The 71,030-nt window shown below is 39.6% G+C and overlaps 5 protein-coding genes across 9 annotated transcripts; 1 reads left to right on the forward strand and 4 right to left on the reverse strand.

Moving 5' to 3' along the window:
* Positions 1–14,393: 14,393 nt before the first annotated feature.
* Positions 14,394–19,740, forward strand: LOC115688125 (binding partner of ACD11 1-like). 2 transcript variants are annotated; one of them, XM_030613868.2, is made up of 5 exons: positions 14,395–14,552; positions 16,172–16,331; positions 17,903–17,978; positions 18,272–18,385; positions 19,036–19,740. In XM_030613868.2, the coding sequence occupies exons 2-5, from the start codon at positions 16,216–16,218 to the stop codon at positions 19,492–19,494; spliced, it is 765 nt and encodes a 254-aa protein (XP_030469728.1). In that variant the 5' UTR covers positions 14,395–14,552; positions 16,172–16,215; the 3' UTR covers positions 19,495–19,740. The 2 variants fall into 2 exon arrangements, with proteins under 2 accessions (XP_056169415.1, XP_030469728.1); XM_056313440.1 differs by lacking the exon at positions 18,272–18,385 and having other exon boundaries at positions 14,394–14,552.
* A 2,443-nt stretch (positions 19,741–22,183) lies between these two features.
* LOC115688123 (uncharacterized protein At3g28850-like) lies at positions 22,184–24,491 on the reverse strand. Its single transcript, XM_030613866.2, has 2 exons — positions 23,998–24,491; positions 22,184–23,668 (listed from the first exon to the last, which is right to left on the reverse strand). The coding sequence occupies exon 2, from the start codon at positions 23,634–23,636 to the stop codon at positions 22,335–22,337; it is 1,302 nt and encodes a 433-aa protein (XP_030469726.1). The 5' UTR covers positions 23,637–23,668; positions 23,998–24,491; the 3' UTR covers positions 22,184–22,334.
* Positions 24,492–36,215: 11,724 nt separating this feature from the next.
* On the reverse strand, positions 36,216–40,136 carry LOC115688122 (uncharacterized). 2 transcript variants are annotated; one of them, XM_030613860.2, is made up of 10 exons: positions 39,979–40,136; positions 39,586–39,861; positions 39,037–39,203; positions 38,266–38,364; positions 38,037–38,105; positions 37,829–37,969; positions 37,647–37,736; positions 36,968–37,135; positions 36,633–36,711; positions 36,216–36,530 (listed from the first exon to the last, which is right to left on the reverse strand). In XM_030613860.2, exons 1-10 carry the CDS (start codon positions 40,061–40,063, stop codon positions 36,400–36,402), a joined length of 1,305 nt encoding a protein of 434 aa, XP_030469720.1. In that variant the 5' UTR covers positions 40,064–40,136; the 3' UTR covers positions 36,216–36,399. The 2 variants fall into 2 exon arrangements, with proteins under 2 accessions (XP_030469720.1, XP_030469725.1); XM_030613865.2 differs by having other exon boundaries at positions 39,586–39,842; positions 39,979–40,112.
* Positions 40,137–42,143: 2,007 nt separating this feature from the next.
* On the reverse strand, positions 42,144–44,704 carry LOC115688124 (uncharacterized). Its single transcript, XM_056312935.1, has 5 exons — positions 44,347–44,704; positions 44,188–44,237; positions 43,168–43,291; positions 42,940–43,047; positions 42,144–42,828 (listed from the first exon to the last, which is right to left on the reverse strand). Exons 1-5 carry the CDS (start codon positions 44,588–44,590, stop codon positions 42,206–42,208), a joined length of 1,149 nt encoding a protein of 382 aa, XP_056168910.1. The 5' UTR covers positions 44,591–44,704; the 3' UTR covers positions 42,144–42,205.
* A 19,071-nt stretch (positions 44,705–63,775) lies between these two features.
* On the reverse strand, positions 63,776–70,037 carry LOC115688142 (protein IQ-DOMAIN 30-like). 3 transcript variants are annotated; one of them, XM_030613887.2, is made up of 7 exons: positions 69,900–70,037; positions 69,031–69,140; positions 67,909–68,184; positions 67,683–67,826; positions 67,102–67,182; positions 65,508–66,537; positions 63,776–64,148 (listed from the first exon to the last, which is right to left on the reverse strand). In XM_030613887.2, exons 2-7 carry the CDS (start codon positions 69,103–69,105, stop codon positions 64,123–64,125), a joined length of 1,632 nt encoding a protein of 543 aa, XP_030469747.1. In that variant the 5' UTR covers positions 69,106–69,140; positions 69,900–70,037; the 3' UTR covers positions 63,776–64,122. The 3 variants fall into 3 exon arrangements, with proteins under 3 accessions (XP_030469747.1, XP_030469748.1, XP_056169162.1); XM_030613888.2 differs by having other exon boundaries at positions 69,837–69,981; XM_056313187.1 differs by lacking the exon at positions 69,900–70,037 and adding an exon at positions 69,868–69,886.
* Between the last annotated feature and the right edge of the window lie 993 nt (positions 70,038–71,030).

The raw sequence follows: 71,030 nt of genomic DNA on the forward strand, positions 1-71,030 counted from the left end.
AATGGCGCCTACATCTTAACACTCTATAACCCAAAGTTGTTTCTCCCGTTATTCTCAATTTCCACTATCACTCTAGACATAATTGCAACAACATAATTTCCATATAATAATCAAACAAACAAAAGCTCCAAATCAACATCCAAAAAATACTATCCTCAAGTTCTAATACCAATTGTTGTAAAATTAACGTGGAAATTAACAGAATCTTGCAATTAAATCAATGCGAAATCACCAGAGAAATAAACGAAGATAAAGGATACCAAAGACTTACGTGGTTCGGTCCGAGTGTCTTTACTAACTCTACGGGGAGAGCCAGCAGGAAATAATCAATTATAATCTGAAAATCAGAGTTACCATAGCTCATACGCTCGAATGTTTCCAACACCTAAATTAAGCCTAAATTCAAAAATTTTCCAAATAAACAACTCAATTTGCATGTAAAACTCACGTCACAAAATTACCGTGTTTAGAACTCCTTCGCACAATCAAAGAGAGTGTCACCGTGTCGTCGCTTCTTTCTTCACATTCGTCCTTATATGAAGTCTATTGTGCGGCTACAGTAAGAGTAAAAATAAAAGCGCCCATGCTCTTTTATTTTTCTTTTTTCTCTGACAAAACCTATTGGCCCCACAATTTCATATGTATATATACATACATATATTTGGAGTTTTCTTTTTCTTTCCTTCTTAGACCCCCTCTTAATCCCAAATATAAAAATAGATAATATGGACTTGTATGAACCCTTTCTTTTTGTACGATTAAAGGAGAGAGATTAAAGACTTCTCTTTCTTGTGAATAAAGAAGACGTCCAAGATACGAACTTCAACAAAGCTCAATATTGATCCAATTCGGGTTGAATTTCGTATACAGATTTAAATTCGAGACATAATTTAATAATTTGCTCCTTTTTCTAAAGTTGTTCTTGCCTTATCTTTATGGTCGGCAATTGGTCCTTTGAACTCCAATGGTTGATTCAAAGCTTGAGGGGACCTTCCTCTGCAGACATTTTCCTTTTGCCGTATCCTCAGCAGACATTGACTTTGAAGGTCTGTGGGCATCGTCATTTCACATTTGGAAGATGAGGAATGACTATATGTTCTTTTTTGTCGGGCGTGGAATTTTGATGCAGCTCTGATCCTTCTTGTACTAAATTTGATTTAGAATTCATGGTAATTAATTACTTTCCCTGATTTATAATAATCACGTGCCAAAGATGGACGCTAAGTACAATAAGACCAATTGATAAAATTGGTGCACTAAAATATAGTATGGCAATTTAAATGTCAAGTTTTTAAATGCTCACTTACACTTTTTGACATTACTTAATACGTCAATTTTTGAAGACTGATCTCGGTATGTCTAGCAATTTTAATGTGCTAAACTATCAGCGTAAGAACTCGAGTGTTGGACCACCACTGTAATTATTCCTTTCGATAACGCGCAGTTGAGATAAAGATAGGTGTCCACTGCCTGTCAAGTAGCCACTTAGTGTTTATTTGCATTAAAGTTTCCAAATGTCATCTGAAAAGGAAAATCCACGCATATCATACAACTCAGTTCTTCTAGTATCTGTCCCAAATGTGCCCTTAGAAATCAATCGCATTCACATGAGGATGTGTTTCAACAAGATCGAAAAACGATCATGAAACTCCCGACAACGTCACTCACTTAAGCTCATGAAGACATATAATCAAACATCGATGTTAGTTTCTCATCGATACTAGCTGAAGACACACAGTGTCCGAGGGACAGAGGTGCTTGGGCATGCATGATGAGATCAATCTGAAAGTGGGAAGATCATTACGTGGAACTATCACACAAGTGGAAGGTTCTCGGCTATTTCATCCTCTCCTTCTGAACTACGACTAGAAAAGTTGAGGAAAATTAGTAAGTTTTCATCTTTATATTTTACAAGCAAAAATACTTGTTGCTCCTAATATGATCTTTCCTAACAGGTGATATCATATATATAAAATATATATAAATCTCGTAAACAAGCGTTTCTTTCGTGTATAACCTAGATTAGAAAGGACACGTGGAATCTAAACGAACGAGAGGCTGCAAACACGAGATAATCTGGGGCAAAAAGCTTAAGCTAATAAATTAGAGAAGACTGCGTATGTATAAAGAGAAGTTGCATTAATCTTTCAAATAAGGTTTCTGACGGGGATTTTCTACGCGGAAATAAAATTTTGAGGAAAATTGGTGGCTTTCGATGTGGGTCATATGTGTGAACGATGAAGTCGAAAATATTGCCATATTCTTTTGACATCTTTTATTTATTTACTTATTTATTTTTTGTGGCAGTTATTTATCCAGGGCAACTTGCAAGCTAAGGCAGGGGTTGCTGTCGGTACGGTCTCAATGAAAGGAAAGGGGGAAAACGCACATGGTTATGGGCCATACTCGGACGCACGCGAATGTGTTAGGGCTAATCGGAATCACATGCATCGGAGATTATGCAGGGCCCCCCCTTTGCATTTGCCGTACATATTGAGTTAATTTCTACTTAATTAAGCATTTCAGGATGTTAATAAGGGTTTGGAACCTACAAAACTAACTTCGATTTATCTGCTTTTGTTGTTTTGAAAATAGTTTTTGAAATTTATTTGGTTATGCCAGGATCTTCCTCGAGGGGAATCACCAAGAGTAGCTAACTAATTCGTTTGCGCCAAAAACTAACTAGATCGTCGACATAGATAGGCACGCGAGTAGAATTCAAGTTGTTAATAAACACTTGAGCCATTGTCGACGACCATAAGATATATTATCGATATTGATGTACATTGATGAACAATAATCAGTTGTCAATATATGGCAAAGATTGTTGACAAGGAAATCGGTTGAGAGGATCAGTTGATTACCAATTGAAACACCAGGAGAAGGCTAGATACTTAGAGGGCATCATGATGTAGTGATGGAATTTTGAATGTGAAATCACTGGTGGATGAAGCAACAAAGTCGGGAAAATTATCAAAACAGTCCTAAACCTATTGCAATTACAACAATTCAATCTTAAATATTTTCTTTAGCCAATTCAATCCTAAACATTTTATATTTGCGCCAATTCAATCCATCCAGCCAATTTTGCCCGACCGGCACTAACGTAGATGCCGACCGACGCTGATGTGGTAATTTTTTAATATATTTTAGTTTTTTTTTCAAATTTTTTATTATTTTATTTTTTCCTATTTTTTCTTTTTCCTTTCCTTCTTCCCTGGACCGGCCAAGAGGCTAGAGTCGGCGAGGTTGGTGAGGCTCGCCCTCGCCGACACTAGCAAGGGCAAGGCCGTCGCAAGCGAGGTGGAGCTCACCCAGCCATGGCGAGGCATGCCCTTGCTCAACGACGGCGAGGGTGAGCCTCGCCATGACTGGGCAAGCTCGACCTCTCCTAGCGACGGTGAGGTCAAGCCTTGCCATGGCTAGGTGAGGCTCCACCTCGCCCGTGATGGCCTCGCCCCTTGCCGGCCAAAGGAAGAAGGAAAGACAAAAAAAAAAAGGGAAAGGAAAAAAATTAAAAAATTCGAAAAAAATAAAAACTATATATTTTAAAAATTGCCACGTCAGTGCCGGCCGGCCAAACTTGATTGGATGGATTGAATTGGCACAAATGCAAAAGGTTTAAGATTGAATTGACACAATTGCAATAGGTTTAGGACTGTTTTGGTAATTTTCCCTAATTTTTACTTAATTAAGCATTTCAGGATGTTAATAAGGGTTTGGAACCAACAAAACTAACTTCCATTTATCTGCTTTTGCTGTTTTGAAAATAGTTTTTGAAATTAATTTGGTTATGCCGTGATATTCCTTGAGGGGAATCACCAAGAGTAGCTAATAGATTTGTTTGCACCAAAAATTGACCAGGTTGTCAATCTAGAATACAAGTTGTTAATAAACACTTGAGCCATTCTGTGTTATGTTGAAGTCGTATTATCGTGTTGTGTTGAGCCACATGTATGTGACATGTTTAGACACAAGGGATAATGACACAAATAGTCCCTGAACTTTGACTTAATGTGCAATTTGGTCCCTAAACTTTTAATTTGTTCAATGTAGTCCCTGAACTTTAACATAATGTTTAATTTGATCCCCGAACTTTTAATTTGTTCAATGTGGTCCCTGAACTTTTAATATGTGTTCAATTTAGTCCCTAAACTATATGAAAATGTTCAATATAGTCCCTGCACTTCAATTAATGGAAGGACTATATTGAACATTTTCAAATAGTTCAAGGACTAAATTGAACACATATTAAAAGTTCAGGGACCACATTGAACAAATCAAAAGTTTAGGGACCAAATTGAACATTAGATTAAAGTTCAGGGACTATATTGAACAAATTAAAAGTTCAGGGACCAAATTGCACATTGGGTCAAAGTTCAGGAACTATTTGTGTCATTTTCCCTAGACACAATAAGCTAAAAGACTATTCTTTTTCGTTCTATCCACTATTGAGATATTTAAATTGATGATATCTCATTAACTATGAAAGTGTTTTTTTTTTCTATTTGATGTTATTTTTTAACGGATTATTGCAATTTGTAAATATGTTTCATGAAAATTAGACAATATTTTGTGTCGAGTTTATATTGATGTGTTGATTTCGCGTCAGCAAGTAGGTTTCGTGTCATAGTGGATCATACAATCATTCGTCAATTCGTTATGTAATCGTGTTACACGGGTAATGTTGTGTCAACCTGTTAATTTTCAGATGGTGTTCGTGTCAAGTATGTCAACACAATAAGCAAATCGCTCGCGGTCGTATTGACCTATTTTGTAGCATACCTTTATACTAAGGGATAATGACACAAATAGTCCATGAACTTTGACTTAATGTGCAATTTGGTCCCTGAACTTTTAATTTATTCAATGTAGTCCCTGAACTTTAACATAATGTTCAATTTGGTCCCCGAACTTTTAATTTGTTCAATGTGATCCCTGAACTTTTAATATGTGTTCAATTTAGTCCCTAAACTATATAAAAATGTTCAATATAGTCCCTGCACTTGAATTAATGGAAGGACTATATTGAACATTTTCAAATAGTTCAAGGACTAAATTGAACACATATTAAAAGTTCAAGGACCACATTGAACAAATCAAAAGTTTAGGGACCAAATTGAACATTAGATTAAAGTTCATGGAATACATTGAACAAATTAAAAGTTCAGGGATCAAATTGTACATTGAGTCAAAGTTCAGGGACTATTTGTGTCATTTTCCCTTATACTAACTCCATCAAACACGATCCCCAAATACAAATTCCCAGACCTATCCAAACCTCTCTTCTCATGAAAAAGGAGGTCCCAAGCCCAACTACCAAGTTGGATATTTTCACCAATTTTTTTGGGCCATAGACCCTGTGAGTCTTTATTAACTTGATGCGGTTGGGATAGAGCAACAACATACTTAGGGAGGAGTTATTTGGTTGCAAAATAGTGTCATACACCCTTACCTAAAACCTTTCACCTTATTGCAAATTCCTATGACACTTAGTCTTTATGTCAATATTAGCATGTTTTAGTTTCTTAGGTACATATGTTTCATGTGGCCAAACAAGTTCGTTCATCTATTTAATTATTTTTTTGGAAACGGTTGCTAGAAAATTGGAAGCACTTCGGCCTCCAAATATAAATAAAATCGGAAACCGCATGAAAAATAACCAAATCTTTGCTTACCTAAGGGCGCTTGAAACATTTGTATTCGTCTAAGACTAAACTATAATCACATTATTTTCGGTAGCTCCTCTCGCTCTGTTTCTCCGTCATTACAAAGAATCGATATGCCCCCACGAAAAGCTCGAGTAGATGAAATGAGAAGTGCTGTGTTCTAACGTCGGAACAGTTTCAGTCAACAACATTGGATATCGAAGTTTAAATATAAATAGCTCGGTGACCCATGCTTGCACGGGATATTCAAATTGAATCGTATTTAATTAATCTATTAGAATTATGTAAACTGGGGTTGTCAGCTAGCAGCGTCTCGATTTCGCAAATCTTCCCAAATTCCAGGTTCGGGTAATCTTCGAGATGCAATAATGATAATTAATCTAATACGAAACTAGAGTCATCGCCCTTCGGTTTGGAAAACCTAGGTCGATTGGAACCTAAACACTAGGCACCAATGGAAAAGTCATCTACGTAAGTGCCCAAAGAAACTTGTCTACGAGAACTAAATATCTTAGGTCCGACGTGTGGGACGGATAGCATCGCAAGCCGCCCTCTAAATACTACAGGCTGCAGCCGTATTTTTTGTTAAGTACTCTATCATTCATCATTTAATAAACGATACCAACGAGATGCTTGACAAGTATGAAGTGAATTTATATATATGACAATCGAACTTACATAATTCAATCATATAATAAAAGATGCCTATCATTTTTGCATAATACTTTCTCCAATTATTTAAATTCCACTGGTTATTATCCTTGATATAGCTCTACCGATTACATTTCCCTACCAAATGAAAGTGGAATATGTGGAGAAGGTGTTGTAGTAAACATTATTTTTCGACAATTTTGAAATATGAAACCCATACGAAACATAAACAAGTACGTTAGTGAAATTGAAAATTGACTCGTATATTTTAAAGTTAGATATACAAATCTTTTGACCTTGCCTATGCATAGTCTGCCCGAGAAATATCTAAGATGTGACATAAATTGACATAGATTACATTGCACCAGTTACATTACTCAAATTGACTCACCAAATAAACGTTTCGAGTTAGATAGATACACCTAGGTCTATTGATCTTATTTAGAAATAATTTTTATGAACACTTTTTTCTAGGTAAGATATTCAAGATCCATCAAAGTGATTATACCAGCATATAATGATGCTAAGATCAACTTAGCTTCTCCGTAGCTTCTCCGTATCATCAACATGACAAATGAACTTGTCTATTATTAACTACGTGAAGTTCACCAGCAAAAATCAACCTGAATTGCAGATTCAATGATGAATAAGGGAGAACCATCTCATGGTTACTCCAACATCATTCAATTATCAACGTCCATCATCTATGCATGGCACGAAAACCGTCATTGTTTTTTTTTGGTAAGGGAAAACCGTCATTGTTTTTTTTTTGGTAAGGGTGGGAAAACCGTCATTGTTTATCGATGTACTTCCTAAAAATTAGACAAAGTGCCCCAGGTCAATGTCATTACAACTCTGTAGACTTGATAATGGATCTGGTTGCACAAGCACGTCCAAGTTTGTCCGCCATGCAATGGCCTGAAGATGAGTTTGGGCGTGCTTGGGCAATTGTTACACTCCGTCGGACTAGGTTGGTCTCGCGGCAAGCCAACCCAACCCGATAAAAACAGAATATAATTTTAGATAGATGCAACTAATAGGAAATGCCCGTACTTTCCATGGGATTTTATTTTTTTAGCTTAGCTGATAAGTTAAGTTTTATTCTAAGGTATATCATTACTATTTTTCTTCTTCTTTTTCTTTATTTACCAATAATGCAACTATTTGAAGAGAGTTATATCATCATATTTCCGATAGAATCAAAATATACTTTTTTCTATATATTCGTACACTTTTAAAGTACGAAATGAACTATCTGGAAGTGCATAATCTCAATTCTAATGAAATGACAACAATTTTATCTTTATATTTATTGATGCTCCTTTGACATTTTGGATTAGATTTTTCAATTCTCGATACATTAATAATTATCATATTTATTGAATCCCTTTAAGAAAACTTCCAGATTTCTTTATCTTTCAAAATCAAACAATGTTGTAATAAATAGGTTCATTTAATAACCTTATACGAGTTTATAACATTATATATAGATAGATTGCTGATAAAGGGACTTGGGCAACAATTAGGCCTGAACTGAGAGCTTAACCTAGTCTGGCCCCATGCCCACACCCCCATCGTTCAACTCTAATGTATCCTACAAATTATACTTACGCAGCAGCTCCTAAGAGATATGCACAAGTATATGAAGGGTTGAAGTGGATTGAAGTGCTATATCATATAAGCATTGATGAGTTGAGTGGCTCATAACCTGATTTCGTTCTATATTCTACTATATATACTTAAGCAGATCTCCTAAGACATGTGTACAAGCGTCTGATGGGTTGAGGTGGATTGAAATCCTACATCATATACACATTGATGAGTTAAGTGACTTATAACTTGGTTCTGTTATTCATCAATTGACCATTTTAGAACTAACGTGTTATGCTCCATAAGCTGAGAGAATATGCACTCCTATGCTTGCCACGTCACTTCACTTTTGTCTTTGTACTTGTCATACGGCAAAATGTTGCATAGTTTTGCCACGTGAGGCAGTAGGTTCGATAATTATTGACCTTCAATTTCACATTTCTACTTCTTATTTGTTTCAAAAGTTGAAACAAAACGATAAAGATAGAGTGTTGAAATTTAGTCTCTTAAGACGATATTTCAGGTAATGTATGAAGTGAAACCTTATGTATCTTCCAATAATGAATAAACTGAATGTTTTTAGTACGGTTTCAAAAATTTAATACATGGATAAAGATATAGTTTATTTAAATTGACGAAAATATATCTTAATTAAAAAAAAATCAAATTGTATACGGTTTATGTCATATACTTTATATTCTATTTAACTCAACAAAAACGGAAAAATTACCAAACAATCATAAACATATTGCACTTATGCCAATTCAGTCCTAAACCTTTCAATTTGGCCAATTTAATCCTAATTTTTTTGATAATTTACCAATTTAGTCATTTTCGTCAATTTTGGCCAGAAATCAGGGACATGGATGCCAACTGTCCTACGTGTCACTGCGAAGGACGGTCGGTGTTGACGTGGACAAAATTTACAATTTATTTTTATTATTTTTATTTAAGTTAATTTTTTATTTTCTTTCTTTTTTTTTTACTTCTTCATCCACCGATCGCCGGGCACCAGATCCAATGAGGAGGATCCTCACCTAAGGCCAACAAGGGTCGCCCTTACTAGTCCTCACCTATGGCCAGTCGCCCGGCCATCACCGAAGCTTGGTAACTAGTGAAGAAAGAAGAAAAAGTAGAAAAGAAAAAATTTATAAAAGTATAATTAAAAAATTGAAAAAAATGTCCACGTCGGCGTCGACCATTCCACATAGGACGATTAGCGTCCACGTTAGCGATTTCTGGCTAAATTAGCCATAAGAACTAATTTGACAAATCATCAAAAAGTTTAAGACTAAAATGGCTAAATTGAAATAGTTATGACAAAATTAGCACAATTACAATATATTTATGACTTTTGTGGTAATTTCTCCCAACAAATACTATCTAACTAACAACCTAAATTCGATTAACATGTATCCTTACTATCTATAGATGATGGTTGCTACAGATTTAGAACCTTTTGCAGCACACACTGAAGTTGTTCAAAAAGAAAATTTGACCTTGCAAAACTTGAGAAAGAAAGGAACCTCCATCACAGATGAAATTGAGTTGGTAGCACCGGTCGTGGCTGCCTTCCCAAGTCCCTGTGGAAACGGTGGGAAAGGAGTTGAGCATGCCTGGCGAACTGGGCGTCGTCGTCTTATACAAGAGTGTGACACGGGAAAGAAAGACAGGCGGGCTCCGTTTATTTCGCGAAAAATATTACATTTCTAGAAAATGTTTTATAAGAAGTCATTTTCTAGAAAATCACAATATCTTCCGATATTTGATTGAAATCTAAAAAAGAACGGGAAAACATTTTCCATCATTTGGAATTTGATTTGATTTTCCTAAGTAGGGCATACACTATCAGGGTGCCAGTAACTTACACACAGGTGGTCGGGGAATCAGGCTGGGGCACTGGGATCGCGAGTCTAGCCTCGATAAACCCCAACCTAGGCACGGGTATGTGGGTCCTGGGCATGAGCACGGGTACCGGTCGTCCACAGAAGCCGAGTGTGGGATCCCAATGCCCGAGCTCAACACCCTAGTGTCCTTGCCCGGGTCCCTAACACTCGAACCCTGGTCCATCGAAGCTAAGTCTAGGACCCCAATGCCCATGCCTGAGTCCCCAATAGCTAGGCTTAGGTCCTCGACATTCAGGCCTGGGTCCATAGAGGCTAGGCTCAAGTCCATTAAGGCTGGGCTCAAGACTCTGGTGCCTGTGCTCGAGTTCCTGGCTCTTGGGCTCGACACCCCAGTGCCCGTGCCTAGATTACCTATGGCCAAGCCTAGTTCCATTGGGGCCATGGCCCAGAACCTTAGTACCCATGCCTCGGGTCCGGCCTCGTTTAGACTCGGGCACAAGTCTATCGAGGTCGAGCTTAAGACCCTGGTCCCTGTGCCCGAGCTCAGGTCCGAGCACTCTAGCCCAGGTCCATCGAGGCTAGGTACTAGGGACTCGAGCATGAGCATCGGGGTCTTCGGCCTGTTGTCGATGGACCTAGGTGCCAAGGACTTAGGCATGAGTATTAGGGTCTCGAGTCAAGCCTCGATGGACCCAAATGCAAGCGCTAGGGACTCGATCTCCATGGACCTAGGCGCAAGCGCCCAGGAACCCAGGCTTAGGAGTGAGGAACTGGGCACGGGCACTAGGGACCCAGGCCTAGCTCAATGGACTCGGGCGCGGGCGCCAAAAACTCGGGCACCCCGGATCAGAGGCTCGATTGCAATAGACCCAAGGCTACAGTGCCCAGGACCCAAGCCCAGCCTCGATAGACCAAGCGACAGGTGTCGAAGACTCGGGCACAAGCGCCGGGGTCCCAAGCCCGACCTTGATGGACCTATGCACGAGAACTAGGAGAACTAGACACCGACACCTAGGAATGGGCCCAACCTAGATGGACTCAAGTACTGATATCAGGGTCTCGAGTCTAGCCTTGATGTACTTAGGGGGACTTGGGCACAGCTATCGGGTTCTAGGGCTTGGTCTTAATTGGACCTAGGGGACCTGGGCTCGTCCTTGATGGACACGAGCCTAAGTGCCTCGGAACCTGACAACAAGCACCGAAGTCTCGAGCCTAGCCTCAATGGACCCGAACTAGGCCTTGTTGAAATTGGGCTCGGGCACCGGGGTCTCGGGCCCAATCTCAATGGATCGGGATGCAAACATCGGGGAACCAGGCATGAGTACTTGGGTCTCGAGCCTAGCCTCGATGGACCTCGACCCGGGAGCCAAGAACCCTGGCTTGGCCTCGATGGACCTCGACCCGGGAGCCAGGAACCCTGGCTTGGCCTTGATGGACTTGGGCAAGGGTGCCGATAACCTAGACACAAGCATGGGCATGGGTACCAAGGTCTCGGGCCTCGCCTTTGCAAACCTGGGCTTTGCCTCGATGGACTTTTATGGTCCTACCCCTAGCCCCAACCTTTAGACACGAGTCAACTACCTAGGTCTTGAGAACAAGCGTTGGGTACCTCGTGCCCAAGTACAGAGTTTCTGGTCGAAACGCCGATATCCAATCTTATTTTGGAAAATAATTTCCAATTTTTTAAACAGAAAATCATTTTCCCAAATTTAAGCATGGATTTTCTGTTGACTCGGAAAACATTTTCTATCGACTTATTTTACTAAGTAATCCAAACGCCGGAAAATGAGGAATATGTTTTCTCAGAAAATGTTTTTCGCAAAACAAACGGAGTCTTTTAGGAAAATATTTTTCAAATCATTTATTATGCCGATGGTTAACTTTTTTGCCGTCATTTATTTTTCTTAAATGTTTCCTTAAGTCAACATTACATACGCCGAAAAACATGTTTGAAATTTTGTTTGGTTAGTTAGTTATTTGACACTGCATTTACAAACATGCCCACGCTAACTAATTATATGTTTGTGCGCTCATAACCTAATCTTGTTGACAGAAAATTCAAAATATAAAACAGAGATGGCAAGGAGCTGAGGAGTATCTATATGTAAGCTACATAACTACGAGTAATTTCCAGTTCCTTACGCCGAAAGGAAACCAACGGTATAGGAGGGAGCAACTGGCTCGAAGCGGCCCAATTCAAGGCCAATTCATAAGGGGACCATTTAGGTTCCCGATTCCGAAATTGGGAACCAGTCTTGACCAATACAGTTCCCGATTCTATATCCTGAGCCCGCTGGCTCTACCTGGAAACCTGGAACCTCTAAGACCAATTCTTGGGTAGAGCCTAGAAACAAACTGGATTTGAACCTCCGTTGATACCTAAATTTTGACGACACATTTATATATCTGTTACATGAGAAAATTATGAATCGATCTCAACCCCCAAAACAAAATATTGATATTGCATTGTTTCAATTTGCATTATTTTTCAGTATTTCTTTGCATTTAGGCACTAATAGTATTTTAGATTAGCATGTTGAGCATTAGGCGTGTTTGCAAGGAGTCTGCTATGGGTACTTGTCTTATATCCCAAAAACCGCAGAAATTTGGATGAAACTTTGATCAAAGATTTCAATCAAATTGAGCTGGCTGAGTTTAAATTTTAATATTTAATTTGGTAGCAAGTCAAAATGGGGGATTTTGAGGAGTACTCGGATTCTAAAGATTAACTAGTGAAGCTTTTAAGTAAGAAGATTTTAGAGATAAAGATAGAGATTGGCCGTGAATATTTCATGAGGGATCTTCAAAGGAAAAATCTTTTAGAAGATCAATCTCTAATCTAGCTGCTGGACAATTGTTGAGAAGATTAAGGTAGCCGTTGAGGGTTAATCAATTAGTACCCTTTGATTATTTTGTCATCTTCAAAACATAATTTTCCCAACAAAAACGACGATCCGAGTGTTAATTTCTAAGCTCAGTGGCACCGGTTTGTTCATCATGTCCTTTTATCCAAGTGTGTCTCTGTCTTTGTTCTATGCTTCTGTGGAGGTTGTGGCTAGCGTGTGTTGGTAACTATGTTAGAATAATTAAATCTTAAACTACGCATTCATCTAATAGCTTAAGCTTTTTGAATAGTAGATAGTGGTTTCACAAAATTTCACATGATATCGGAGTTGGAGATCCTGAATTCAAATCTTTCTAGGCCCCATTAGCCTCTTCAATTAAATATTTCCACATTTAGTACTAGACAAAAAGACTAGACTAAGCGTGAAAGGGAATAAGCTTTTAGAATAGTTGGTAATGGTCTCACAAAATCTCACAAACTAATGGTGACAGATGAATGTGGTTGACAATGGTGGAGGTTTGATAACGAGTATAGATGGATCAGTGGTGATGATATATTTACATTTTTTGATGATTTGGAAGATGGATCTTCGACGGTGTTTTGGTTGCGTCCTCTGTATTGTGAAGAAGACGACGAAGGCCTCTGTGCAGTGAAGAAGACGGTGGAAAAGACCCAAAATAATATAATAAAATAAAAGAGATAAAAAAAATGGGTCGAAGAAAAAAAAAAGGATATTAATAGATGGGCTTACTTTAGACTTGATGAAGTTGTCATAGAAGATGGATTAGTGTGGGCCTTGTATGATTTGATAAAAATTGGGTTTGGGCGAATTTGTATTTAAAGTTGGGCTTGTGAGGTTCTAGTGGGAATAGAAATAGCGAATGAGTCCATTTACTTTTGCTACTTGGACTTGCAAACTCCACCTCTGACTATACGTCGACCGGGCTCGAAGGTCTGGCCTCTGTCCTTAATTAGGCCTTCATTAGGTTGTTAGATTTTAGTATTAGAATTAGTTAAGTCTTGGAAGATTAACCCTTTAGGAAAGAAATTGAACTCAATTTGAACTAAGTTCATGGGGTTTCCATCTAAATTTGTCACAGGTATATTAGTTTGGGGTTTTCGTGGTAATAACTCTATCAAATTGATCAATACCAAGATGTTCTTCATGCATCCATTGATGTGAGCAGAAAGAAAAGGCCACTTAAACACTCACAAGAGGAAAGTAGATTTAGCGTGACTCTATTTGTGTGTGAAAGTGTGTGTGCAAACATTAATTCAAATGCAAAATTCACATGACACAATTACGAGACGGAAAATTCAATAAAGTACATGATATTCTTATTAAGCTAATAATATATTGTACTTGTCCTTATCATGCTTACCTTTAATTATGGTGATAACTAAACAATAACTCATAAACTATTATTATGAATCATTCCCCTCGTTGTTGGCCCCACAAATATTATGATTATAAAAAAAATACGATCGTCAAATTTATTTAAATAATTAAAACTATTCGTTATTAATATGAATGCTTATTTATTACTTTCTATATTTGAATAAATACTTGATAATTTTTTATAAAAATCCAATTAAAATCACCGTGCTATAAAAATATGATTTTAATTAGATGCAAGTCTATTAACGAATTGAAAAATTAATCTATCTAAATTAATATAAGAAATTGGGATCCTTTTATCATTCCATTCCTTCCTCCTTCTATTGTATGGTCCTTTTCATCGTGCCAAATGTAAGGAAGCTGAAAACTGGTTGAGAGTAATCCGGCATAGCCAACTGTATTGGTTCGTCGGCACACGCGCTAAACTGCGCGTGGCTCTTTGTCATTGTTCTTCGCGCGAAATCTCGCACTCTGTTTTGCCAACTGCCTGTCATATGTTCTCCCTCTCTCTCTCTCTCCTCTCTCTCTCTCGCTCCTTCGGAAAAGACGAGGTATTGATTATTCTATGTTCTTGTTCTTGTTCTTTCACGGTTGATGAACGGCGAATTCGTTTGATCCATTGGTTTCTGTTTCTGTTTTGGGTTTCCTCTGCTCTTTCTTTTCTGTACAAGAAGTATGTCCAATCGCTCTAAGAAACAAAGTGGTTCAAGCTTTTTTCATGTTTGACTTGGACTGATTGAGATTCTTGGGATTAAGCGAATTGAGTGTATCTTTTCCCCACCCTTTGTATATCAGAATCATGGGATTCGCAGATTGATCTTTACTGGTTTGCGTCTGTTGCGGATTGAGTTCGCCCGACTGTTTGGCCTGTTCTTGCTTAACTCGAAAGATGGCTCTTTCAGTGTCGATTGTGAAACATTGACCGTAGTATTCCTTTACTAATTCTGCTTGGTTGACTTGAGAACAGCAATGCTAGGTATAAACTAACGGTGGTCGACAAAATCAGTATATGGAGTAATGTGGTGCGCTCTGAATTGGGTGTTGAATATGGTGAACTCGGTCGATTGTTGTAATATCAAGTGCCTTTAGTTACGTGGAGGGACGCTTTCTTTGATGCTCGTTGCTCATGGCAGACATCTTTATGAGCAGAATGAAGGGAGAGGAAACTTTCTATGTAAACACCCAATACCACCTGCTTTCTTAGGCAAGATAGAAATGAACACTTTTTATCAGCGTGAATGATGCTGGAAAGAAAGAATAGAGTTTTCTTGAGATTAATTGTATTTAAAATTAGCCGACGGAAACAGGAGAATTGGCTAAGTGACGGACATTTCTTGCCCAGCACTGGTGATCAATTATAAGTAGACATTGGATTTTCTTAAACATGATCTGTGAGCTCTGGGAGCTTTTCTAGTTTCATTTATTTTTAAGAATTTGAATAGAAATGACTGGCACTTTTGAAATTGTAGTGGAATTATTCTGGCATCTTTGTCATGAATTATTTCATTTGATTCTTCCAGGTAGTTAAGAGGAACTTCACCATCATAAGGTGAATGAGCATGTGATTTCGTAACTTGTGGTATCAGTGGCTTATAACTGTTGACATTGTTCAAAGCTAATAGTTTGTAAATGCTAGTCAAAGCCCTTTTCCAGTGCTCCCTACAATCCCTACATGAGCGGAGGGACACTTGCATGATATTGGTTTATTCAATCGAGCTACATATAAAACCACCAAGTACTACAGTGAAAATAGACCTCCTTGATCTCTACACAGTAATTGGTCTATCCATCCTGTCCAGGATAGACTAAGACCATACAAATATTTATGTTGCTTATGGCCGATCAAAGTCAAATCTTAAACCGATGAGTTGTGCAGTTTCTGCATTCATTATGGTGCATGCCGACAAAGGATTGAAGCTTCGGGAAGCACTACAGAGCATTAACCTTATGTTAATTGGCCACGTCTCGATATGCTAAAACCATGTACCACCAGTTGTCTAGAATAAGCAAATCTCTGCCATCACCGGTGCACATTATGCGCCTGCATGTCTCTTGTCATGGGTTTGCTTACTGTGCCTATATATGGGAAATGTAGTGTTCAATTGAATTAGCATTCCTAGAAGGACCTGATCATATATGAAGGCTCATGAGCTTATTTGACTTTGTCCAGGTCCATTGTAACCTACTGCCGTCCTTTTTCAAGATTTCACAACCATGTATCCGGGTGGTTATACGGCTGAAATCACAAGCTTATCACCAAGATCTACAGAAAAGGATGTTTATGATTTTTTTGCTCATTGCGGTGCGATTGAATACGTTGAAATAATAAGGTTCCTTTCCATCATATTTTATTCTCATAGCTTATTTAATACCATCATTCATGTCAGAAATTTTATAACTGGTTTTGGTCTTTAGCACCTTTCAACCTAAGAGCAGACTTTTAAGCTAATTGTTTCTTATTGATGTATGTGGCTGGATGAAATAAACATGGAAACAATGCTAATGGCATCCGCTGTACTCATATTTTCCTGTGTCTTATATTGAAGAGACAGATTAAACATTTTTCGATGTCATTGACTTGATTTTTAAGACTTCAGCTTTGTTTATCTGAATAATGGATGAAAGACTATGTTTCCTCCAGCCTGCTTGACTTGATGAGTCTGTTAGATTGACATCATGGAGAATCCATGGCCTTAATTGGGGTCCCACAGAGCTGGTAGTGTCTCATTTTGGATGCTCAGTGCTACTAGTTATGAGTAATCAGTGAAAAAGGGCTGAATTTTGGTCCCTTTAGATCTTTACATTACTATTCATTATCTTTTGCGTCTTGTATGAAACAGAAAGATAAAACATTTGTGGATGTCATTGACTTGATTTCTAAGACAAGCATTGTTTATGTGAATAATGGATGTTATTCTGCACAATTCCCCTAGTCTGCTTGACTCGATAAACATCATGGAGGATCCATAGGCATTGTCTCATTTTGGATTCTCAGTGCTAGTAGTTATGAGTAATCAGTGAAAACGTGCTGATTTTGGTCCCCATTTGATCTCTACATTACTATTCATTATATTTTGCCTCTTATATGAAACAGAAAGATAAAACATTTGTGGATGTCATTGACTTGATTTCTAAGACAAGCTCTGTTTATGTGAATGAGGGATGTTATTCTGCACATTTCCCCCAGCCTGCTTGACTTGATCTGTTAGTTTGACATCATGGAGGATCCATGGTTCTAATAAGAGTCCCGCAGAGCTGGCATTGTCTCTTTTGGATGCTCAGTACCACCAGTTAACAGTAATCAGTGGAAAAAGGGCTGGATTAGTATTCCATTATTTTTGCCTAATCTATTATAGATGGGCACTCAAAAGTGACATATTTTAAATCCATCACAAGCATTGTAGATTATCTTTTTCGAGGTCAGAGAAGACCTAGCATTTTTCATTGCAGTTCCTCAATTGTGTGTCTGACGTGTCCACCAAGGAGGCTAGCTGCTATTTTCTTACTCAAGCCCAGACATTCATCTGATAGAAAATACTTTGATGAAATATTTCAGGATTCATAATAATTTTGTTATTAAAATTATGAATGACAAGGTATTCCCAAAGGATCTCATTATTCATCTTAACATGTGAACATACATGTTCAGAATTTTGCTTTTTGAAGGTTGCGACTTGCAACACTTAGACTTATTGATGGGTTAATTAATTCTTTTTTCCCCATTAGAGAGCAATTTGGCGCTACACTTTTTGTGTTCGAGAGTTTTAATAGTATGCCATTCTGTGATTTGCATCTCATTGATAGTGAGACAATGTCTATGACTCTCAAGTCTTCCTTTAAGTTTTTGCTAGAGTGACATTGCATCTTCATCTTAATAAGTTATGTTTGATTTAAAATCTAGGTCTGGTGAATATGCTCGTACGGCTTATGTGACTTTCAAGGATGCTTATGCTCTGGAGACTGCTCTATTGCTGAGTGTGAGTGACCCCTCTGCCTTGAAGAAAGAAAACTAACTGGAGTTTCTTTTTTCTTTTTTTTTTGAAATTAGTGTTGAAAACCCCCTGGTCTTGAAGTGTTATGGTGCTTGACCCACTCAATTCTTATTCTTCCATAGAGGTTTGATACTGGTGTTGCATGTAGTACATTAGTTCTTTGTAAGTACATTGGGTAGCTTTTCCTGTGGGGTAAACTTCGAAAATTCTTGTTTCTTCATATAAAACCTTGCTTTCACCTAACCCTTCAAGCACCTTTTACTGATATGATTTGTCAGGGAGCTACAATTGGGGACCGACGTGTAGGCATTTCACGCTGGGGAGCATTTATAGATGAGTCAGATCCTTGGACTGGTCCTTCGCAGAAGTCTGATGATGTCACTGGTGTTGTGGTACTTGAAACATTTCACTTTTACCAGTAACGATGATTTGCTGGTTCAGTTTACGAAATAAAAAATCTGCAGGCTTGGACTCATGATCAAATGAAGATGCATAGTTTGGTTGATCATGTATGCTGTTTACTAGTCTGAGATATATACATGCAGCAGAAAAAGAAAAGTGACGTATCTGCTTGTGTGCACAACTATGTGAAAGTGCTTCATGCAACAAGTTGAGGAGCTTATGCTCATCAAATGGACAGAATGCCAAAAGCTTTCATGTTGAATTTGGGATGTTTCTGAAGTGATGGAATAGGAAATCAAATCAATTTAGTCAAGGCTAATGAGCCCATGATTTGTAAATTTGTTGGCTCACAGAAAATTCAAGAACAATTGCCAAAATGAAATTGAAACTTATTTTCCCACTTGCTTCTTTAGAGCCCATCATCCGACTGTAATGTTTAAGAAGTTTGTATAGTCGTGCTGTAGTCTGGTCAGTGCATAACTCGATCATCTGCGAAACCAGATTGTGAATAGAGTGCACATCTCTAGGTGAAGCTGATGATTTTGCACGATAAGAAAAACTTTATGGCTTCTTTTCTCTAGGTTCTGAACTTTTATGCTCACACTCTGATATCTCTGACTTTTTTTTTCCCCATGGACAGGCTACTCATGCGATGCCTATGGTTTCCTCTCCGAGTGAAGCTGTGACACTTGCACAGGAAGTTGTCACAACAATGATCGCCAAAGGATATGATCTGGGGAAGGATGCATTGACGAAAGCCAAGGCTTTTGACGACTCGCATCAGGTGTCATCCACGGCAGCTGCAAAGGTCGCAGAGCTGAGTGACAGAATCGGCCTCACCGATAAGATAACCGCAGGCAGGGAAGTCGTGAGATCCGTTGACGAGAAGTACCACATTTCAGATATCACCAGATCAGCAGTCCTCGCAACAGGAACTGCCGCCGTTGTTGCGGCAACAGTCACGGGAGAAGCGGCTGCATCAGCCGCTCATGCAGTTGTTAACAGCAGCTACTTCTCGAGGGGAGCTCTTTGGGTTTCGGATGTCCTGAATCGAGCGGCTAAAGCTGCGTCTGACTTGGCTAACCATGGTAGTAAATAAGATAAGAATCTTTTAAGTTCATAAAACATATTGACCCATCACGGTTATGCAGATAATGAATAAGTAATGGTGGTTGCTCTCTCAGCAGTTGTATGTATGCCCTTATGATAGCAATTGAATTGTAGACATTTTAGTCTGGTTGTGCATAGTTCAGCCTTTTGTGTTCATGAAACTCAATAAGAACTTGGTGATTTTGGATCACTGCGCCGGACATTGTCTCCTATAAGATGTCTAAATTATGCCTAATGCATTGTATATCTGAACTTGTGGGTGTCATGTATGACGATGCTTTATGAAGAGTAAAGTTGTAAGAGGATGAGTTGGAGAATGACCAGATAATTAGCATGACATATGAAAGCTAAGCAGCTGACTGGTCTTAGAAGGCAATTGCACTGGACATGAGACCCCTACAGTTGACTGCCACTCCTTGAGATGCTCTGATGTCTGAACTTTATACAGTGACATTTTTCCTCTCTTCTCCCTGTAGTGTTTTTCTCCCCAATTGAGCATCTCCATCTCCCAACTGTGGTTTCAAAGTGGTTCCTTCCATATTTAAGGGATGGCAATATTCTTTTATTTAAGTGATAGCTGAAAACCGGTTTCTTCCCTGAATGATCCTGCACATTACAAGGTAAATGATCTGTCGTTGAAGTGCTCTGCCACTAATTGACTTTGCATTGCTTCTTTTCTTTGTTCTCCCATAACCCACTATAGTTTTCTAGCTCCAGAACACCATTGATCACACGTTGTTTCACGTATGGAAGGTCTAGTTGGTAGGCGTAGCGAGTTAGTCATGGAATTGTGCATCTCCAGTTGGAACACTGCTTGCTTAACAACTCTTAGAAACATGCAATCGTCAATCATTTATCGCTCTATTTGGCAAGAAGCTAGCAGCATGAAGACATGACATGCTCATATACTTTGAGATGTGCTAGACTGCACTAACTCATTTGGCTAAAATGCCCACAAAGAGACGAGACAAAAGAACCTTATAGGCAGCGTTATTTAGTCCTTCCTCTTGCGTAGACTTCTCTCATCTGATAGGGTCACGAGGATTCGTGCTACAGCTATTGTTCTAAACAGAGGCATCCAATTTCTATCCCGTGGTCGAATGTTGGTGAGTGATGACCACCGGATTGGAAAAGCATCTAATTGTAGTCGCTTACTCTTTTCATCTGACAATTTATCTTGTTCATCATGAATGTGGTAGGAGGGAGTGGTCCAGCACTAGAATTTGCCGTTGGACAATTCTCAACTGTCTTCTACCATCAGGACGAGATATAATTAAATTGCTGACTGTCCTTTAGCTGCTTGTGCTATTCTTTGTTTCGGGCCCGAATGAACATACACGGACATGCTGCGACGAATTATTATCAGACATGAGATCCAAGAAGGTTGAGAAGGTGTTTATACGCAAAGGAAAGGCAGAACAAAGAGAAAAGATAAAGAGAAAAGGTAAAAGAAGATTCACATCTTGGCACAGCTCAGTTGGTAATATTAATATGAGAGACCCCAGTCGCTTCACCTTTTTCTGAGTGGCATCATATGAATATGCAATGCCTTTATTCATTGCATACTTTTGTGGCTAACAAGACTATATGCGCCGCCCTATATTCTCGTATCGGAGTTAAAAAAACTCAAATCATCAATTTCTTCGGCGGCCACTAGTGGCGGAGTCCGGGATATCGTGGGTCAAATTCGCCAGTTTCCGTCCTTTTTTTTGCCCCCTAACATAAAGGTCCTTTTTATTTTCTGGGACCAGCTTGAACGTGAAGCTTGGGAATTTAATAATTCCAAATGGCATGATTTCAGAGAAAGCTAAACAAAAGAGAAACTCGAGAGTATTATTATAATTTCCAAATGGCACGATTTCAGAGAAAGCTTGAATGTTGGGTGGTTTTGTATATTTCATTAGAGAATTGTATTCCCCATCTTTAACGGAGACAGCAATGGAGGCAACTACTTATTCAACCTCTCCATCTTTTGCCTCATGAAACGTGTTCAGAGAAACTGGATTGACCGGGTCTCTTTAGTTTATAGTCACCGCCAAGGCTGACCCCAGATTGCGTTGTTCACCTAATCTGCTTGTCCAATCTGTTCTCAATACTTTCTTCAGCAGAATTAGACGAGTTCTAGATTGCATTTCGGTGCAACCAAAGAAGTCAACAGTTCTATGTCCGAAATATTAAATATTGAGACCTGAACAACTCCAACATAATCAAAGCATCGCTTTAGGAACAATCAACGAAGTGGAATTTGGTGTCTCCCAAGTCCTTTTTTCTTATCTTCCATGAGACGGTCAGATCTGCAGCATCTGTCACTGTTCTTATGTGGTGCCTTGGGTTGGTTGTGCTGACCCCTCAGATATATCACTAATTTACCACATTAAGGCCACTTTTCCACACATTTGAAGAAACTTCATGAAGAGTTGGCAAAAAATGTTATTCAACAGAAAACTCCAGTCATAAGAGTGGCAAGCATTTAACCTCTGCAAGTCCTTGTACAAACTTCATCAAATTTCACCGTTTGTGTCAGAACTAGACAATCTCATCCAACTTTTTACGCATTGTTAGCTGGATATTCTTGGGTAAAGAAAGGAAGCGTACAAACCTCTTTTTGGTAAAAACATAGAGCAAGTGTACAATCTCTGCCACACAAAATAGAAAAGCAGAATTGAACAGATCATGTGATTTGAAGATCAACTTCTATAACAATTTTTTCCTCGTGTAATCTCCCTTAAAAAACTATCGTCTTCTCTCTGTACAAGAATTCACTCAAACAAAGAACACCCAAAATTTGCAAATATGCGTGGGGCAATACGTTGCCATCGCCACCCGAAGCTAATAGCAACATATTGGACAGCGTATAAGACCGTTCTCATTACAATCCGGGCAACGTTGGAACCCGTACTCGTCTCCCTCTTCTTCTGCCTCTTCTTCACTGGTGCCGTCGTAATATATCTTGCAACTTCCGGAACACCTCTCACAAGGCACAAACCTAATATCGCCGCATGCTTCACAGGCACCATTGTTTCCATTGCCACTGCCACCATCATCCACCATTTTGCAGTTCTCGAGAAATTTCTCAAGCTGTCCTTCTTCGTGCATACGCCGGATTTCCTCGGCTCCGCCAATGTACTTGCTTCCCACAAACACCCTCGGCAATCCACCCCCACAGGCCCCATCACCCAACAGCTCTCTCAATTCTTCCTTAAAACCGGAATGCATTGACATGTCTCGCTCGTCAATACGGACACCGATGCCTTTCAAGATGACTCTAACATGACAGCAATCCTCGTATGTCTTCCTGACCCCTCGAAGACTCGTAAAGTAGACGATCACCTTCTCCTTTCCACATGGCCAACCCTTGTGGTCAGTCCCATTTGCTATTTCAGTTTCAGTGGCTTCCTTAGGCAATAAATCATGGCCGGCCATGGACGGTCGCTCCTGATTATCCAATGACTGCATATGAAACGGATGATCAGGCGAGAGCTCTTCAAGTGACTTCCTGAAAGTGGAAATGACTTCAGGATCGAAACCCACAACCACAGCCTCGGAGTCCAATCCGTTGCCATCAGCCATTTGCAGCCACATGGGCTTCGAGGAAACCGCAACATCCTCTTGAAACCTCGATTTAGGACAATCCGTCGGGGCATGAACTGGACTCCTGACCACATCGAAAGAAAAGCTCCTTATGTGATTCGGCGACCGGAAAGGGCTTGTGTCCTCCAGGCCTTCCATCAGCTCCCACGTATTGATCGTCTCCGGCTCGCCGGGCGGAGTCCTAATTGGTGTTTTTGGGACGACTTTCGGGATTTTCTCTTCGATCATGTTCGACCAAGTCTTGGCCTCGATCAGTCCCATTGCAAACTCCTTCACCCCGTTTTCAATGACACCATTTTTCCCATTGCACATCTTGTGATCAGCACCATCGCTCACCATCACCTTCTCCACGTGGTCGGTGATCTGATAAGAAGGGTCAAGCATGAGAGAACCGAGCGTGCTGGATTTAAGAGCAACAAGATGGTAGCTATCATCTCTCTGAGGCAGATGATCGCCGTGGATCGAATAGCTCCGACGCACAGGCGAGTATGGCGTGTTGCAGTGCCGACATCGCTTTTGCTTCGAGCTGGCACAACCCATCGCGCACACCCGGAAAACAGGCGAAAATCGAACTGAAAAGCAATGGAACAGAGGTTACAAGTGACTTGAATAAAAAGAACACGGGGGTTATACAAAGAAGGGTACAATAAATAAAGGGGTCGTTTCCTTAGTAATACTCATAAAACAGACATTCCCAGCTGAATGAGCTGGAAGGGGAAGGTTCCGCTGCAGACTCCATTAAAAAAACACAGCACTTCCTCGAGGAAATAATAAAAGCATTATCAAAAAACAAGAAAGTGATCAAGCTATAGAAGCAGATTGAAAGTTCCAAAAAACTCAGACGACAGAAGGGAAGACCATAAAACAAAATCAGATCTTGGGTTAATTCAAACTGAACCACCTTCAAAGTTTGGTTCCCTCAAATGATCTCTGTAATTCTGATGCACTGAAGCCAATCAGAATCGATCCCATCCGGCCCAGTTGGACACTCTGTTTCTCTGCACTGAATTACCCATTAGAAAGACAATGCTGCCGAGAGGGGAGAAGAAACAAGAATTTCGATGGATCATCGACACGGCAGGCGACGAGAACAGGGGAATTTCGTTTTTGACTTTCAGAGATCTGGGAAAGTTCTTGGGGAGGCCACCCGTGATATGATGGCGAGGGCCAAAAGGGAAGGATGGAAACTGGCCCTCCTTGGAGAATTCGAGAAAGGAAACGGCTAAAAAGCAGAGGGAGAGATGTGAACTGCGAATTTGCGAGTCACGAATTCTAAAGTCAAAGAACGAGGGCGAAGAAGACTGATTCAATCCGTGTGATATGGGTTACAGCCTTACAGGGTCACTCCTCTGCTTTTCGAACTGGATTCGCGATTTGCGATTTTATACAATGCCACCTGAGATGCATCCAGTCGGGGGCGTTTCTATTGCAGAGTTAAATAAGAACTGGTAATTTGAAATATTCACATACTAAATAAAGGGAAATGAAAAAACGAGGTAAAAAAATGCATCATAAATGATACTAAACATAAGATGGTTTGGCATTTAAAAGGGGGAAAATTGTCAAAAAAAATCTTAAACACGGCTGCCAATTCAGTCATAAACATTTCAATTGCGTCAATTTAGTCTTAAATCTCTCAATTTTGCCACTTTAGTCTTCAACCTTTTTAGCCAATTTAGTCCTTGTGGCCAAATTGTTGACGTGGTTGTCTAGTCAGCTCCGGTCGTCCTTCGTGACATAACCGTCGCTAATGTGAACAATTTTATATAATTTTTTATGAAATTTTTATTACTGTTCTTGTTTTTTTCCTTTTCTTTGTTTCTTTTTTTGCAACTTTAGGTTGGCGAAGTCGCCGCCCACAGGCGAGGGCCCGGCACCCTCGCCTTGATCTAGGCCTCTCCTGTCGGTCAGCGAGGGTCGCGACGCCCTCGCCCAGACTAGACAATGGTCACTGACTGAGAGTTGCAAAAAAAAATCAAAGAATAAAAAAATTCAAAAAATTATAATTGCAAAAATTGTCCATGTTAGCACTAACCATGCCATGTAGAATGGTTGGTGCTGAGTAGACCACCATGCCAGCGATTTTCACCTAAAATTGGCCGGAAGAACTAAATTGGCAAATTGTAAAAAGGTTTAGGACTACATTGACAAATAGTTAAAATGTTAAAATCAAATAAGCACAATTGAAAGGTTTAGAATTAAATTGGCAAATCGTATAAAGGTTTAAAACTAAATTTGCACAATTGAAAATTTTAGGATTAAATAGGCAAATCGTAAAAAGGTTTAGGGAAAATTCCAAATAAAAGCCTGAAGTACCCTCGTTTACTCAAATAAGGGACTAAAGTGGATATTGTGTTAAATAAGGGCCTGAAGTGCACCTTGTTTCAAATAATAGCCTGAAGTGCTATTATTTTCTTAAAAAAGGGCCTGACCTCGCTAAAAAATCAATGGTATATTCGTCCTTTTATTTTTTTTATTTTTTTCCTTTTTTCTTTTCTTCTTTACCATTTCTATTGTCCATTTCTTTTTTTGTTCTCCGTCGCCGATCATTAACCCTTATTTGAGAAAATGAGAGCATTGCGAGCCCATATTTGAAATTTTCCCAAAGGTTTAGGACTAAATTGGTACAATTAAAAAGTTTATGACTGAATTAGCCACCGTATAATAGATTTGAGACTTTTTGGACAATTACCCCATCTAAAAAGTCATTATATGGTCTCCAACTTTTTGTGCTTCGCCACATCATCATCCAATTCGTAAGAATAGTTGATCTCTCTTACACATTTTTTTCCTCTCGCTTTTGTGGACATGGATTGTCGGAGACCCTCATAGCACCAATAGATCATTTAGCGGAGTCGTTCATCTGCTCACTACGAAGCGAATTTCTTCTTCTTCTTTTATTTCCTCGTCAAAGCTAGAAAATTGATTTGAGAACGATGCGGTCGAAATGACACAAATTCATTTTTCGCGAAGAGAAAACAATTCGAGTCGAGGGGTCGATTCTATTCAACTTGAAATTGTCATTAGGGTTGATTATATTCACACTCGCACGTCTTGAAGAGCGGGAGAAAAGGACGTGGGAGCAAAAGAACGTGGAAATGGAACTAATGCTGTTGTCCTGAACCGCGAATCATTGCAAGAATGGCTACGGGAATGAAGATGTCCGAAAAGGAACGTAATTGCCATCACGAAATGCGTCGGTGACGAGAGATAACGACGCTTGCTTCCTTCCAAAGGATCAGTCCACACTACCATGTCTTCATCTTTATTAGTAGTGCAAAGAAAGTCAATCATTCTGATTTAAACATTTTTAACAAAATCGATTTATTTTATGGTTACGATTAATCGACTAAGTTATACGTGTGGGGAAAGTCATTAAAGCATCCTATGTAAATCTGAGTAAAGCTTAGACCCACTCGATTCTATTAAAATATGTCAATCGCATGACAAGAATCTGTGAATTTTACTCCGGTCGGCATTAGATTAGAAAATGTTAGTACACGGGTAATATTTGCGCTAGAACGAAATTATTTCGTTTGCACCACACGATTCGTAGAATGGGTTCTAGACCTTCCAATTGGGTGGGTCCGAGTTTGGGTCATTCGGATCCGGGGCAAAACTGGTCGGGATTATAAAGCGAGTCGTCTTAAAATATGTTGAGATTTGACCTATTGAAAATATGTCTTGACTTTAAACCCGAAAATGAAACTTCCCTCATTTTAGTAGGTTTCTACTATGGATCTAAATCTTTTATACATACGAACTATGATTTCCTTGTGAAGAGCATCCAAGAGGCGGCTTCTTCATAAAGTTAGTGTTAAACTAGTTAAAAATTGGTTCTATCTGAAAATCGGCCTTGAAACCGGTTCAAAACTGATTTAAGGCCAAGAATCAGGAACCAAACTGATCTAGTGTGAACCAACTTGGATTCAATTGGGTAAGGCAAGTTCAATTTGATTCTGTGTTGAATCGACCTGATTGCTCACCCGCTAACTTTAAGGATTTGTCGAGAAAAATGAAACTCGCCATTTACACAACAGACAAGCCGGAAAAAAGCCAAGGAAAAGGGAACAAAAGAAGAAAAAGAACTGTGTAGAAAGTAAGTTTTGACTATTACATGATAATGATTTCGACGATTTTTAATTAGTTTTGTCCATTACTCACCAACCGCCACAAGGTTTTTGTGTGACCCTCGCATCGTGCAAACCTTGAAACCCTAACCTTGATCGTTGTCGACACCCAAAAAGAACTAATTTTTTTGTTATAATCGACAAATGACAAACTTAGTTGATAACAGCAGTTTAAAAGTCATCGATAAATAAAACAGTCGATAACTTGGAGAGAATTGACAACTCTTATAGTGTTATCGATAGCAAATATCAGTTATCAGCGAGAACCTTCACTGGAGATGAACTCATCAACGTGAAACTGCCGAGTAGCGGTATTTTTCATATGTAAATTTTTTTGTGGATAAGTGTTATTAGATAATATGAGATTGTGTATTTTCTTGTAACCACTTATAGGATTAAGAAGTTATTTCTTTTTTTATAACCGTAATGTAACCTCCATTTATAACTGCCGGTAGAGTGTTATAAAAAACTCCAAGTGTACTTTTTGTAAAGCTCGACCAATAAAAGAACTCAACGTTCTCGCAAACTATCTTTATTATTACTTTTCTACAATTTAAATGATTGGACGCAACTGCCTCTAGTTTTCGTACCTTCAAAATTTTTTGTCATTTACTTTCCTAATCAAAATCAATAGAGGACCTTCACAACATTTGTCGATTTATATGGATTCATCCTTATTCTTGAATGATATTTTATCGACAGTTTTTAGTAAAACATCTTTTTAAAACTTAGATTATTTCCTTTGTTTTTGTCAAATACTTCTTATACCTGGTATAATAATTTAACACCTAATTCCGAGTGTAGTTGGGCAAAAATGGAAAGAAAATTACATTCTCAATTTAATAGAACATATATGAAGTATTGGTTGCTGATTTGGCTAGACTTTTTAATACAATAGTAAGTCGGTCGAATAGTTTATTGCTTGGTTTAATAAGGTTAAAAATAGATGCCTCAGTTCACTCGTAGATAAAACATTCACGAATTTGGCTTACAATGGGTTCAAATTTAACATGTGAGAAAGATTTGAGGCCAAGACTTTGCCGATTTATTTCAATTTTCAACGAGGTGTCTAAGTATGAGCAATTGTTAAAAGACGTAGAGATAAAGCCTTCCAAAATAAATGTTACGAAAATGGTGCTCAACAAGCCTTATATTTGTCGATTCTTAAAACCTGCCAAAAGAAAAGAAAAAAGAATGGTTAGGGCTAAAGACACTCAAGCTTTCGTTCGACACTAAATAAGTTGGACAAAATCTTCGATTTACTCTTAAAAGATGGCCTGATAAAATTAATGGAAGGCCAAGTTTTCCCAAGTAAAGAAGATTTAGTAAACAAAAAATATTGCAAGTGGCACCGTTCATGGAACCATAGCACAATTGATTGTATTTTTTTTCAAGAAAACAGTTCAAGAAACAGTACGTCAAGGAAAAAATCAAATTTGCCGATGAGGCATACAGTGACCCTTGATAATCTAATTTAATAGAAACATATCATTCCATTCTTTTAAAATGGGGTATTTATTGCCACCCAAAAATGACTAATTTTTTGTTATAATCGACAAGTGACAAACTTCATCGATAATAGCAGTTCGGTATGAGGAAGTCATTGATGAATAGAACAGTCGTCAACTTAAAAAGAATTGACAATTCTAATGAAGTTATCGACAGCAAATATCAGTTATCGACGAAAACTTTCACCAAGAATGAAGTCACCAACATCGATATCAACATGTAACTGCTGAGTAACTATTTTTTTCTGATATGTAACTCTTTGTGGATAGCTATTGCTAGATAATAGGAGATTATGTAACTTTTTGTAACCACCGATAGGATTATAAAGTTCTTTCTTCTTCAATAACTGTTGTATGTAACCCCCGTTTATAATCATTGGTAGAGGGTTATAAATACTTCAAGTGTACTCTTTATAAAGCTCCAATCAAACAAAGAACTCAATGTTCTTGCAAATTTGTCTTCATCTTTACTTTCTTTCAATTTAAATGATTGGCCATGATTGCTTCCAATTTTCGTACCTTAAAATTTTTTTCTCATTTAATTTCATGTCCAAAATTAACAAATGACCATTCGCAACCTTTATCGATTCGTATCGATCCATTCATACGCTTGTAGGATATTTCATCGACACTTTACAGTGAAACAACTAGGTAAAGGCCGTGCGGACCTCGCATCGCCTCTCCAGAAGGACCGATTTGTATAGGTGGGAGGAATCATTCAAACCAGAATTCACAAGTCGGATTAAGCTTAACTCAGGAGAGCAGCCACAGCTCAAACGTGCTGCCGCGGACGATTATGATGTGCTTTTGGAATATCACTGTCATTATCTATCCAATTCCATCAGGAGCTTACAGCTCTTTGGACAAAACTTACGCAATGATTGATGTTAGCTGGGGAGACATAAGCATCTCTCAAATGCACCTGCAAGACAATGGAATTAATGGGAGGAAAGAAGAAGTTGGGGGTTAGTTCGAGGCAGTACTTTGAAGTGGGTGGAGATAGACAGTGCTGGCGATGTACGCAGTGAAGACAGTACAGACAGGGACAACACTAATCAAATCGACTCCTGTGTGCGCCAATCTCGTAATCAATCGGATGGCTTGTCGAGTCACGGCGTGTTCTAGAAGTTGTCCTTGTGATTGGAACGATTGACGCCATATTAACGTTCTAGCTAGTGTCTGTCTTGTAAGTCGTATCTGCCAATTGCTGAGATGGACCCAAGGTGTAAGTTCCAATTTAAAGCTGAAGCAAATGAATTTGTTTCATTTTTTCGGTTAGTTCTGGGAGAAGTTGGATATGAATTTGGTTTATAAGTAAATCACATATTTATGGACCGGGATATAGGAACCTCTCAATAGTACTATTGATAGTCGTGCCGAGACAATTATACTATCTCACGGTATGTGGCCCTTCTCTTGGCCTTTCAAAAGGATTATCTCTTAGGTTCTATTTCATTTTCATGGACAATGAATGATTTCCTAAAAATGATCACTTATATCGATTACAAAAATGAACGAATGAAACATACTTTCATTGTTAAAGAAAATGTTTAAACATAAATTGGTGTCGGTAATAAAAATATTTTTTTCATTGATTAATCATTTCAAACGGTACAAGCGATCATTTTAAGGAAAATATTCTTCAAATCCTTAGTTTCACATATTTAGTCTCCAGAAAACAGTAATCTATTCAATGAGGCTCTCAAGCCTCTGAAACTTTCTAATCAACAGAATCCATAGAGTGGCAAGTGGAGAGCATATTCGTGAAACTAACTCATCATTGTTAGAGATATATATTAGAGATATCAATCTTCCCTAATTGATTATGTTAGAGATATCGATCTTCCCTAATTGATAATGTTAAAGATATCGATCCTTCCTGATTGATTATACTTGATCTTATTTGATATTGTAATATTTTGTTACTTTAGATAGTTATCTAGAACAGTCTATACATAGGCTCATGTATCATCAATATTAGATACACATAAATATATAGAAATTCTATTTTCCGCTTTATTCTTAATATGATATTAGAGTTGGAGGTCCCAAGTTCAAGCTTTCCCGGCCCCACCTCCCCAATTAGTATGTCAAAAAGACTAGACTAAGCACACCTTTATAGGGCCTATTATAATAATTAATATTAAACCACGCATTCATCTAAAAACTTAAATTTTTAGAATAGTTGGCTTTGGTCCTACCAAAATCTCACAATCATATTGAAAAAAACGGTCTAATTCTAAACTTGCAATGACATTATGATATATATATTATTGTTCCGTATCATTATCAATAAGTATCCCTGGTTTAGGAGTTTATCATGAGCCATAACAATTGCTTTTATAATGATTACCCTTCTTCATTTCAATACTTTTTTAGTCCTCGATGTTGCAAATGGAAGGTAATGGACAATAAATGGAATGATGGTTGGTTCTTTTTGAAGCATGCTTTAATTTCAGGTGGTATTCTTCCCAGATCAACTTTTGCCATGTAAACTACACAATCTTAATCATTGTACGGATCAATCAACCTCGAGATTGATCTCGAAGAGTTATCTTCTCTGAACATAATTTTTTTTTTCCTATATTAGTTTAGGATCTTTATAAGGTCCATTGATTGAAAAATTAATAATTATGGCCACTATTGGATTTGTGGTAGTGTACTATTTTTTGCCAGGGTGTAAGTGTACTAAACAATTTAGTCTTTCTTAAGAAACCGCTGGTGGACCAACAAAATCCTCAGGTAATTAATCTAAATACTTGTTATAAAGGTTTACACTTCTGGCAGTAAGTAATATAAAGGTAAAAGTCCACTTTTATTCCCCAAGCTTGCATACACACACATCAATTAAGTCATTAGACTTTTAATTTGTTTAATTAAGTCCTTAAAATTTTAATTTATCTAATCAAGTTCTTGAACTTCCATAGCATTTCTAATCAAGCCCTTCTAACTCTAAACCTATTTGATTGGAGCTAACATATCTATTGGATCAGGCAAGAATTTGGAGAATGGACAAGTTAGTTTTAGGCTCCATTCGTTTCACAGAAAACAACTTCTAGGAAATTGCTTTCTAGATTGTCCGGCATTCGATTTACAGAAAATAGACTAGTCAAGGAAAATATTTACACCAATGTAAAAAACACCTTCAAAATTGGGGAAAATGCTTTTCGCTTTTCAGTTTCTTCTTTCACCTCACTTTCTTTCACCAAACACATTTTACCTTTATTTTTATTTTCTTTTTTAAAAAAAATCGAGTTTTTAGTTTTTTTCTTTTTCTTTTTGTTTCTTCCTTGGCTGGTCACTAGCCACGGTGATGGCCAGCAACTGGCCACAAGCAAGGCCAGTGAGGCTCGAGCTCGCCGGCCTTGGGCGAGCGAGGCTGAGCCTCGCCTGTGGCCGGTCGCCGTGGCTGGCAACCTGTCGAGGAAGAAAGAAAAGATAAAAAAGATTTTAAAAAAAGGAAAGAAAAGAAATATAAAAAAGTACTCAAAAATAAAAAAATAATTAAAACTTCTATTTTTAAACAAATAAAATTAAAAAGTATTAAAAGGAGTGCGAGACGAAAAATCAAATACCGAATGACGGAAAATATTTTCTTGTTTATTTTCAGTTCTCAGCCGAACACCAAAAAATATTGTCATTTTCTTGGAACATAACTTTCCTGTAAACTTTTTCCAAAAACGTAACATTTTTCGCGAAACGAATGAAGCCTTAATTCATTAAAACCCAAAGTTGGAGGATGGACTCGATTAGAAATGGCCTACTCGATTGGAAATAATGCGGAAATTCATGGACCAAAAGTGGACTTTTATCTTAACACAAAAGCACAAAAATGGAAAAGAACAAAGGTGGCCTAATTTTGGAAGGGCTTGGAAGAAGAACCAACTTGGTGGAAGCATCGCCCCCTAAATGACTCCAAAGCTGTCGAGCTGCTCCTCTTGATTTCACCACTCCCTCTGGCCAATCCACTTTATGAATTCACTAAAAACCCACCATGGAATTTAGCTCATAACAGCATGGACCAACACATGGATTCGTGCAAATGGTTTGGGGATTGCTAACCTTCTTCTGATTTCTGCCGAGCCAATTTATTCGATCTTATGCACACTCATTTGTCCACGTGACGGCACGTGCGCCATCCTTTCCGGCTGCCTCCTTTACCACCTTCTTGCAATTGTAATGATTACATCCAATGGCATCTTTTCTTTTCTCATTTAGCGGTAAGAAGATGTCCGGGTCACATTACTAGGCGATCTTACTCATACCGACCTGGTACATTGAGGAGTTTACACTTAAAATTCTCTCTACGTGCTAGAATCCAAGACCATATAACCAAACGAGCAATAGCAAACTTTCCTTAATTGGTTGCCCGATGAGTGCCTTAAAAGATGCTTACAAAATCTTTTACAAAGTAACCCATAATTAACCTTTAATTAGTGGAGGCAATGAAGCCAAAATCATGTTTCCCTGCGCTGTTTGCTCATCAGAACTTAGAAAGTGCGTGTAGCCACTTGACAATTAACATGACCTTTATTTTTTGGGAAAATTCCAAAAAGAGGCTCAAAGTGAAGTCACTTTCTCAAATAAGGGCTTGAAGTGGACATCGTTTCAAATAAGGGCCTGAAGTGGTCCAATCGTTTCAAATAAGGGCCTGAAGTGGTCCAATCGTTTCAAATAAGAGTCTGAAGTGGCCAAATCATCTCAAATAAGGACCTTTGGCCAGCCGATGGCTATTCCGTCGCCGGAAAATGGGTATTTTAGTCAAAAAACAGTATAAGTATTTTTTTTTTATTTTTTTTACTTCTTCTTTTCCTTTTTCTTTTTCTTTTTCCTTTTTTCTTCTTCCCTCCCCAGCCGTCACTGCGCCTCGCCAACGTCGAGCGAGGGCCGCCCAGCCAACGTCGGGCGAGGGTCGCCCTCACCGGCGTCGGGCGAGAGTTGCCTTGCCTGGGCGAGGGCGAGGGTTGCCCTCACCGAATCTGGCAAGGGTCGCCCTCGCCAGCCCAGCCCAGGCGAGGGCCGCCCTCGCCGGCGTCGGGTGAGGGCTGCCCAGCTTGCATCGGGCCAGGGTCACCCTCACCCAATCTGACGAGGGTCGCCTCGCCTGGGCTGGGCGAGCTAGGGCGACCCTCGCCAGATCCAGCGAGGGCGGCCCTCGCCCAAATCCGGCAAGGGCGACCCTTGCCCGCCCAGGCGAGGGCAGCCTCCACTTGAGGCCGGCGACCTCCGCCGGCCCCGTCAATGGTCGGCGGAGGGAAGTGAGGAAAAAAAACTGAAAAGGAAAAGAAAAAATAAAGAAAAAAATTCGAAAAAGTAAAAGACGAAAATACCCTTTGACCAGTGAGGTTAGGTCCTTATTTGAGATTGATATGGCCACTTCAGGCCCTTATTTGAGAAAATGAGGGCATTTCAGGCCCTTATTTGAGACAAGATCCACTTCATGCCCTTATTTGAGAAAATGACTTCACTTCGGGCCCCTTTTTGGAATTTTCCCTCATTTTTTTAGTAGTTGTGTACTCCGCATAATTTACTTAGATTATCATGAAAAAGAAAAACAGAAGAAAAAACTTTGCATGGGAGTTTTAAATGTCTTAATTAAAATAAAGTTAGATTATAATGTTCTGAAGGGTGAAACTTGGCAAGCTTTAGGAGTAACGTGGGGACGAGGGTCTAATGCGAGAAATAGTCTGGGGAGTGGTATTTTATGAAAATTTCTTTTCAAAAGAAACTTATTCTTGAAAAACAAAAGTCCATAAGTTAACTCTGTATCCCAATCTGTAGGAGCAATATAATTAAATTGCGCATCATAAATCAATATTGATAATATTTATTACTGTTAGTAGCAAATTGAGAATTTCCATTGGACTAGAAAAGAAAAAGATCGGTTGTCTTTTTCTCGCAATATAACGTGTTTCTCTTTTACCGCAATATATTGAAATTTCCACGTAGCAAGTGGTCCAAGTTCCATCAAGCGAGAATTAAGCGGTACAGACATCTATTTGTGGTCCTAACAAGACATAGTGATTAGTTGCATTAGACTCTTGTTCCCAAACCCTAGAATTCTTAATCTCTATCGAATTGATATCAATACACTAAAAGTAGATATAGCGGCAAAAGAAAATGAGCTAAAAATAGATATGCCTAGCGTCCTCATGCACCTATGATAGATTCACTCCATAGGCTATACATGGCCTAATAGTGGTGGTTGGACATGGCGACGAGTCTACCTAAGATGTCGTAACAGTGAAAATGGGACCGTCCATGCTTTTTTCACCAAACCTTGCGCAAACCCAATTTTCACATCTTTGCACCTAATTTTGGCAGAAACTGGTAACACCATCCCCATCTAAATGCTGATCGCCGCACGAATTTTGGTTATCATAAACTAGATGACAATTTACGAGCAATTCTAGACATGGTGTAAATACATTGTCCATATAGAGACTGTATCGTCCATCAGAAAATACTTATTTATACTCGGATTCACATGGACCGAATTTACCACAGCCGTTAATAAGGCGGGCCCCACATGAGCATCCGGCGTGTATCCACATAATCATCATATGGGATTATATACAAGTAGTTTCCTTTTGTCCATGATGGAAATGCCGGCGCACCATTTTCTTTTGGTATGGCCCCTGATATGCCTGCGCACAGAGGCGTGCTTGCATGCCACCCCACATCAACCCCATATAAACTTGAAAAGGAATGTCTCCCAAAAAGTTCATGGCGTCCACTAACTCATTTTGCTTGGCTTAAACAAGTCGAGTTCATGCGTGATCTTGCGTGTTGATGGAGAGTGGAGAGACATTATGTTTGCCAAATGAAGCACTACTTTTAGTTCAAAAGCTGGTAGCAGCTTCATGTGTATATAATCGTAGGAAGATGAAGAAGTGGTGGAAGTAGTTTCCTTTCCATTACGTGTGGATTTCAGATTAATCCTGTCGAAAACATGTGCTTCAAATTTGATTCGTGAAGATAATAATTAGATGACATCCCTAACGTTGGTCGTTTGACTTTGTGGGTAAGGCTTAAACGGGAATCAGGACAGCATGCCTGCACTTTTGGCCCATCCCCACGCTTACATCTAGTTTCGTGACCAAAGATCAAGCAATCGAAAGATCTATAGAAAATGGTTCGGACACTGAGACAAGCGACAATTCAGATAATGCATGCTTCATCCATCCCACAATTCTTCCGTTCAATGATTTGTCAATGAAAAGCTTCTCCGTGTCACAATTATCCTCATGAATTGGAAATTCCCTGCGATTCTCACAGCACGTTCCTTAGAGTAGCATCGCCGGTGAGGCTTTCCACTCGGGAAAGAATTGGATTTCAGGCATTTTTTGAATTCTAATGCAGGAGTTACAATGTCTACCATATAATGCGGAGAGAGTCTACATCTACTCAGCTATTTACCAGACACAAACTGTGGCTACTCCAGCTTCAATCTGCTATCAAATTTGAGCTCGCTGTGAATGTTTGAACCACTTTTACTAATGACAAACAGTGATGACTTTATCCGAGAATGCACATACTCCTTTAGCTTCCCTCTCGCAGCACAATACAAATGAATTTTTGACCATAGTCCAGCAGCTAATTCCGGTTATAGCCAATCCTGTGAGAATTTGCAGACCAATTTCTCTCTCATAATACACACTCCGGTCATCTCTCCACAATAAACTCTTGGATTTCAATCCCCGTATGCCGGGCACCTCCCTGTGTCCTCAATACCACTTCATCTCCAACCTTCAGAGAAGTCACAGGAATTGCTGCTGGGCTTTTGAGCCCATCTCCTGCAAGAAGGAGCACCATTTGTGTTATATTATGTACAAGCCAACCGAGGAATAGTACAACAAGAAGATTCCGGAGTTTGGATGGTGATGAGGGAAAAGGACCTGGATGAGGACTGACTAAGGCAACTGTTTCTGCATTTTGTAGTAAAATGGTGTAATGAATTTCACTGTCTAGGTCGATCTGCAATTACAAAGCAACATCTTAACATGAGTAAGTAGGAAATGACTGGCCACATATGCACACTTAAAGTTGTAAGACAAAATGATAGGATTTTTATCAAGGAAGACAAGCATGTTAAATGTGTTCCAGAATAAGGTCTGCATCATCAACACTTGATATGCACTGGGTGGGTCTGGACCACTTGTTCAGAGTAACAGACATACAACTTGTTTTATTATTCTCTCAGCAGCCAATGCGTGATGACTCGAGGACAAACCTTTGCTTCCACGAGAATTAGGGGTCTAGACTCTATTTTCACGCGTCCAACAACTGCTGTTCTTTGACGTCCTCTCTGATCAATGACAATTACTTCTTTGCCTGCTTTTAGCTCGGATAGATAGCAAGTTCTACCCCCTGGAACAGCAACATAGGCATGAACAGGTCCCTATGCATTTAAAAGAAAAATTTCATAACTAAGACTTCAGATGTATGGTTATGTCACAATCAGACTGTCTCACTAAAAAGAAACCACTATTTTCAATCATGGCAAAATTGAACAGAAAGAATCTAATGTTTCAGCAAAAGGAAAAGGGATTGTTTCAACTCTTACAGAACTCAGAAATTCAATTATTGAAGGGAAATCATAACTTAATTATAGAAAAGTATAATTCCCTAATTAAGTACATGCTGAAAACAATTACATCTAGTTTTTATGAAATAATGAAATAGCTCAACTCTCACACTGTAGCTCAATTTTTACATGAAATCGCCATGATTAACCAGAAGTAACAAAAATAATGGTCTGCCAAACTGGACTGAGGTCCTCAGATGCAGTGTTAGTAGTAAATTATGCAAAATTGCTTTCTAACAAAATTATGTGTCACCCAGTAAAAAGGGCTCACTTAAGGAACTTAGACCTAACTACAGAAGAATCGTCAGGTAACTGCCGCACTTACAGCATTGACTCTGAATGGTCTGCTGGAAATATAATCTGATTCCATGCATTCTGAATGAACAAGGAAGAGCCCTCTAGCAAATGATCCAACCTATAAAGAACCACATTCTGTTGGAGAACATTAATTAATAAAAACAATATACAGAAAACTAAGTCTAGCCAGAATGGTCAAAAGGAATGAACCAGAAGCCCTTCACCAGGTTTCATGAGACAACACAGATCAACACACACTCGATCGCCCATTCCTGCTGTATGAACTCCAGTAATAACCGCCTTCTCTAAGCTCAACATACTTTTGATCTCATCTCTTCTATCAAAGTAGGCCTAGCATTCCAAATCAAGGTCAGAAGCATTTCATGAATATTAAGTGATGCCTGTTGAAGCATATTACCTTTAGATCAAGTACAGAATTGACATCCTCGACTTTGAGAACAACTCCACCCAGACCATGTTCCAATGCCTACAGAACCACAAAATAATCTGGCAAGTTAAAATGCATGTATAGAACCAGAAACAGAAAGAATAATAACAACATGCCAAAGCATGTTGAGTTGGTGGTGCTTCAAAATATGACTGTGGGAGAAAGACAGACATTATAGTATGTCTCCTATTGGACATACCTCGAGGAAAATGTGTGCTTCGGAGAGATTTCTTGAGATGGCAAATACAGTCTTTCGGCTTCCTTGGAATGTTGCAACAATATTTTCTGCAGGTATTACCTGATAAGGGCAAAACTCAATATTGGAGTCCGACCATAACTAGCTTCTTCTCTTGAGCTATGAGTGAATTTGGAAAATCTTCTAGAAATTAATAATATAGAGTACATGGTTCCCAATTCTGAAAAAAAAAATCAACGCCACAAATGGCGCAACTGCAATCAAACGCTGAGTGAACTGGAAAAGAAATTGTCAATGGCATCCAGAAGCAATTAAAGAATCTCCAAGCAAGGCGATATCCTGAAAGATAAGTGGGAGCATAATAAAACCAGAACGACAGTACTGCAATCTCATCGATCACAAGATTTCGAGTGTCATTTTATAGCCCCACACCAGCTTACAGATTAAAATCTGTTTGTGGCATAATGTACCACGATTACTTCTAAGCAAGATCCCTCGTCAGTGGACTTTCCTAAGTAAACTTATATTGAAGTGAATAATCTTTTCAGTAAAACTCTACATACATGATTTCAAAGTACTACTATGCATTCCTCTCGCAAGTGCTCTTGAGAATAATTTTTCTCATGTCAGTAGATAGTCCCCACAACTCATCAAGAAACAATTAGACACAATTTCCTGAGCACAGATAGCGCACAGATAAGTTGCGATAAGTAGAAAACAAGAAGAGAGTACATTTGAAGACAAGATTTTCTAGGAATTGCATCACTGATGTACCTGCCAGTCTGCAAAATCTATAACAACAATCTGAGCCTGCTCACTCTCGGGTTGGAGCTTCTGTACATCTTCTGGGGATACAACTTTCCTCACCATGGCAACCCTTTTCTTCTCAACATCCAAAATATCTCCCTCTTCAACAAAGAGAGGATTTATCAAAGCAAGTGCTGTATCCTCCATTTAGGAAGGCAAAAAACAAGAATTTGCAAATTATTAGCTTTTCCCGACTATTTGAACCATGAGCTAATTAAAGAGCTAATGATAATGAAACATGGCTCCTAGGCATATGCGCTTCATTTGATTGTTCCCTCCTTGCCCAAACATGTATGGAGGACGAATGCCCACTATGAGAAAATAGTTTACGCAGCAATCCGCATCACATGATACATGTTTAAAATTGGTGCCACCCCTCAATCAAGCAACTCAGTGGTTGACTACCCACTTGTCTAATTCCAATCTTGTCTCCCCTCGATCCATTCACTCAACCAATTGATAAAACAACACAACAATGTGGGGGAAAAAAACAGTATGCATCAAAAAGAAGCTTACACGACCACTCATCGGCGAGTCCCTGATTCTGGGACGAGAACAAGAACGTGTTCCATCCTCTCTCGACCGCGGCCGTCATCACTTGTTTGTTCTCCGTCCAAACCCAAACCTCCTTCGCTCGCTCATACTCGGTCGAAGCGACCAACGACGAAGAAGAAGCACGAGGCATCGTCTCCGAACAACAACTCGCGAGCAACTTCGCTTTGCTGTGAATGGGACCAATTCTTTCAAGCAGAGAAGCTTTCCGAGTCACGAATCTGCATCCATCCCAGTTCACTGCATGACTCACCAGTTCAAAAAAGCACGATCAAATGGAACTTCGACGTGGGCCCGGAAGTCGAACTTGCGTAAGGAGTACGTGAAAGCAGAAAGAGGAAGCAAGAATGAACGAACCCGTTTCAGGCGCGAGACGGGTGATGCGTGCGCCGACTGCCACCGGGGAAGCAGAAGAGAGCACAACACTCGTCATCACCATCATCTTCGCATTCTCTCAGATTCTCTGCAAGTCGCCCCATCTCCATGTTATTCGGTTCGGGCCTAGAATTCGAGACCCATCATTTCAATAGTGACTGGGCTTCGACAAGAATGTTGGACTTCGAGACTCAAGTTGGGGTCAACAGTTTGTTTACGAAGGGTTGGTAGAGCAGGTGTCTTTAAGGAATATGGACATTGGGTTGTTCTATTTGTGCATACATGGTCATTCTAGTGAGAAGAAAGGATTTACTTCTTTTTTTTTTATGGAGTTAGTTTGGACTGAATCACGCCAAATCTTGTGCATATTTTATTTTATAGATTATCGTTAGGTCTGCCGAGAATGCGAAAAAATCCTTACACAATCACCTTAGGATAAGTGACATGCGTAGCTAAAACTAATTCTTTAATCGAATTCTTCAATATGCCAATCATATGACGGCGAACGTGTAATTTATCTTTTGCTCCCACGGTGGATTTCTTATTTTATTGCTTTCTTGTTCAGTTTATGCTTGTCCAATGGTGCTGCGGACCGATGTCGATCGTGTGTTGCAAACCATACAAGTTGTGCGCGACTCCTTGAAATTGTATGAGGTTCTGCGATAGACAAAATCGATCATTAGCTACACTAAATCTACTGGCATGTTTTGTCATTAGTACAACCCATTAATATACCTCACGAACGCTTGCATCGAGGAAGACTTGATACAAATCCTAGTAAGTAAGGATGAGCATGGTTCTAGGTTCTACCCTGAAACTGATAACCTGATCAATGGAAATATGTAGGTTCTAGGTTCCAAGGTATGCAGGGCAGGTTTTAGGTTCTAAAAATTGGGGAACAAGTTTCGACGGATAGGTTCCAGGTTCTAGGTAGGTGAAACTTGGAACCTGGAACCTGAACCTGTCTTCTCGTGATTCTGCGGTATTTCATGGCATTAGATGATGAGTGTATGATATGGAACCATTAGTATGAGCTTTCATTTTATGACTTGTTAATGTTTCATATTCTCCGTGTGTCTAAATATAAGTTATGGTTGGTAGATCATAGCAGTAGGTGGTAGTCATTAAAGGTGATGATTCACTGCAATTTTTCAATTAACAATACAAGTGGAACCTGAGTAAACTCTGGAACTGATCCTTGAACCTATGATAGGGTAAGTTCCAAGTTCCAAAAAATGAGAAACATATTATCATAGGTGGAACATATACGGAACATGGAACTGCTCATTTCTAATATTGATTCACGCAATAATTTCTCATTTTAGTTGTATTTATTTGAACCGTAATGCCAAGAAAACTAGTCTTTTGTATTCTCTTTGATAAATGACAAGCTTGTTCAGTATTGTTGTATTCATTTTTGTTTTGTTTAACTAAAAATGCAATAAAAAAAAAGAATTTGTTAGATCCTGAAACCTATCATGGAATCTGTGATAGGGTAGGCTTCAGGTTCCAATTTTCAACAAGCAGGTTCTAGGTTTCAAAAAATAGAGAACTTGTACCCGAGGGTAGGTTCCAGATGGAACCTGAAACCGCTCACCCCTTCTAGTAAGTAGCCTAAATATGAGATTTATTTGCATTTGGTGGCGTAGCCGCCCCGGCCCAATCCACGCTTCCCCTCTCAACCAACAAATCAACAAAATAGTTTCAGCACAGATGCGCCAAGTTCAAGCATCAACATTACGGAGCAATTTTCTGAACAGAAGATGCTTCAGTTCACCCTTGACATCATTTCTTGGTTTTGCAAAGAGTATCTTTAAACGCAAAAAAGACGTGCTCCGGAACAAACTTTCCTTGTGCGCTCTTATGAAACAAGCTGCTAAAGAACAAAACTGAGCACGGCCGTCTTTGCCATGGTAACTGCTATATTCACCGAGCTTATTGTATTCAGAGTCATCAGAGAAATCCGTTCTCGATTGCATACTCGTGCTGATATAAGACTAAAACATGCCGAGAATAAAACCGTTGAGCCACGTTAGACTCGATTTATTCGTCTCTTCTGAGCCCTGTTCACCAAATGCCGAACTCCGAAACTCCCAGAAAACTGAACAAGCAGAAAACAGTTGTAAATTCTAACCTGATGCTGGATAGATCGAAAGAGCAAACCAACTGTGTTATTCCGAAGTCCCAACGATCTACATCGTACTAGTGTCTACGACTCTATTGTGAACTTGAAGAGCATGACATGCTCATATGACTTCCCAGGATACAATATCTCCGAGGGAAAGTTGGGGTGATGCACCGAATCCGGGTATTTTTGAGTCTCCAGGCAAAGTGCAGCGTGTTTCTTGTAAACGAACCCGCCCTTGCCCTTGATCTCCTTTATCATGTTACTCGTGTAGAACTGCACGCCCGGCTGATTCGTCACTAACTCCATTACTCTCCCTGACTTCTTGTCCCTTACTATCGCCGCCCTGTGCAGTTTCGTGCCCTGAGCATTGTTGAGCACGTAGTTGATATCATAACCATTTGGGAGCTTGTTTATTCGGCTTCCTATGGTGTGCGGCTCGAGAAAGTCGTAAGGGGTTCCTTTCACGGGAATGATCTTTCCGGTGGGGATGAGGTGGCTATCACAAGGTGTGATCTGGGAGGCGAAGATCTGCACTTCTTCTGATAGGATGTCGCCGCTGTTCTGGCCGCCGAGGTTCCAGTAGGCGTGTTGCGCAAGATTCACCGGAGTGGCCTTGTTCAGAGCTTTTGCTTTCATCGATATGCTCAAGTGGTTATCACTCAAGATCGTGTAGGTTACAGAGACTTGGAGGTCACCGGGAAATCCTGCATGTTTAAATGGACTAAAATGGGTGAACCAGTTTTCACGGTTTACAACACGGATGAGAAGTCATTGAGATAGAGAACAGACAATCGTATTCAAATGATTATGCGAACCTTCTTCGCCATTGTGACTGAAATAACTGAAGACGATCTGAGGAGTGTGACCACCCTTTTGATACCTGGTGACTTTCCAAACTACGTCGCTGAATCCTTTCGGACCACCTAACATTTTCACAAGTTGATGCAGGACGAGAGATTATATCTCCTAACTAAATATGCTTTGCTGATCAAGTCACATGCAGAGTAGTTGCAGAAAAACTAGAAAATAGACAAACTTCATACCGTGGAGCATGTTATTTCCTTCATTGGGAATAAGTTTGTAGCGGGTGCCGTTTAGAGTGAACTGAGCATTCGCTATTCGGTTAGCAACCCGACCGACCACGGAACCAAAGTAGGCTGAATCGTTCTGCAGATAAGAGAAACAAAAGAAAACACCAATCCATTCTATGTCAAATTTTTCGAAAAAAAAAGATTTATGCTCACCCTTTGCTTGCTGTCATAATAAGGGAATTTTGGTATGAGTTTCTCTGAGAAGAAAAGTATTATCAGAATTCACCAGTACTCTGGATTCCTATGCGATTCTAGAAATTAAGTAGAAATTTCTTGTCTCTTTACTTTGATCAATCTTTTCCAGAAGACATTAGACCAAGTATCATATCGCTGAATTAATTGATGAGCAGGCGATGAGTGCACACATTGCGCACATGTACGGTCGCTATATTTATTTTGATGTTCATTAGCAATCGAATTTAACTTCTGAAAAAACCCATTATTGTTACATGGTCTTCTTATGAGTATTTGATTATTTAAAGAAGTCTCAGATCGCCGAAACCGAACGAAAACATGGAAAGCCACCAACAAATGACCACATTATTTAGGGGGTCAAAACAGAGAGGAGGTACTACATGCAGAGTTCTTGAGCTATCACAGCTCATTTCTCGGGCGAGCAAGTTTTCTTTTCTTCTTTAGTCTGAGCTGATGTACAGGATGGCCACATCAGCATCTAGGCAGATCTATTATAATGAATGAATGATATTGGAAAATACTTACACTAGGACAATAGGTACAGCTGTTTAGCTCTTAAAATATGGCAACGAGCAGATCTTCTATTCTATAATTTATATTATAATCTCTCTCTGTCTCTGTCTCTGTCTCTGTCTCTCTCTCGCGCGCGCGCGCGCAGTCAACAATGAGGACTAAGTAGCAATGATGGGGAATACAGTTAACAATGAGGACCTGAAGAAGCAAAGATGGGGAATATGGCATAGCGTTCCATTGAAGAGAGAGAGAGAGAGAGCTCACCTTGTAGTCATTGACAGAATCGAATCCCAGAACAACATCATCAAGCTTTCCTGAGGTACATTGAAAGAAAACCAACAAGAAGTAGAGTTGATGAACAAAATCAAAACAAAGATAGACCCTGTAAAAGCAAGTAGAGAGAGAGAGAGTTAATTCACTGACCATTTTTGTCAGGGAGAAGAAGAGACATGATAGTTGCTCCCCAATTAGTGAGCCTCAAAGAGATATTCCCTTTCTTAAGCTCATAGATTCCAACCTGTCCGTCTTTCGCAAACCCGTGCCAGCGATCTCTCCCCAAGACTCCATTGACAAACAGAAGAGCAAGCACAACAACAACAGAGAATAGCACAGAAACCTTGGTCATCTTTTTGCGGAGAACTGACCAAGTATTTGATGGGAGGCTCATTCACTGAGAACTGAAGCCACTTGGGGCTATATAAAGTTGGATGCCAAGAATGGGTCTCTCGATTTCACAGAGAGAGAGAGAGAGAGAGAGAGAGAGAGAGAGAGAGAGTCCAAAAATTGTGAATAAAGATAGTGAGAATGGGTCAGAGCTGAAATGGGGATAAGCCAGTAGTTTATTCTGACTTGGGAGGCCACATGCTCAAGAGTTCTCTTCTGAAAGTTTCAGTTTTGGACACATTGATACAGTACGAAGGACGAAGCATCTTTCGTGGATGGGGCCAAACGCGACAAAGCGAGGGTCAGAGATTAAGCACGCACTTTGGGTGGCGAGCGGTTCCTGTCTCCGACTTCTTGATTCAGTGGTCCACTCGCAATCGCACAACAAAACTCAATGTGCGCTTTTTTTTTTTTTTAATCCGTTGCAATGTGCCCTCTCATTGACCCCGCCCAAAGTTGGCTTTGAGCTTCAACCACATGACAAGCATGATTGATTTTAGAGAGTAAATTAGGTCAAATAATCGATGCATGTATATGCAATAGGACAGCTCAGAAATATATTGCATGTAAAAGTATGTGACAAAGTTCCGACAAGAATGTAATTGTAGCTTAAGTGAAAGGTGATGTAGCTAGCAAGGATCACCTAGAGGGGGGTGAATAGGTGATCTTAAACAATTTTTATCAATTTATGCGGAAACAAAACAAATCACAGAAGAGTCTGAATAAAATTCAGATTCATGACAGATTGTATAGACGGTGCTCTTGATGTGCAGAATGTAAAGTAAGAGATAAGGAATAGAGAATCTGCACACAAGTTTATAGTGGTTCGGCTTATAGCAAGCCTACGTCCACTCTCCCACGCTGACAGCCTACTGGCTGGATTTCACTATGTAATCAAGAAGAAATACATCTTCTGAGTGGCAGCACTCTTGTGTATGATAGGACTCTCTATCTCACACAATCACTCTTACAAAGTGTCCCTTAAGATCTTAATGTTTTGGCTCAAGAAAAACAAGAAAAAGGATCGGAGTATGCTCAGACTTTGGACTTGTTGATTCTTGATTCTGTACTTCCTTCTGCTGCTCATTGATCTCCTTAAATACTCCTCTACTTCCAAACTAGCCGTTGGACAGCTTTCAGAGGATCATCTTCCAATCTTCACCTTGGACAGATTTGTATAGAAAGGATTGAGTAGCCGTTGGATGACAGATTCTGAATCTCGCTGATTCTGGTCGTCCATACAATCAGAATCTTGGTTTCCATAAGTAAAGCTTTATCCGTTGTAATGCATGCTTGTCGTAATCTTTGATTGTCAATCAATTTGATTGAGATCAAAGCTTTCCTTCTGTGAAATCCATACCAGATCACTAGCTGTTGTGTTTCGTTCTGAATTCTGCGTCTGCTTTTGAAGAAATTCTGCGTCTGCATCTGAAGAACTTCTGCGTCTGTGTCTGAAGAACTTCTGCGTCTGCTTCTGAATAATTTCTTCGTCTGCATCTGAATAATTTCAGCGTCTGAATATCATAACTTAGATTATGTGGGTCTTCAATAAGGTATTTCCCAGCTTGTAAAGTCTAAATAACTTCCTTCTGAGCTTCCAGAATATACATACCTAGAATAAATTAGTTCAGAACAAGTATCAGATTTACAATAACATGGAAGGTTTTGTCAACTTCAAAATCAATAGGAGTTTTCCTCAACAATCTCCCATTTTTTTTATGGTGACAAAACTTTTCTGCAGATTGAATTAATTTGAAATTGATTTGAAAGTAAATAGACATATTAAGCTCATGAAGCACAGATTGAAAGAGCAAACTCTGTTAATATCGGTGTCTTTCTTCCTTTGTATATAACTTGCATATGATCTTGCGTATTAGTATGGCAAATCTGCATATAATTTCTCCTCCTTTTTGTCATCAGCAAAAATAATGATAGAATAAATCATTGATATTAAGCAATCAAACAGTCTAACAAGAATTGCTAGAAATATTACAGACCAGATGAAAAATAGATGGTTTGGAGAAAATGTTAAAAAGATCAAGCTATTTTTTTTTAAGGAGTACGAATCAGTTGAAAATTATCCAATATAGAGACAGCCTCCTCAATCTTCGAACTGCATTGTCCTATTGCCTTATCCATGTTGGATGAGCACATAGCATTGGTTTCCTCAAGTTCTGCTTTATCTGCTGCTTCCTGAAGCCGTTGAGTCTTGTTGTTTTCCTCAATAATTCTCTGTAGATTCTTTATATCTTGTTCTAGAGCAGCTTGCTTTTCTTTAATCTCGAGCAGAATAGAGAGGATGTTCTGATTTTCAGATGGCTGACCTTGGACATTAGCTTTCTCAGGCTGATTGTACCCTGTGGTTGATTCTGGTGGAATCTCCCCCTGAACAGGTGCTTGATCTTCATAAACATGTTCTTCAGGAACTGGTTCTGAAGCTTTGGGAACTGGTTCAGGAACATGTTCTGGTTCTTCAGTGTGTCCTGTTTCAAAGTGCTTTGCTTCTGCTTCATCACTTTCATCATGCAGAAGAATTTTTCTATTCTTTCTGTACACTTTGATTGGGGTAGGAGAATCAGGCTGCTTGCTGGCTGAATTGGTTCTTTTCCTTTGCTCTTTTTCTTTCTCAATTTTCTTTCCAACAGATTTTGCCTCCGACTGTTGAGCTTCGTTTCCTCTTACTTTTTCTTTTACATCATCAAACTGTTTCATTTTGGAGAGCATTTTTTCTCCAACAAACATGCAGGGAACAATGGTCTGGCGCATCTTATCAGGGATAGATATTTTGAGAAACATGAAAATACTAGTGATTAAAGCACCATATGGCAGTTGACCATTGTCCTTCTGTAATGCTCTGTACATATGAAATATGATGATGTGAGGGAGAGAGAAGGATTGACCTTTTAAGATAGCCCAGATGAGCTTGATTTCTGATTTTGATAGGTCTGTTTTTTAGGCGGCTTTGGGCTTCAAACAGTTTATTATGATCTTATGCAAGATCACAGATCGTCTGGACAAGTCTGAGTACAAAAGATGGCACTTGGATCCTTGAGCAAAGTTTGGATTTTCAAAAGCCACCTGTGAAGCTTCTTCAAGATTCACTGCCAATGGAGTAAAATTGGAGTGTGTGACTCCAATTATCCTTGCCAACTCATGCGCTTTTAAGTCAAACTTCTTGTCACCAACAGTAAACTGAATCCAATTGGGTGACAGAATTGAAAGATTGGAATAGAAGTAGGCAGTTAATTCAGCATAAACATTGGCAGATTGAAGGAAAAATTCATAAATCCCTAATTTCTCAAACATGTGCTTTACTGAAATGCCAACCTTTTCTAGATAGTCGAAATCCACAGTCCTATTGTTCATGACCCCTCGAGCAAGTAACAACTTATAATAGACATTATGCTCAGTACTTCTGAATAATCCTCCTGTACCTGGCACACCAGATGCTATTCCCACCTTCATTTCAAAGATATCAAAAAATCGAGCGTCATCATCAGGAACAACAAATTTTAAGGCACTTGTGGACTTAGGGCTTATAGGAACAGATTTCTTTGCAAAAGGAGTGGAAGATTCTCCAACTTTCTCCTTGCCCTTCCTGGAAGAAGGCTCTTTTGGTGTACAACTGGCTGGAACTTGTTCAAATTTAGTGCAGTAAATAGAATAGTTTTGCACAAGATGCTCTTCAGAGCGAAAACCGTTGTCTTTCAGACATTCATTAAGGATCGACGCAGAAGCATTATTCCTTTTCAACCTTTGGTAAACTTCCCACACACGTTTGATGCTTCGAAAACGAAAATCAGTTTTACCGGACGATTTGGGTGGCGACGATCGCTGAGGTGGTGTCGCTTCAGAAGGGTCTTCATGATGGTCGGATTCTGAGTCTAAGATGTCCATATACTCTGCCGGAGATGAAGATTTGGAGTCTTGGTTGAGAATACGTGAAGATCTTCGACGGGCCACCATCTTGAACGGCATTTTGATCACTTTTGGAGTGGAAAGTTTCGATCTTTGGAGGAAGAAGAGGAGAGTCTCTGAATATCGGAAAGGTTTGGAGAGTAAAAGATCGTACTGATAGGGTTTTGAAAAGTGACGGACATGTTTATAAAGGAGGAGGATAGGTTTTGGAAGGAAAACTTATTTTTAGAATAAAAAGAGATTCCAAAAAAAATGTAAGAAGGAAATATACTTATTGAAGTACAAACACTCATGATAATATATTAAGCACAATTAATCAGAAAAATTAGAATACGTACCTGATTTGCTTCCTAAAGTAACGATTATGAAAATATCCTGCCAAAAATGTCAAAAATATACCCGCCAAAATTTGAATAAATGACGTACCTTTCTTTGTGAGTCTGAAAAATGTTCAGACTGAGAATATTTGAATCTGAAAAATTCCTGTCTATCAATCACTTCAAGAAAATGGAAAAGAGATGCCCAGTTGATTTCTAATATACTCAAATGAAGACTTATCAAGATGTTTTGTGAATATATCAGCTAATTGATTCTTAGAATCAATGAATTGAATATTCACATCACCGTTTTGAACATGATCTCTAATGAAGTGATGCTTGATTTCAATATGCTTAGCACGTGAATGAAGAATAGGGTTCTTGGTTAAATTGATAGCACTTGTGTTGTCACATTTGATTGCAACACTTGTATCTTCAATAGCATAGTCTTGCAATTGTTGCTTCATCCACAGAATCTATGCACAGCAACTTCCCAAGGCTACATATTCTGCTTCTGCTGTAGAAAGTGCAACTGTGTTTTGCTTCTTTGAGTACCAGGATACCAACATATTCCCAAGCAGTTGACATGTACCTGTAGTACTTTTCCTGTCCACTTTACATCCAGCTAGATCAGCATCAGAATAACCAGTAAGAGTAAAATCTGAATCTTTGGAATACCAAAGACCTAACATTGGATAAGTTCCAATGTATTTGATTATCCTCTTTACTGCAGAAAAATGTGATTCATTTGGGTCTGATTGAAATATTGCACACATACATACACTGAACAATATATCAGGTCTAGATGCATTAAGATATAATAATGATCCTATCATGCTTCTATATACCTTCTGATCAACCTTTTTACCATTTTCATCTTTGTCCAGTTTGGATGATTGAGACATGGGAATGTCTGTCTTCTTGCAATTTTGCAAACCAAACTTCTTGACGATCTCCTTTGCATACTTCTCTTGGCAAATGAATGTACCCCATTTGGTTTGTTTCACTTGTAGGCCAAGAAAGAATGTTAATTCTCCCATCATGCTCATCTCGAACTCATTCTGCATATTCTTAGAAAATTCTTTGCAAAGCAGTTCGTTAGAAGATCCAAAGATGATATCATCAACATAAATTTGAACCAGTAAAAAATCCTTACCTTTTCTCTTAATAAATAAAGTTGTATCAACCTTACCTTTGGTGAAATCATTTTGCAGAAGGAAGTTACTTAACCTCTTATACCAAGCACGGGGTGCTTGTTTCAGACCATAGAGAGCCTTTTTGAGTTTATAGACATAATCAGTCTTCCTTGGTTCTTCAAAGTCAGGTGGTTGCTCCACATATACTTCTTCTTTGATATATCCATTCAAGAAGGCACTTTTCACGTCCATCTGAAACAATTTAAAGTTATGGAAACAAGCATAAGCTAATAGTAGCCTAATGGCTTCTAACCTTGCAACTGGTGCATATGTTTCATCATAATCTATGCCTTCTCCTTGAGAATAGCCTTTTGCTATCAGTCTTGCTTTGTTTCTTGTGACTTTCCCTTTGTCATCCAGTTTGTTTCTGAATACCCATTTTGTTCCAATTACTGGATGATTTTTGGGTCTTGGCACAAACTCCCATACTTTATTGATTCTGAACTGCTGAAGTTCCTCCTGCATAGTTTCGATCCAGCTTTCATCTGATAATGCTTCACCAACTTCTTTTGGTTCTATTTCTGATATCAACGCCAAGTTGCTGATGTTCTCTTTGTGTTTAGATCTTATCTTGATGCCATCTTCTATTTCTCCAATGATGAGGTTCTTCGGATGACTGGATTTATGTTTCCAGTTTTTGTCAAATCTTTCCTTCTGAAATCTGCAGACTCTGAAGGTTCTGGTTGAGTCTGTATTGTATCTTCTTTTCCTTTTTCTACAGATTCTACGATCTTTGGATATTCTTGTTGAGCTTCTGATAACTCTTGAATGTTGGGAGATGGTTCAGATTCATCTTTGTGAGTCTGAATATTTTCATCAAACCTTACATTCATTGTTTCTTCCACAGTCTGAAAATTCTTGTTGAAGACTCTGTATGCCTTACTTGTAGTAGAATATCCAAGGAAAAATCCTTCATCTGCTTTCTCATCAAATTTACCAGGGTGATCATTTGGATTTTTTAGAATAAAGCATTTACAACCAACACACGAAAATATGAGATAGTGGGCTTTCTACCTTTGTAAAGCTCATAGGGGGTTTTCTCAAGAATGGGTTTGAGAAAAGCTCTGTTAATGATATAACATGCTGTAAAAACTGCATCTGCCCAGAAATGAAAAGGAATTTTGCTTTCAATCAACAAAGTTCTTGCCATTTCTTGCAAAGAACAATTTTTCCTTTCCATAACACCATTTTGTTCTGGTGTATAAGAAGTAGAAAAATTGTGTTGAAAACCATTTTCCTCACAGAATTCTGAAAAACTTTGATTTTCAAATTCTCCCCCATGATCAGTTTTAATGCAGGAAATGGAATATCGCTTTTCATTCTAAACTCTTTTTGCAAATTTTGAAAAATATGAGAATGCTTCATTTTTATGAGCAAGGAAGAACACCCAAGTAAATTTTGTGAAGTCATCAACAATAACTAAACAATGTTTCTTACCACCAATACTTTGTGTTTTGGTTGGTCCAAATAGATCCATATGAAGAAGCTGCAAAGCACGATTAGTGGAAACATGATGTATAGATTTAAAAGAGCTTCTTACTTGTTTTCCTAGAATGCAGGCATTGCATAACTCTGTTTTCCTGTATTTCAAATCTGGCAGACCTCGAACCAGTTTCTTGTTTGAGATCTTTGAGATTTGTTTCATACTGATATGCCACAATCTTCTGTGCCATAGATCTTCATCTTCTTTGATTGAAATCAAGCAATGAGTGGAATTTGGATTGACATCTAGAAGATAAATATTGCCATGTCTTCTTCCTGTGAAGGTTTGAGAAGAATCTTTGCTTGTTCCTGAGCATGTATCTTCTTGAAAGTTGATTCTGAAACCTGTATCACATAGTTGGCTTATGCTGATCAGGTTGTAGTTGAGTCCTTTTACCAATGAAACATCATTGATTGTGAGTCCTCCAATTTCAACCGTTCCTTTCCCAACTATTTTTCCTTTGTTATTTCCTCCAAAGGAAACTTTTCCACCATTCAGGTTTTGTAGTTCAACAAATATGCTCAGATCTCCTGTCATATGTCTAGAACATTTACTGTCTATGTACCACTTTCTTTTTCTCTTCGTGGTAACCTGCAAAAATTACAACATCTCAAGTTTTCTTTAGTACCCAAATTTGTTTGGGTCCTTGAGGATTAGTATAGGCTGTCTTAACAAAGTCTCTTCGAACAGGTCTCCAGACCTTAGGACATTCATTCTCAAAATGTTGTGGATCTCCACACTTTGAGCACTTAAGAGCACTTCGGCCAACAGGTTTAACAAAATTTCTTTTGAAATGATTTTTATAAGCTTGTCGAGGAGGTCTTTGTCTTAATCTCTCCTTGACCTTTGGAAAATCAATCAAACTATCACTTTCCTTCACAAATCCGAGACCAGATTTGTTATAGTAAGGAATTTGGATAGAAAGGATATGCTTCAAGGTTTCTGAACCTTTTGAAAACTTGTAAGTAATTTTTGAAACTTCCTTTTTCAAAATAGCATTTTCTTTGGAAAGAAAATCTCGACTTTCCTTGATTTGATAAAATTCTTTTTGAACGAAATCGATTTTTTCTTTTTGAGAAACATCCTGTTGCCTCAGTGATGAATTTTCCTTTTTCAAAGAAGAGATTCTTTTAAGAGCAGTCTTAAATTCAAAACATAATTCATCAATATAATTTGATACTTCAATAGGCATATCAGAATGTTTTACCTCAATTTCCACTTTAGGATCTGAATCTGAATCTGAATCTGAGTCTGAGTCTGACTTAGCCATTAGACAGAAATTAGAGATATCTTCATCACTGTCTTCGCACTCTGTATCACTCTAGGTTTCTGCTTTTAAGGCCTTCTTTGCTTTCTCAAATTTGGTCTTCTTTTTCAGAAGTGGACAATTTGGCTTGATATGTCCACGTTTCTTACAGTGAAAGCATATAACATCCTTTGATCTCTCTGTTTCATCGAAAGACTTCTTCTTCTCAAAAGGCTTCTTCCCTTTGAGGTTTCTTCCTCTGATCTTTATCTTCTTATACTTCTTTATGAAGAGAGCTAGTTCTTCATCGTCAACATCTTCATCTTCAGAATCTGCATCAGAATCAATGTTAGCTTTTAATGCAATTGACTTATTACCTCTGGATTCATTCTCCTCATTCTGATGCTCAATCTCATATGATTGAAGAGTTCCAATCAACTCATTTACTGATAGAGGCTTGATCCTTTATGTCTCTCGAAGAGATGTTTTGATATTATCCCACTTCATTGTCAGTCCTCTCAGTAGTTTGTTGACTTTCATTGCATCTGGGACTGGTTGTCCTTGATATGCAAGACCGTTTACTATGTCAGTAAACCTGTCATACATATCAGCAATTGATTCTTCAGGCTTCATTTTGAAGGATTCATATTGACCAAGCAAAAGATTGATTTGAGTTTCCTTGGCTCGATCTGTTCCTTCATAAGTAATGTGGAGTATATCCCATATTTCCTTAGCTGATTCACAAGCAGCAATTTTTTTATATTCAATAGGAGATAATGCACAATATAAAGAATAAATTGCTTTGGAATCTAAGGTTTCTCTTTTGGATATCTCAGTTTGAGATAATGGAGGATCTGCTGCTTTGCTAGCATCTGCCTTTTCTTTTGAATCAGAAGATTTTGGATTGACTCATCTGATGATGACATCCCATTGCATGTGATCAATTGACTTTATGAATGCCTTCATCTTATTCTTCCAGACACTATATTCCTTGCCATCGAAATATGGTGGTCTGTTGTTGCTCTGTCCTTCAATGAGCCCTGGAGCACCATAGCTAGCCATGTAGATTGTTAGCTCAGAAGTAAAACACTTCAATAAATAAGCAACCTGCTCTGATACCAATTGATGTAGCTAGCAAGGATCACCTAGAGGAGGGTGAATAGGTGATCTTAAACAATTTTTATCAATTTACGCGGAAACAAAACAAATCACAGAAGAGTCTGAATAAAATTCAGATTCATGACAGATTGTATAGACGGTGCTCTTGATATGCAGAATGTAAAGTAAGAGATAAGGGATAGAGAATCTGCACACAAGTTTATAGTGGTACGGCTTATAGCAAGCTTACGTCCACTCTCCCACGCTGACAGCCTACCGGCTAGATTTCACTATGTAATCAAGAGGAATTACAACTTCTAAGTGTTAGCACTCTTGTGTATGATAGGACTCTCTATCTCACACAATCACTCTTACAAAGTGTCCCTCAAGATCTTAATATTTGGCTCAGAAAGACAAGAGAAATGATCGGAGTATGCTCAGACTTTGGACTTGATGATTCTTGATTCTGTACTTCCTTCTGCTGCTCGTTGATCTCCTTAAATACTCATCTACTTTCAAACTAGCCGTTGGACAGCTTTCAGAGGATCATCTTCTAATCTTCACCTTGGACAAATTTGTATAGAAAGGATTAAGTAGCCGTTGAATGACAGATTCTGAATCCCGCTGATTCTGATCGTCCATACAATCAGAATCTTGGTTTCCATAAGTAGAGCTTTATCCGTTGTAATGCATGCTTGTCGTAATCTTTGATTGTCAATCAATTTGATTGAGATCAAAGCTTTCCTTTGTGAAATCCATACCGGATCACTAGTTTGTTGTGTTTCGTTACGATTCGTGCGTCCGCTGAAGAAATTGCACGTCGCATCTCGAAGAACTTCGCGCCCGTGTGTCGAAGAACTTCGCGTCTCGCTTCGAATAATTTCTTCGTCTGCATCTGAATAATTTCAGCGTCTGAATATTTTCAGCGTCTGAATCTCAGAACTTAGATTATGTGGGTCTTCAATAAGGTATTTGCCAGCTTGTAAAGTCTGAATAACTTCCTTCTGAGCTTCCAGAACATACATACCTGGAATAAATTAGTTCAAAACAAGTATAAGATTTACAATAACATGGAAGGTTTTGTCAACTTCAAAATCAATAAGAGTTTTCCTCAACAAAAGGCACATCGAAATATAGCTTTGAAACATATTTTTTAGCTACCTCCCTATTTCTTTTCACATATATAGATAATAGGGTTAATACCACGAAAAATTGCAAATTGATAAATTTGTGACAAATTTACTCAAAACTAATTTTCTAACAACCAAAAACCCCAAACTGGTACACCTATGACAAATTTACTCTTCGTTAGTTTCCGATAAATTTTATTGTCAAATTGCTAAGTTAAATGACACGTGGCAGTTGACGGATATACCAGTTTGAGGTTTTATCCTCCGTTTGTCATAGTTGTATTAATTTGTGATTTTTTTGTATTAATCCAATTTAATGGGGGGGTAAATTTGTCACAAATATATCAGTTTGGAGTTTTTCGTGGTCAAAAAATTAGTTTTTGATAAATTTGTCATAGGTGTACCAGTTTGAGGTAAATTTGTCACAAGTGTACCAATTTTGGGTTTTTCGTGGTATTAACCCCAGATAATAATCTATCTACCATCCATGAAGAGTCATTTGTTTAGGCGTGCGAGCAAATTTGACTTGATTCAACGCTAGGGTTACATTGTAGATGATTCCAGATGGAGCGGAAACTTGTCAAAATCCCAAATCCCAAAATCTTGGCGGGCAAAATATAATTCGCTTGAGGAAAATCCCTTTTTTCTGGCCAAAACGATACCATTTTTTCGTCTAAATATGAAAAAATTCGATTGATCGAGTGGTGAAATTTTGAGAGTATCTAAGAAAAACAACAATGGCTAAGGTGGGCATATGCCGAAATCACACAATGCCTATGAAATCTAAGCGGGTTTGACTGTCGTTGATGAAAGAGCCGTATGGTTAGCTTCAACTATGGGTCAAGTCACACTGAGTTGCTCATCGACGCACCAGGTAAAATACAATATCAATTAATAGAATAGGAGTCCGCACTCCCCTAGTCTACATTGGCAAAGGTAAAATAAATCGAGACAGTTGCGCATCAACATGCGAAGGCCAAGTTGTGACCCGATAAGGTTTTATGTCGATCTTCGAATTTTGCCGCCTTCTTTAGAAAAGTGGAAGAGTTGACGAAAGGCGAAAAAGGTCCGACGACCCCTACCGATGGCTAGGCACACTGCCTCTAATCTGTACTCATATAGAGAGAGGATGCCCCGGGGGAAGGGTTGACCGTTGCAAACCTCCTCCTCTCTCTCTCTCTCTCTCTCTCTCTCTCTCTCTCTCTCTCTCTCTCTCTCTCTCTCTCTCTCTCTCTCTCTCTCTCTCTCTCTCTCTCTCTCTCTCTCTCTCTCTCTCTCTCTCTCTCCCCCCCCCCCCCCCGGTGCGTCTAAGGGAATTTTGATGCAGAGCAAGTTGCAAGTGATTTTTGGGACTAAATCAATCGTTTGAAGACTAAACTAGCAATTTTTAGATTGCGCTTAAATTGTTTGTGTGTAGGGAATTTTCTGGACTAAATCAACCGTTAGAAGCCTAAGCGAGCAAATTTCGGAGTGCCCCTTAATTGAGAATTCAAGATTTGCGTCCTTGATACACTTCACTAGTATTTAGCCGTCTTATTTAGGTAGAGAATATTTACGATTTACGTATATACTTAGGGATGTTTAGTTTCCTTTATTTTATTGTCAACATTGTCAACACTAGTTTACTTGTCTTGCAATGAGTCTGGTGACTATATAAAATAGGTGGTGTAGGCCAGTGGTCAGTTCATTCATTCGGTCATATTTCAATACAATTTGAGAGAGACTCTCTTGATTTATCCTTTAGTTTACCTTCAGTTGGCAGTGCTTTGGACTCAAGTCATATACTTATTTCCTTCTCGTTTCTTGCCCCTCACCTTCAACCCCCCCCCATCTATTTCTCTCTCTCTCTCTCTCTCTCTCTCTCTAGGATGTAGTTTTCTGAGACAAAAAAAAAATTCGAGACAGATTTGAGACTTAACCTAAAGTTGGGGATTTTTCAGGGAATTAGTCCCTTAAACAGATGCACTTATCTGGCTCTAACATTCGATGGAAAGACCGACGTGAATAGACAAAGATACAATAAAACTATCTGATTTCACAAAAAAAAATCTAAAGACAGCATTGAACAGTTGAAACAAGTCCAGGAACCATGTCATCACCTCTGAACATAACGAAAATCAATAATCATATCGTAAGTCCGCTCTTGAAATATCTGTTGATTTCTTCAATCAGTATCCGAAACCAGGTTTCCTAGAGTGGGACAATAACCGCCGTCCGGCCACACACAAGGAGTCGAGAGCAAAACGTATGGGCTGGGTGGGCGTAGAACCATCAATAGCGACTGCCTCTATGCAGCACGGCCACCATACCGGAAGATGGTCTTTCTTCTTAGGTTTGTTCCACAGGATACGATAGTGCAAGAACCCACAAAAGTGTCCTCGTCCGTGGACACTTTGTAATGTAACGAGCGAAACTTAAAATCCTGAGCGATAAGTAACGTCACGTCAACGTGTCGACAAGCAACTTGCATTCATGTTACTTTATCCTAAGTGTCCTCTTATTGTTGTCAGGTGAGTGACCTACAACATCGCTCTTGACCATGTAAATTCATTTCCAATAGGAAAAAAGTCATAACAAAATTTCAAATTATGTCTATTGTAACACATTTTTCCTAAACTTTTTTTTTACATCAAGAATCTCAAACTATCTGCACTATGACACATTTATTTTAAACCTTTTTTTGTGACAGAAAAAACTACAAATCTATACCTATGTGACATGTTTACTCTCATCCGACAAGGTTTCATTAGATAATTTTTTAGCCAAAACAATATTATTTTTATTTTACTCAGGCCACATGTCAAGACCAAAGAGTGTCACATCATCAATCCAAAGAGTAGCCATGTCATCGATCCAAAGGGGCTCATCGAAGCCGTAGATTTCAAGAGGACTCATTCTCTGCCATCAAATTTGCTGGATAAAGATTGATGCCCTCAATCGATGGATAGAGCCAATCTACATCATTGGATTTATGTAACAATGATTAATATCCCTCACCGTTAGATCAAGTTCATCTCTACCATTGAATCGATACGAGGATCGACATCATCTACCGTTAAATCGTATTAAAGATTAATGGTTATAATTAGAGAAACTTTTGTATAAATAGGGGAGCCCTCCCCCTCATTTGTATCACTTTCTCATTTTATCAATTCAAGCTTTCTCTAGAGTTTCTCCCTCTACTTTCTCTCTAAGAATTCTCTCCCTTGAGTGTGAGAGTGAGAGTGGGAGAAAGGCTTACCTAGGCCAAACAAGGTAAATTGAGGTCTTAGTGTCACACAGTTCGTGATCGAAATATTCGCCCCATGACAAGTGGTATCAGAGCTACCAACACCAAGGCTCTCCAAGAAAGGTCGTTTAAGAAAAGGAGATCCGTGGTAGATCCAAGAAGAGTGGAGTTTTGACGGACGTCAAGTCCACTCTCAAGGAAAGGCTCGCTATAATGAAGGCCAACATGATTGATATGTTGGACGGTCTCAATGAGGTGAAGGGGTGGATCAATGAAGTAGAGGAGACACTCCAAGCCGACGCGACGAATATCTTGAGCCGACGCGACGAACATCGTGAATTGGGCCACAGTCCCTTTGATCGAGAAGACCGAGTTCCTCGAAGCAGCGGTTGAAGCTTTGAAGTTGAAAGTCCGAGAGCTCAAGAAGGATATATCTCACGAAGCCAAAATCGAGGCTTTGAGGCTCGAGGTCCAAGAGCTCAAAACTGAGCTAGTCTTGTGCAATGCCAGTGGGATCCGTTCAAGTGGCACCCAAGGTGTATGTGCCGAGGCGCAAGGAGTTCAGGAGCAACCGGTCTATGAAGGAAGTGGGCAACTTCATATTTTGGTGCTATCGGCATGCAAGAAATGCAAGAAGAGAACACTAAGGTAAGAACCGCTTCCATGTTTCCCATCCATAATGCAGTGCTTTGGTGGCGTCGTAAGTGCAACGAGATCAAGCGAGGTGCTGATCCCATCGATACTTGGATGATTTCGTCAAAGAATTTCGGGACCAATTCTTCCCCGAGTTCGCCCAATACGATGCCCATAGAAAACTTCGCCGGCTCAAGCAAAAAGGTATGGTTCAAGAATATGTCAATAAGTTCACCGAGTGTCGTGGGGCGTTCAAAGTATCGTGAAGGCTCTTACCATGACCAAATCTCTTGTGGAATTCACCAAACCCAACTCCTCCAAAGCCAAGGATGAAGGGAAAAGTAGGGGAGAGCGGGAAGAACGGGAAGAGAATGCCCATTGAAACCCCCTAGCGGCAGGTGGAACCGACCTCAAGGTTGGTCATCCGACGAGAAAGAAAAGAGACCGCTCAAGTGTTTCTTTTGTGCTGGTCCTCATTGGGCTAACCAAGAGAGGAAAACTTTCAGCACTCATGGCAGATGGTATCAACGGGAAGGAAGAAACTCGCCTCGGGTCATTGAAGATCCTCAATGCAATCAAGGGCCAATCTTCAACCAAGAAGAAAGGCCTAATTTTTGCCGATGTGTACATTGCCGGAGCCAAGACGAATGCCTTGGTGGACACCGTTGCCTCCCACCTTTTCATTTCCGAAGTCATGACCAAGAAACTTGGCCTAAAGGTGGAGAGAGCGGGAGGATGGCTAAAAACCGTCAACTCCAAAGAGATTCCTATGGGGGGGACTTGCTCGGGTGCATTGGCACATGGCAACCCATGGAAACGCTCGAGGTAATTCCCCTTGATAACTATGAGTTTGTCATAGGGATAGATTTCCTTTGATTGAATACAAACTATATATGCATCGCAGACTGTACTTTACAATGCTTAGAATCTATATCCCGACAATCCGGAAAACCTATCAAATACCTCTCGGCAGTACAACTAGCCAAGGGGGTGAGGAAGAACAAGGAGACTTATGTTGCCGCCCTCAAGTTCGAGGAAGACAAAGGAGAAAAGGGGGAACTCCCTCCCAAAGTGGGAACCTTGCTTGAGTTGGTGGTCGATGCTCGCCCCTTACCATGGCTCCCTATTGAATGGCGCCATCTGAAGTGGAGGAACTTCGATGATAACTACTTGATGCCGGATTCATTCGGCCCTCTAAGGCACCATTTGATGCTCCCGTCCTCTTCCAAAAGAAGCAAGATGGATCTCTTCGGCTATGTATTGACTACCGAGCGCTAAACAAGCTAACAATGAAGAACAAGTATCCCATTTCAATCATAGCCAACTTATTCAACTTGGAGGTGCCCGATGGCTTTCCAAAGTCGATCTAAGGTTGGGCTACTATCAAGTCTGAATAGACAAGGGGGACGAGGCAAAAACCGCTTGTGTGACACGGTATGGATACAATAAGTTCCTCGTGATGCCCTTCGGTCTCACCAACGCACGGGCTATGTTTTGTACTCTCATGAACAAGGGACTACAACATTCTCGTGATGCCCTTCGGTCTCACCAACGCACGGGCTATGTTTTGTACTCTCATGAACAAGGGACTACAATATTTTCTTGATCAATTCGTTGTTGTTTACCTTGATAATATAGTAGTCTATAGCCAGACATTGAAGGAGCACACCGAGCATTTGTGCCAAGTCTTTAAGGTGCTAAAAAAGAATAAGTTGTTCGTTAAGAAGGAGAAATGCTCATTCGCCCAATCGGAGGTGACTTTCTTGGATTATACCATTGGCAATGGTACCATTCGGATGGATCAAAAGAGGGTGAATTCCATTCTCGAGTGGCAACCGCCAACCAAGGTACCCGAACTCCGGTCATTTCTTGGGTTGGCCAATTATTATTGACGGTTCATCCGTGGGTACTCCCACATTACAATGCCCTCAACCAAATTATTGACGAAGGGCAGATCATGGGACTGGAGTGGGCAACATTATGAAACCTTTGAGGCATTGAAAAAGGCTATCTTAGCATTACTTGACCATTCCAAGCCATTTGAAGTCGACACGGATGCCTCAGACTTTGCCGTTGGAGGGGTCCTCATGCAAGATACCCATCCTATTGCTTATGAAAGCCGGAAGCTCAATGAGACGGAAAGGCACTATACCATCCCAGAAAAAGAGATGACGGTCATGGTGCATTGCTTGAGGACTTGACGAAACTACCATCTCCTGTGATCGAGATTCATGGTTCGGACTAACAACATCGCCACAAGCTACTTCTAAACTCAAAAGAAGCTATCCCCCAAGCAAGCTCGATGGCAAGACTTTCTTGCCGAGTTCGACTTCACCTTCGAGTATAAGGCCGGCAAGACTAAATCGGTGGCGGATGCTCTAAGCTGACGGTCCGAACTCAAAGCCCTGATGAGTCTCCCACAAAGTACCTTCGCAGATCACAGGCAACAAGGTATGTCCCACGTACATCACATGCAACAAGGTATGTCCCATGATCCCTATGCTATGAATCTCCTAGAAAATGTCAAGCAGGGTAAGAAGCGGAGATTTTGGCATGAGGATGGCCTCTTGTACACCAAGGGCCATCGCATTTATGTCATGTACCATGCACCCTTCGGAGAGAAGTCATGATGGAATGCCACAACTCCAAATGAGCGGGCCATCCAGGCATGCATCGAATGCTTGCCTTTGTAGAGGAGAATTATTATTGGCCTCACTTGCACGAGAATGTGGAGGCGTATGTAAGGACTAGTCTTGTGTGCCAACAAGACAAAGTCGAGCACAAAGTGTTGGCGGGTCTCTTGGAACCTCTCCCCATTCCCGAGCACCCATGGGAGAGCATCTCCTTGGATTTCATCATCGGAATGCCCAAGTCCGATGGATTCGGCACCATCATGGTAATCGTGGATCGATTCTCTAAGTACGCCACGTTCATCCCAGCTACTAGAGAGTGCCCCGGGCAGGAAACCGCCCAATTGTTCCCAAAGAACATTGTGAAGTATTGGAGATTACCAAAAAATATTGTTAGTGATTGAGATAGTTAAGTCATTAGCAAGTTTTGGAGGGAATTCTTCGAGCTACTTGGGTTAGATTTGAACTTCTCCACAAGCATGCATCCTCAAACCGACGGACAAACAGAGCAGACCAATGCATTCATTGAACTCTATTCACGGCATTTCGTGAGCACAAGCCAAAAGAATTGGCGTAAACTACTTGACGTGGCACAATTTTCATTCAACTTGCACAAGAATGAGTTGACCGGCTGAAGTCCGAGATGGTGATGTGCCACCAACTGCTCACCCCAAATTTCATAGCCATTGGGTACAAAGGTAATAGTTCTTCCGCCTTCAAGTTTGCTAAGGAGTGGCCAGAGGAGATTGATCTTGCCCCGATCGTGTCTTCACAAGCCAACCAAACAAATGAAGAAATTTGCTGATAAGAATAGGAGACCGGCCGAATATCAAGTTGGAGACCTTGTCCTCGTAAAGCACCACTTGCTACAAAAGACAAGGAGCCAACTCCACAAAGGCCTCCTTCGGTGCTATGAGGGTCCCTTCCGAATTATAAAACGAGTCGGGAAGGTTGCCTACAAGCTTGAGCTTCCTTCAAAGTTTAAGTACCACCTAGTATTTCATGTAAGTATGCTCAACCTGTATTACGAAAACATGGATAATCCCGAGCGCACAAAGTCCCATCAAGCACTGATCGAAATTCTAGTCACACAAGATCGGGAAGTTGAATCCATCATCGCAAGGTATGTCCATTGAAAACATTATCCTCGTCTTCATGAATATATGGTGAAGTGGAAAAGGCTACTCTAAAGCGAAGCAAGTTGGGAATCAGCGAAGTCTCTATGGCAATTCCCTAATCAAATCCAGTGTTTCCACAACGAGACAACGAGGGTGTCTCTGGATTTAGTGGGAAAGAATGTCACGAACTAAAAAGTACCACGTCATCAATCTAAAGGTCACCACGTTATCTACTGAAAAGGTCATCACGTTATCTACTGAAAGGGGCTCATCAAAGCCATTAGATTTTTAGAGGACTCAATCTCTACCATTAGATTTGCTTGACGAGGATTAATGCCCTCAACCGTTGGATAGGGTCAATCTCCATGGTTCAATTAATGTGACGATGATCAATATATCCCACCGTTATATCAAGTAGATCTCTACTGTCAGATCAATTAGACAAGGATTGACATCCTTTACCATTAGATCACGTAAAAGATCAATGGCTATAATTAAAGGGATTTTTGTATAAATAGGGAAGCCCTACCCCTCATTTGTATCACCCACTTTAATTGAACAATACAAGCATTCTTTAAAGTTTCTCTCTCTACTCTCTCTAAGAATTCCCTTCCTTGAGTGTGAGAGTAAGGCTTACTTCGGCCAAGTAAGGTGAATCTAGGTCTAAGTGCCACACAGTTCGTGATCGAAAGAATCGTCTCGTGATACACATGGGTGCCATGTCAACATTATTTGCTTATTGATATCCAAGTAAGTAGTTTTTAACAATTCTCGTTAACAGAACTTTCGGAGGACAAATATGTCACACAAGTACTAATTTGGGATTTTTGATATCACAAAAAATAATTTATGATAAATATGTCACAATGGGTTTCAATGGCTTTTACCCTTTCAAATACGATGGCTCTTGAGCTAGTATATATAAGATTTTACCTTGCATTCCATTTCCACAACAAAAATACCAAAGTTCGACAATGAAACAAACTCATTTGAATAAATATTTAAACAGCTCGATCGTATTGTGTTGCCTAGGAGTGGCGTACCTCATATAAAGAAACTTCCCAACTTTTACCATCTTGATGGGACTACAATGACATGTTCGCTGACACCAGATTTCGGTTGCCGGTGTTGCAGAATATGACTCAAACTAAACATTTCACAGCGGATACTGAGATCAATATAAGAGGAAGGTTTTCAAATACATAAGTTTTCAATTGTTCCATGAACTGTGTACAAGGACCTCTGAAACAAATAAACAGAATTAAACAAGTTCCCCATCGAGGCACAAACCTTAAGATCTCCACCTCTCAAACTTCTATCAAGAAAAGCAGAAGATAACTCACATGATCAGTACACACAAACAAGACATGCTAGAACCTACGTATGGCTATACATTGACAGAAAGAAATGACAAAGGAAGAGGAAGCAATCCATATAAAACCACTTTAATCGGCCAGTTATCCCTTCAAAGATTCAAGGAAGAGTCCCATCATCTTCTACATCCTGGTTTCTTTGAAATTTGGCATAATGCATGACAATCAGAACCTTCTCCATCCTGGTTTCCCTGAAATGGCATAATGCACGACAAACAGAAAACCAGACATTAACATAGACACGATGAACAGAGAAATGACTAGTGTATGAAACAGCCAATCACGTACGAAACTAATTATTCTAGCAAAGAGAAAGAAAGTGTTGCCCCAACACAAGCGAAAACAAAAGCTAGTGTTGCCCAAACAAAAACAAAAAACAAAGTGACGACTAAGAGTCAAGCTAAGACAGATTACAAATATAGACAGTTCTTTTTTTTTTCTTTTTTTGTGGCCAACAGCATTTGCAGAACGATGCTTTTACCCAAAATGTCACCAGAAAAAAAAATTCTAAATAATTACATCCCAAACAAATGATGCAAGTGTGCCTGTAATAGGTAATTGGAAGCACTGCTAACTCATTATCCCGGGCTGAGCATGGGCTGTGCGGGCAGGCGGGCTTTTGCCATCATTTGGCCTGTCCTGACCATTTTCAGGCCTGGGCCTTTCCAGCCCCAGATGCTGGCCTGGAGGGACCGAGCCATTCCAGGCCGGTTGGTCCAGGCTAAAGCCCGAAATCTAAAAAAAACACACATTTCTTGAAAAGTCAAAATCTTGATGCAATCTGTTCTAAAACTGGAATTGTGTTCCCCACTACTTTAGAAAAAGATTCGAGTAGAAGGACCCTAACTATGTGCTCATATATCTTCTACAATAAACAGAAATTAAAAAGCAGATTTATAAACAACAATGACCCAAGTACACTAACAAAAGGGAGACGAGACCAGATCTATACATTTTATTGTACAGCAAACCCATTAAAGAGTGTCTGTGCACAACGAGAGAGAGAGCGACAAGCCTTAAGATATTGAGGGAGGTGACAGGCTCAGTGGTTCGTGGGCCAGTTGCAAGCAAGTTAGGGCAGAGAGAGGTTAAGTGTTAAGGAGATCGAGAGAGTCAGAACCATAGAAGGTGCGATGGAGAAAAAAGTTGACGGGGAAACGTTGTACTAGGGTTTTTTAGACTTAAAAGTAGATATATGTATTCTACATGTAGTTAGGGCCGGTCCGGACAATTAGGTATCATGTACCTAAAGCCTGAAAGACCGGACCGACCTGAATTAAAAGACAAATTTATTTCAGGCCCGGTGTTTTGGCTCGAGCCTATCAGAGCCAGAAAAAGACTAGGCCAGTCTGGGCGGTCCGATCCAGGGTTTTGGACCGCCGGGCATTTTTGCTCAGCTATCAAATCGTTGTACTTGTAACAAACCTGTGTTGTCCACCCAGATAGAAGTTAACAACTGTCAACAGTTACTAAGAGAAAAAATGGTTCATCAATTTAGCAAAGAATATTCAAAATGCACACAACCACTAGCATCAAAAGAAATGTCTTACCATTACTATCTCTAGACGACAACAATGATCTGTCAGTTCTGCTTCCACCTTTTCCATTTACTTGGACTTGCTTCTGCATTCGTGGTGACATTGAGGTCAACTTTCCATTGTTCGAAGAAGGCAGAGAATGCCTCCTGACAAAACCATCTTCAACCCCATCTTGACTGATCCTTGCAGATTCATGTGCTCTCAGCTTTGCCTTTGCAGATTCAGTTGCAGCCATGTAGCTAGGCAACGTAGAAGTATTCAATGAAACGTTCTCTGAGAATTCCTGTTTCGCTGGGAAAGACATCCTCCTCTTGGTCTTCTGGCTCATCTTGGCAACATTATCTTCCTTCGGAGTCGGCCCCTCATGCAATGCCAAAGTGTCATCACCCTTTTCATTATTTATGGATAAATGGGCTTCAATTGCAGGGGAATCATCAAGAAGCACATCGACGGACTCACCAACAGACACAGGTTTTGATGGAGTTTCAGACTGAATTAGTGAGGAATCTCCAACAACTGCCATATTTTCAACAATTTGTAGTTCAGCACCACCTTCTACATCTTTCTCATCTTCATCGGGAGACTGGAAGGTTGAATCCATGAGAGTTGACTTTGGCTTCTCTGGCAGAGCTTCAGACTTTTCACGAGCCTCTTTACTGGCTGCAGCAACTTTTCTCAAATTCCCTTTTACCCTCTCAAGCTCATTTTGAGGCTGTTCTTGCGCCTGTTCTGGTTTATGATTTATAATCTTCCTTTGTCCACGGTTAGGCTTCTCAATATCAGGTGCAGGTTTCACTGAATTGTTGTCACCATTTGAAATGGGGACTCTTCGGCTAACACGTTTTGTCCTGTTTCGCTCAGTTTCACCAGATGGAGCGCCGCTCTGGTGCTTCTGAAACCTTGACCCAGTAGCTTTCTTTTGTTGTGGAAGAGGTTCCCAAAAGCGGGTTGATGACCAGCGTTCCAACCAGTTGTCAGTTGAGTTTGGTTCAACCGGATCATAATGGATATTCAGCGGCATAGCAGTAGTTGAAGAAAGAAGCTAAAGCAGGAATATGGCACAAGCTTTAGTACAAATACAAAAACGTGAAACAAATATGTGTAGTTAGAACAAACTCTAATAGATGCCTAGCATAGACTTTAAGTTGACACAACCATGATATGATTCTTACGTTCACCTCATGTGTGAGCATGCTAAACTTAACCTACTTAGCTGAGCATTTAACTTTCGGAAATAACAGACACTGAAACAGCTTGAGCCATATACAACCTGGGACTAAGAGCTTCACACGGTTATTTGTAGGAAAAGTCATGCCTCCACAAACTTCTGTGCTACTTTAAGGCGAAGCATATTTTCAAATTGTATTAGGCCTGCATTTGGATACGTACTTGAACTGACATTCATTGGACAATGTACAACTCTCTGTCATAAAGTACCGGACTTCATCCCTCAATGTGTGCCCTTATATTCATTGTCATAAATATGTAAAGTTCAATACTTGGATGGCAAAAAGCTTTCACTGGATCTTGTTCATTGGGTCAAAAGATACTCAAGAAAAAGTACAATTCATGCTTTTGAATAAGTAACAAGGGAATTTCAAAGTACCTTACAGATGAAAGAATTCTTCAGTAGCTTCTCTGGCTTATAGTTAGTACTTATATCATATGACTTCACATGATGTGCATCCTGAAGAAAAACAATGGAAACGTGACATGGAGAACTGGAGATAAAAAAAGTAAAACTATGAGCCACACATTATGTGACTCGCGCTCTGAAATCAACTTTCATCTAGTCGCAAAATATGATTTCCATATACAGCATACTCAACTTTAATAAGACGTGCAGGTTCATGTCGAGCAAAGCTTCTTATAACTTCTAAAGAAAAGAGAAAAAGAAAACAAGCGACACAAGGTGTTTCCGGCTGTAGCATTTGCAATGGTACGAAACTAAGATGATAATCTATAGTAAGGTCGCCCCTTTTCTAGCTTGTTCTCTTTGATTTGGAAATATTTGTGCACTGAACTCCTGAATTAATAATAAGTTTTACATATGTAAAATTCCACATTGAATTGTCTCAACCACGACCACGAATTGTGTTATTTACCAATTGAATTGTCTCAACTGCCTTGAGAATATTTACCAGACATCTTTGAATGCACTTGAAGCCCCCAGAGGAACATTCTTACCTTTCGACCACGAATCAACCTTTGGAGATTGACGATGCCCCGCAGGCAGACTAGAGTAGCGATAGCTTGTCGCCTAACTAGGTGTCCACGAATAAGCGCCTGCAGTCTTATTATGCCCTTTAAAACACGAAATGCACGACGCGCCTGCACAAGTTATAGCTAAATCATTTAAGCAAAATGTTGATATAGCTTCCCAAGGATGGACTAAGAGTAGAGAGAGCATCACCAAGTAGCCCCTAAAAGTTGCCTGCACTTTTGAAGCAGCCTTTTCTTGTCTGATTATCTCAGCAGCGCTCATGTCTGGTCGTTCAAAACCCACATTATCCCCTCCAGACAATAAGGGAACCACATTCTGTCCTACTTCATGATTATCTCCCCTTTCTATTTCTTCCGTCCTTTTGCCAGTGAGAGGCAATTCATCTGGAAGAGTGTGAGATTGTGGAGCCAAATCTTCAGTTGACGCATCAAAGGCTGCAATTGGCTCTTTTTCTGTCGCGGTTTTCTTCACAAGAAATTGTGTTCACATATTAGGACTTGATCACACTTTGCAAATAACAGTAAATAAATTGCAACAGGGTTAACCCATATCTGCATTTAGAGTTCAGACTACAGAAGAGCAGCTGAGCAACAGTGACATGAAGAAGAAACAGGAACCACCAAATGCCACGTACTATCACTAAATTGGGTTATAAAATTGAATAATGACCACTGATTGATAATGTTTCGAGAAAGGCACACGATGACAGAGAAATGGATGCTACACACTTGTACCAAGGCTAGCAGACAACTTTACTTCAACCAGAAGGACAACTTCTTTGCCATTGTGAAACAGGCTATTTCACCAAGAACTTAGTTGAACTAAGGACCGTGCATTGTAATTGAGCCAGAAGCTGATGGTTTTCTTTCAATTAGACGGACATTTCCTAGCCATTGTGAAACAAGTCAACTCAACTGAGAACCTCAGCTGCGATATAGAGAATACAGTGTAGTAGAGCAAACAACCAGGCCACACATGGCAGCATGACAGTCTACCTTACACATCGTTAGGATGTCAAATGTTAAAAATTTCCATATTGTCAAGATACATTTACAAATCGAAAAGGGGAAGAGTGTTTGAAGGGCAAAGACTTTAAACGGACAAGAAGTCTGTTTGTTGCATATCTGTAAAGTGGACGGATATATATCTGGTTAAATCAATTTTTCCCTGAGCTACTCATCTAGAATCCTACGTTTCCTATTGTTTTAGGAACTTGTTTTTGCCTACAGTAGAAACTGCAAAAAGTAAACCTTACCTTTGGGACAGTTGGAAGTACAGATCTAGCAAAAAACTGGGTAAAGTAATTCTTACCTTGACCAACCTAGATTTGGATGATTTCTTCCCGAAAAGTACTTGCCTGATCCATTTACCTCCTGATTTACCCATTGAATACAAGTCCTAGTCACCACCAACGCGTGAGCCTGCAAAATTCGACAGATGTGGAGAGCCATGAGAATGAAACAACAAGAAGACTAAACAGACTTAGGTATTGCACCAGATTTTGGAAAAGCACAGCCACATTACAAAACCTCTACCCAATAGCAATATCCAAAATAGAAGTTCGCCAAACTGAAACTAGCAGCGTTCCGCAACATGAACAACAACAACACTTCCTTCACACCCTAATAGGCGAATTAGCTACTCGATATTGCACAACGAAATAGGGAGGAAAGAGAAATTGCAACCTCTGTGAGCTCACATTATGCATTCTAACCTCACTAAGCATTTCATGTCAGGGTCAATTAACCGAGTAGAAGTGAAAGATCAAATTCGGGAGAAGCCCAGAAGACAGATCCAACGAGCATCACCCCCTAGAACAACAGGCTCCACAAGCAGTAACCCCTCAACCGTTACAACCGAAAGGACCCCAACGCAAGAGCAGAAAATCAGAAAAACGCACCTCACCCCACCACCCCCCCCCCCCCAAAACCCAAGCACAGCTTCACAAACCCAAGAACACAAATGACGCAGGAACTCAACCAAACAAACAGCCACGCTCCACCAGAAACACACACACACACAAGAAACACAAAAACAACGGGCCAATTCGCAGAAGGGTCGGCGAACTCCGGCATCAAACGCGAAGGCGAAAGCCACGCATCAAGATCCGAACTCACTGGGTATGTGGAGGCAAGGTTTTTGCAGTACCGCAAGCAATGCTAGGTAGATCTGAGACAAACCTGAGAGGTAAGAGAGAGAGAGAGAGAGAGAGAGAGCCACTACTGGTGATATACAGTGAAGAACGAAGGTGGAGAGTGAGAAGTGTACCGCTCTCCTCGCTGTGAATGTAAATTGCCTCTTGCGCTTTCATGCTTTTTTCTTTTTTTTTTTTTTGGTGGTCGGAACTTTGCGCTTTGGTGTTGGATTTGGATGAAAGATTCTGTGTTTTTTTCTTCTTCTTTTTTTTTTTGCGGGAATTACTGAAAAGCTCCGTGAAATATCGTTCGGACAAAAACGGTGGTTAAATTAATTAAAATATCGCAAAATTGAGGGATTAGGAGACATGATGTGTCGGGGGTTTAAAAGAAGAAAAAAAAAGAGGGAGTGGTTGGGAATGGTGGGAAAGCCTACACTAGGATAGGTTGCTTTCTAATTAAATGAGATGCTTCTGAAAAATGACTTTGGTGAAATTTAAATAATGAAAAATCTCACCTGCGGTAAGCGATCTCTAGACTTTTTCAATTGAAACACCCACGAGGTCAAGAAAGTTTTGCTTTTCGAGCGCCGCGGGAATTAAATCCTAAAAGTGGATCGGTCGAAGTGTGCAAAAAGCTCACTTGAATATCACATTGCCGATAATATACCAGAAATAAAAAAAGAAATAAGCATTCGAATTTTTTCAAGCAAAAAATCCATCTACTCTTGTCGAAAAACAAAAGGCATATTGTCTCGAAGACGACACGGCATTCATCCAAAACGTGGAAGCAAAGTTCACCTAAAATTTCCTTCACTATTGATATCATTTCATTTTAAGTTTGATACCACAAAAAATCAAAAATTAGTATGCATGTGACAAATTTATCCAAACTTATTTTTTGACCGCAAAAAAACTCCAAACTAGTATGCATGTGACAAATTTACCCTCCGCTAGTTTTCGTTAAATTGTACCGTCAAATTGCTGAATTTGATGACACGTGACAGTTGGCGGGTGTACCCGTTTAGGGTATAGATTTACCAATTTATGATTTTTCGTGATATTAATCCAATTTAACGGATGGTAAATTTGTTACAAAAGTACCAATTTAGGATTTTTGATGGTCAAAAAATTAATTTGGGATAAATTTATCACAGATGTACCTGGTTTGGGATTT

Source organism: Syzygium oleosum, unplaced genomic scaffold (genome assembly GCF_021117445.2).
Source record: "Syzygium oleosum isolate NSW1041296 unplaced genomic scaffold, Sole_v2.1 Sole_v2.07, whole genome shotgun sequence".
Lineage (NCBI taxonomy): Eukaryota > Viridiplantae > Streptophyta > Magnoliopsida > Myrtales > Myrtaceae > Syzygium > Syzygium oleosum.

Excerpts from the sequence above, each read along its gene's own strand:
- LOC115688125 (XM_030613868.2), top strand. The coding sequence starts at position 16,216 with ATGTATCCGGGTGGTTATACGGCTGAAATCACAAGCTTATCACCAAGA. Across the intron at positions 17,979-18,271 it reads AGACTGCTCTATTGCTGAGT|GGAGCTACAATTGGGGACCG; the intron begins GTGAGTGACCCC and ends ATGATTTGTCAG. Across the intron at positions 18,386-19,035 it reads ATGATGTCACTGGTGTTGTG|GCTACTCATGCGATGCCTAT; the intron begins GTACTTGAAACA and ends CCCCATGGACAG.
- LOC115688123 (XM_030613866.2), bottom strand. The coding sequence starts at position 23,636 with ATGGGTTGTGCCAGCTCGAAGCAAAAGCGATGTCGGCACTGCAACACG.
- LOC115688122 (XM_030613860.2), bottom strand. The coding sequence starts at position 40,063 with ATGATGGTGATGACGAGTGTTGTGCTCTCTTCTGCTTCCCCGGTGGCA. Across the intron at positions 37,737-37,828 it reads AACCTGGTGAAGGGCTTCTG|GTTGGATCATTTGCTAGAGG; the intron begins GTTCATTCCTTT and ends GGTTCTTTATAG. Across the intron at positions 37,136-37,646 it reads GACCATTCAGAGTCAATGCT|GGACCTGTTCATGCCTATGT; the intron begins GTAAGTGCGGCA and ends TTAAATGCATAG.
- LOC115688124 (XM_056312935.1), bottom strand. The coding sequence starts at position 44,590 with ATGAGCCTCCCATCAAATACTTGGTCAGTTCTCCGCAAAAAGATGACC. Across the intron at positions 43,292-44,187 it reads ATTCTGTCAATGACTACAAG|AACGATTCAGCCTACTTTGG; the intron begins GTGAGCTCTCTC and ends TCTTATCTGCAG. Across the intron at positions 42,829-42,939 it reads CAGTCACAATGGCGAAGAAG|GATTTCCCGGTGACCTCCAA; the intron begins GTTCGCATAATC and ends TTAAACATGCAG.
- LOC115688142 (XM_030613887.2), bottom strand. The coding sequence starts at position 69,105 with ATGGGTAAATCAGGAGGTAAATGGATCAGGCAAGTACTTTTCGGGAAG. Across the intron at positions 66,538-67,101 it reads AGAATTCTTTCATCTGTAAG|CTTCTTTCTTCAACTACTGC; the intron begins GTACTTTGAAAT and ends TTCCTGCTTTAG. Across the intron at positions 64,149-65,507 it reads GTCGTCTAGAGATAGTAATG|GGAAACCAGGATGGAGAAGG; the intron begins GTAAGACATTTC and ends ATGCCATTTCAG.